General features: G+C 36.9%; 1 pseudogene; it reads right to left on the reverse strand.

Annotated features, from left to right (window-relative positions):
- Positions 1-30,596: 30,596 nt before the first annotated feature.
- LOC123241304 lies at positions 30,597-32,260 on the reverse strand (annotated as a pseudogene).
- Between the last annotated feature and the right edge of the window lie 39,829 nt (positions 32,261-72,089).

The raw sequence follows: 72,089 nt of genomic DNA on the forward strand, positions 1-72,089 counted from the left end.
TCCAAGTCTTTCTTGACACATGAAACCCAGAGACCACAAACTGCTATTTATCGATCTTCCTTTAAAACTGCTGCTGGTATCTCTTAAATGAGTAAACCGATATGTTATCTTATATAAATGTATTTTTATGTTACAAAAAGTAAAGGATCATTATTTGGAATGCAACTATCCTATTTATTGTTCAGGATTTTGATTCTACTGTTTCTTGGATCTTGTAGGAGATACAAAGGAATGTAAGTTTCCAGTCCTTGTATAAAAGCAGCTTACAATCTAGCTGAGAAAATGACATTTACACCAAAAAATTAAATAACAATGTAAGAGTTAAACTAGGATAAACAGACAAATATAAGAACTCTCACAGGCAGTAGATGATTAATTGACAAATGAGTTGTACCTATTGAGAATGTTAGGAGTCTAGAGGAGGGACAGATCACTTTTTGCCCTTTTGGTTATAGCTCAGATCCATAATTCTGATTTAAATTAAAAGCTCTTGAAGGGCAGAGACCAGGCTTATGAATAATTGTTTACAGAGGGTACTTGACAAGCAAGGAGAGGTGGAAATGTAGAAAATGGGAATGAAAATAGGAAAGTAGACCCAGACTTTTCATCTATCTGTCTGGTAGCAGGTGGGGCTATTGATGGGCAAGGGAGCCAAGACTAAAGAGGGAGACTTCTCCCTGATTAAGGGCATGAGGGTTGGTTGTATCCCTGGCTTGTATCTTAATTTTTCCCTTTGGGAAAATTTCCATGGAGAGATTGTAATGAGAATGAGTAGCAGAAGCTTAAATCTCTTGTACAACCATAGCTCTAGGACAATGCTCTAAGCTAGAAATCAGGATGCACAAATCTCCCGTGTGACTCTGTATCTCTGGATAATATTGGGAAAAAACTTCTCAGTCTATCCATCTTACAACATGAAAGACACCTGTCCTCTAGCTATACTGTGGGAACTTAATTGGGTCATGTTTCTAACATGCTTTGAGCTTCTCCAAAATAGAGGAACAATATAATGACAAGGACATGTATAAAAATCCCTTCTCTCTTGTAGTGGAAGAAATGGCTCAAGTAACTCTAGTCCCTCACATCCTCCCCTAAAGAGTACACACACACACACACACACACACACACACACACACACACACACACAACACATATACAATACACCACCACCCCCACCTAAAAAATGCACACTGCCTAATTGCTCATAACTTTCCTACAAATACATATATTATTGCCCACAAGAGAGAAGGGGTTTCCTCCTGTCTCTGCCCTGCTCCAGATTTCTCCTTCAGATCAGCTCAAAAAGAGAAACTTTAGGGGGAGGTGCCCCTCTTACACCAGCAGAGCTTTTTCAGGGAGGAGAGTCAGCAAATGAAAGCAATTGGAATAATTCTGCTAGGTGCCTTCATATCATTCTGGCAGGGGCTTTGAAGTTTCAGAGATAGTTTGAAAGAATACAAAAAAAAATGGGAAAGGAAAAGAAAGGAAAGGAAAGGAAAGAAAGAAAAGGAGATGGGGCATCTTTGGGAAGTATCTAGAAAGAGAAATAAAATGCTTATCCTGTGAAATTTCAAAACAAGCCACTTCTTTGACATATTCAAGTGTTTCACCACGATACTTGACAAAAGAAAGTATACAGGCTGTGTCTCTATCTGGTTTAATTTCTGTCTTGGTAAAAACTATGTTCAGATCTAAAGACATTTCTTTTTCATCATTCCCTCTCTTTGACTCACCTTTCTTTCTCCCCAAATCTGTCCCCATCACAATCAATCAATCAATTATACAGTGAATGAGAAGAGCTATTGAGGTGTTTCAATGGCTTACTCATACCTCATAGTACTGTTGTTGAAAATCTATTTTCAGCTAAATGGAGTCTGCCAGCACCACAGCAATAATAAGACTGATGCCTCCTCTACTGTTTGTGTAATCAAATCACCCCTCCCCCATTCCATTTAAAGTAAACTATCAAATGCCCCAACTCCCTAACTAGGTGAGAATATGCCTCAATCAAACAACTTGTCATAGATCAAAAAATGGTCCTAGATAATAGACTTTAGACTAAATGTGAAAGGTCTCATTTCCTTTTTCCCACACTACCCCCTACATCATTACCTTTAGTGGTCAGGTAGTCTTATCTTCCCATCAGTGTCCTAGCAGCATCCTCAGATGGTCTGAAAGTAGTGTCTGCATTGAGAGCCAAGGACAAATTGGCTAGAAATTCAAAGTTCTACAAAGAGTCCAGAAGAAAAACTAAACATACCTAAGATGAACATCTTACAGACTCTAGAAGAAAGACTTCCAGGAGTCACATTACTCTTTTACCATATGTCCTCTCTGAACTCGAACCCACTTTACCTGGACTCTATTCATTCTTGTTGGAAAATGTCACAGACTTTTTTGTTGGGATATATTTACTTCCATGGCTAATACCCTTTTCTAAAAGCTATTTGGCAATTTGTTATCAATTGATGATTATAGTGAGAAACACACTAGTGGGGGTTCCTGTGCTGTAGCATTTGAGAGGAATCCCTTTGAGTTACTTCCTAGAATCCTTTGGGGGAATATATAGTGTTGGAGATACAACTCCAGTTAAAATGGGGTCGAGTTAAGGTTCTCCAAAGCATATAAAAGCCATATTGATAACAAGTGAAGGCAACACCATCAGTCAGTCAATCAATCAAGTGTTTATTAAGCATCTTACTATGTTTTAAGTACTAGTCCTAGGTTCTTGGGATACAAAAGCTAAAGTGAAATGGTCCCTGCCCTTGAGTGCTTACATTTTAACAGGTATATGTAGGTATTTTCATAATATAGGGTATTCCAGAAATCTTAAAAATCTTAAGACTTTTGGGACACCCTATATAAACAAAATGAATACAAGGTGGTTTTAGGAGAATGGATCTTTAGTTGAAGGGTTCGGGAAAGGCTTCAAGTAGAAGGTGATGTTTGAGCTGAGTTTTAAGAGAAACCATTCCACAATCACTATTTCTGTTCACCCTATTATTTTCGATCCTCTCTATCATTCCCTGAATTCTTACTATTCCACCATTCTTCACGTCATTATTCCTTCCTCAAATTTTCTACATATACTTACTATTTTCACATCCCTATTATTCTCATGACCAACATCCCTAGTACCACAATCCTTACCTAGGACTACAAATCCTACCACCAACTTTCTCATTAACACCATTCCTACCACAATATACATCAGCATTACCCTTACCAACCCTACCACTCTGAAAGCTACCATGCGCCCCTCATCATACCTTGTGTACCATCCCCTAATAGTCTCCAAAGAAGAATCCTCTTTGAAACTTGTGGCTTCAACACTCATATCCCCCATCCCTCTATGGCTAAAGATTCTGTATAGTTGGGTTCTTGGCCCAGCCTTTATCGCTCTAGAAGCTGGACTTCAAGGCACAGGGAAGCAAGACTTATGAAAGTCTGCATGCCAGATCTCATACCAAGAGTTGTTTCTTTCTTACCTTGGGGAACAGGGCTGGGAGTAGCTGACTGAAAGAGAGAGACATTCTTTGTTTCGGCTAGGCAGAGATAGTTTGAGATCTTTCTCAATCCTTTCTTCTCTAGAATATATTTCCCTAGAGAATGTCAACCATAAAGTACTGGTTTTGGATTTTCAAAGCACAGCAGAGAGGAGAGGAAAGGACAAATCTTTTCCTGGACTCCATTTTCATGCTACAGGTAGAGAATCTTTCCAATCAGCATCTTTGTTATCACATTTCCCACCATTGTCTCCACCCATGTCCTACCCAATTCCAGCAAAACTTCAGAAAAGTCAAAAGATGAGTCCTAAATTTCTGGTTGTGAAATGAAAGTTAATCAATCAAATAAGAATTTAAGGATTTACTATAATCCAGGCACAGAGGCTACAAAGACAAAAAATATAGTCATTGTTCTCAAGGAGCTTATGTTAGAGTCAACATGTACACATAAAAGTATTTACAGATATACATACATATACATATATGAAATAATTCTTGCAGGGATTGGGATGGAGGAAAGGAATATTAGCAGCTATAAGGATCTTGAAAGACCTTATGTAAGGAATAATGCCTGAACTGAATTCTGAAGGAAACTGAAGGGTTAGCCTGAGTCTATTGGCCTGGAACCAAGATCCATCTATTATTGCAAAGGCTTTGATGATGTGTTGTATTACAGTGTAGCATTGTTTGCCTGAGTTTGATAGATCTAGAATGACTATTTCCATCCCTTTACTATTCATCTCCTTACCTGGCTCCACCCAGGTTTAAAGCTACAGTAATAAACTCTAAATTCACCTTAAAACTCATGTCTTCTACCCTTCCTCCCTGATTAGCCCTATCTAACTAATTGATCGCTCCTTTATTCTACACCCCTTCTAAACTTATCTATTATTTTTACTACATTACTATACTTACAGAATTTTAAAATATAAATTTAATTTTTTTCAATTAACAAATATCTATTTCCCCCCTCTCACTTCCCCTACATTGAAAAAGATAAAGAAAACCTTTATAATACATAGTCAAGCAAAACAAATTCCTACCCTGGTTATTTGCAAAAAGAATGTATCTCAATCTATACCTGGGTCCTAAAAGAGTCCTCTCCTTCTTTAGGTGGGCAGCATGCTTCATTGCTGTTCCTCTGGAATCATGGCTAATCATTCCAGTGATCAAAGTTCTTAAGTCTTTCAAAGTTGTCTTTACAATGTTATTTATAATCTACATTATTCTTTTGGTTCTGCTCACTTCATTTTGCAGCAGCTCATATAAGTTTGTTTGTTTTTTTAACCCTTACCTTCGGTCTGTCTAGAATCAATTCTAAGACAGAAGGGCAAAGGCTAGGCAGTTGGGGTTAAATGACTTGCCCAGGGTCACACAGCTAGGAAGTATCTGAGACCAGATTTGAATCCAGGTCCTCTTGACTATAGGCCTGGTGCTCTATCTACTGTGCTACCTAACTGCCCCTCATTCATACAAGTCTTGAAAGGTTTCACCGAGGCTGTCCCTTTCATCATTTCCTGTGGCACAAAACATCCTATTACATTCATACTCCATAATTTCTACATATATTCATCAATTAATAAGTACTTACTTAGTTTCTAGTTCTTTGCCATTACAGAAAGGCTGCCATGAATATTTTTGTATATATGAGACTTTTTCCTCTTTCTTTGATCTCTTTAGAATATAGACCCATGTATGCACTTATAATATTAATAGAATTTGGGAAAAGCTGGAAGAGAATTAAGATACCATATCCCCCCTAGCTCTTTCTTTTCATAGACCAGAAGGCCCACTGAGTTAAAGTGATGGGCCCAATGTCACACAACTAATAAATAGCAGAAGTAGAAAGATCATTATGCCATATTCATTCCTCTTTGTATTTAAAAAAAAAAAAACCTTTACCTTCCTACTTGGAATCAATACTGGGTATTGGTTCCAAGGCAGAAGAGTGGTGAGGGCTAAGTAAATGGGGTTGTGTTACTAACCCAAGGTCACACAAGTAGGAAATGTCTAAGGCTAGATTTGAACTCAGGTCCTCTGAACTTCAGGTCTGGTGCTGTATCCTCTGTGTTACCTCGATGCCCCATATAATCTTTTTTTTTTTTTTAACCCTTAACTTCTGTGTATTGGCTCCTAGGTGGAAGAGTGGTAAGGGTGGGCAATGGGGGTCAAGTGACTTGCCCAGGGTCACACAGCTGGGAAGTGTCTGAGGCCGGATTTGAACCTAGGACCTCCCGTCTCTAGGCCTGACTCTCAATCCACTGAGCTACCCAGCTGCCCTCCCAATATAATCTTTTATTATTAACCATTTCCCCAACCTTCAGAATCTGGTAGTGTGTCACACTACATGCTGCATTTCACCTTAATAAAAGAAGCTCTGAGACACTCTGCATACATTAGGTGCTCAATAATATTCAGAATTCAGAATATGCAGAAAAGGAACTTCTCTGTATTGGTAGGAGAACTTTCTCATGGGGAATCCCCAAAGCCAGTGAAATCGAAGGTCTGGTTTAAAAAAAACAAACAACTTGATTTAATAGGCGCAGTACCAGTGCTATATAATGATAGCATCCTAGATAGCATCCTTATTATACAGAAACTGAGGCACAGGGACATTAAGTGACTCAGCCAAAGTCACAAAGGAAGGAGGTAATCAGAGACAGGGTCTGAATCCAGATTCGAACTCCCAGATCAGGGCTTTTTCCACTACCGTGTGTGCTCGAGCATAGGTGCAAATATGAGTGTGTGGGGGCTGGTGCGCTTGTGTTCAAATTCTCTAGCTATTACGGTTCTAAAGGCTTAGACACACATCAGTGCAATCTGTCAGTTTCTAGACATTATCTCTCATGATAATTTCCTGCCAAATCTTTGAGTTGCAATTAAGAAAGTAGATAATTTGCAACATTTTCCTCTGTACGTTGAGATGGATTATAATCCTAATTTGATAAAGACTCTTAATGACTCATTAGCCACCCTTGGCTTCTCCTCAGGTCAGCTAACTTCCCAAGGGCTGGAAGGCAGCTGGCAGCAGAGAGACAGAAGTACTCAGGTCATTAGATATTATTGCTCCAGCAGCACTGAAACAGAAAGATACAACAAGCCTCTTCACTGGCTCCAAAGCACCGACTTTCCTCTCTTTTCGCCTCCCAGATTTCAGCAGCAGTTTTCTTTTCTTTTTTAAAATTTTTTATTTTGAATATTTCCCCCTAGTTACATTTTTCATATTCTTTCCCTCTCCCCCAAGCCCCCTAACCCCCCTTAGCCGACACACAATTCCACTGGGTTTTACATGTATCACTGATCAATACCTAATTCCATATTATCAATAGCTGGACTAGAGTTATCGTCCCCAATCATATCCACATCAGCCCATGTGTTCAAGCAGTTGTTTTTCTTCTGTGTTTCTCCTCCCACAGTTCTTCCTCTGAATGTGGCTAGTTTTCTTTCTCATAAGTCCCTCAGCCTTGCTCTGGATCCTTATATTGCTTCTGCAGCAGTTTTCTTGTCCTGGATCTGAACAAAAACTCTTGATTTCCAATCATCCATAATACTGGCTCAAGAATTCCTTAATCTGCCGAACTTGCCTCTCTCACAATATATAGTCTATCTTCTTCATGGCTACGGTCAGAGTGGATGATGTGTGCCTCCTATCTCAGCTCCTTCCCATCACTTCTCTCTCAGAAAGTGGGACCCATCCTACAAAATGGGCAGAAATCTCCTATGGGATAAGATCAAAATGAATGAACCCAAGTTCAAATTTTATCTCTGCCATTTACTGGTTTTGTGATGTGAGCAAAATGCTCTGTGTCTCTCAGTTTCATTATTCATAAAATAAGGGATTTGAACTAGCCTATCTGTAGGTTCCTCTCCATTTTAAATCTATGATTCTGTGAGTCTATGAACCCTTGACATGAAAGATTAAAATCCAAATCACCTGCTGCACTAGAGACTTTCTAGGGGTCATGGAGTGATAGGATAGATAGGCATGGTGCTATGAGTGCTGGATTTGAATAAAGAGATCCAAGTTCCTGACATCAACATTAATTAATTGTGCAACCACGAGTAAATTAGTCATCTTTCCAAAACTCATTTTTTCATCTTAAAATGGTGATCACAATACCATGCGCTAGTACCTCACAGTTTTTTGTGTGAGATGAAAGCATTTTACAAATCTCAAAACTTCTACAAGTTTGAGTTGTCCAATGACTCCTAGTGGAGAAGTTCTGAAAGAAACCAGATAGATATTATTAAGGCTATCCAGTGAAGGAAATGTCACGGCCCCCTTCAGGCACCCACCTTAGCATTAAAGAATTCTTCTTGGCAGAAAGATACTCTTTATTACACTCCCCTTCCCCCAAAATGTGCCCTTTACAAAACATATACTAAAGTAAGTACAATTATAAGCACACACACACACATGACCAATACTTAAATATTCCATCCACATAAGTCACATAGACACAAAAGCTCAAGTGGATTATAATAGGTAATAATGGCTCACATGAATATCTATATCTTTTTATGGTTATAAAGTGCTTTAGAGATAAAATCTGGTTACTATGACCAAATAGAATCGTCTTTTACATTGAGATTACAGTGCATTTAGGGCTCTACTGAACCCCCCCCCCAAAAAAAAAAAACCAAAAACAAAAAGGCAAACTCAATGTAGAAATGGACCTTAAGCAAAATGCCCTGGAAATCGGGGTAGCTGAAAAGATATGTCCCCTGTCTATAGCTCATTGCTCTTGGCCATTACCAGGGAAGATTCAAGACATAGAAATAATACCTTCCATTGCAATTCACCAGAAGTTATATGGGTATGACAAATGCCTATTGGGCAGAAGCCCCTGGGGTTTCCTTCCTCTCTACCTGCCTGCCTCCTTTCCAATGAGTCCAGGGAGAGATGCAGGTTGTGATAGATAACCTTGTCTCACTCTTCCGGGCTGGGAATCCAATGAGGGTCTGGGATAGCTGTATAAATCAGGGCACCAGGCCGGGCTCTCACCCACATGATGACTCTACAAGAGGAATGGAAGGTGAGGGATCATAAAACTGTCTGCAGGACTAAGTTGTTTCATCTCAGTCTGGGCCATGGTGAAAAAATGTTGGTTCTTGGGAGACAGGCTCATTTGGACAGGATAGATAAGGAGGAGGTGGTCTAAGAGCCTGGAAGTTTGTGAAGAAATACCCTTGGGAGACTGGAAACAGTTTCCACAGTTAAAACCAAAAACCCTTCCCTAAAACATTTCTTTCTCTCCTTTCCCCCAACCACTAGTCTATTCCTGATGCCTGAGGAAAACTGAATTCTCAGCCTGATTTTCTGGACTGTGTCGGTAAACATTCTTCCTTTGTCAACCAAGACACCAAGACACAATTGGGATTAAAAGAAAAAATTCCCCAAAGAATTAAGGAGAAAACTAAATTTGAAGCAAAAACAGCATAGAACTGTTAAGTAACAGATATAAAAATGTTCTTTTGTTGAATCACCTCTGATCCCATTTCTAGAGCAATTATTCTTGACCTTTTTTTTTTGTGTCAAGGACTCCTTGATCTATCTGGTGAAGTCTATGGACCCCTTCTCAGAATATTTTTAAACACATAACATAAAATATGTAGGGTTATGAAGGAAACCAATTATGTTGAAATACAATTATTAAAATACATATATTTTAAATTTCATGATTCTCAAGTTAAGAACTTCTGCCTAGAGTCCTATTTTTGTGCTTAACTTTTCTGTCAGTCAAGATCAGCAATTGGCCACTCCCTATACACAGATAAAACTAATTCTCCCCTTACAGCGCAAATTATCTTTAATTCTAAATAGCACCTCAAGCTAACCTGGGCCAAATCCATGTGGCTCTAAATTGTCTGAGCCACTTTAAAATCCTAGAACTAGACTTTTCCTCTCCAGGAATCAGAAATGATTTGCTGTCTTCTGATATCAAAAGCAGTGGCCAAGAAGCAACACCAACATCTTGAGCTTTATTTCCCCGGAGCAATACAATTAAGTCTCAAGGTGGCACAGTGGATAGAATGCTGGTCCTGGAGTCAAAAAGATTTAAATTCCAATCTGTCCTCAGATATTTACTAGCTGTGTGACTCGGGGAAAATCATTTAACTACCATCTGCCTCAGTTCCCTCAACTGTAAAATGAAGTTAATAATAGCATTGACTTTCCAGGTTTATGAGAATCAAATGAGATAATAATTTGTAAAATGCTGAGCAGTGGCTAACACATAGTAGGTCCTTAATAGATTCATGTTGTTTTTCTTCCTTAGGGAAAGTCGATTCTATCCTGTCTTGGTAAATCTTGTTTCTACAGCATACTCATAACCCCCAACACTACAGAACTGTTAACTCTCTGATGATTTCACGCCGTTTTCTGTTTGGTATGTTATGATCTCATTGTCTCTGCTGGATGTTGAAACTTCACCCTCTGCTGAGTGTTGCATCATCCATGATGAACATTTCCATGGATCTCCTGGTGCTCAAGCTTCTCTCTGCTCTCCTCTTCTGGATCTCTGCCCGCTCTCTGCTCGCTTCTACTAAAGGGACGAAACTAGCCAACCTTTCCCCAACGAGAGCTCTTGGCTGGCTCTGAACTGGCTGTGGACGTGGCTGGGAGCTAAAGTCATGACTGCATCGAGCCAGCCAACTTGAGTATCCCTATAGAGTAAGTTGATTTTTAAAACTCTCATTCTGATGTCTATTTATATTTATATGTCTTTATATATTCTAGGTCTATTTTTCCAAGGCATCTATCTGACTTGGAATGAGGAATTCCATGTTAAGTCCTATTTAATCCCCTTATGGGAATTCTGTACCAGTTTTAGAGAGTTCTGCCAAAGAAAGCTTGCAGATCTAGGAGAAGGCTGGGGCTTCACTGCAAGGCATGCTATGTACGTACACAGCAATTATACCTACATAATATTGGACTCACATATAATCAGAGATGTATGATACATTAAGGAAAATATTCTGCATGGTAAGACATAGGCCATATAAAATATATAATAACATATTTTGTTATTATTAAAGTGTCTACTTAGAATGCACATGTTATATAGACTCCAACAATGGGTATTATTTGACTATATGATAATTGCTTCTCTCATTTCTCCTGAAGTATCATAAGAAGTTTTGCTTAATAATCAGAGAAGCCTGGCATTGCTGCCCTGACATACCTAAGCTATTAGAATCCACAAGACCTGAGACCTAGTATTGAATTTATGGAGGACTCAAGCTATCTATTATTGTCCCCCAGACTCCACAAGTTTTTACTTGTTTTCCAGCAGGCTCTACAACTAGAGTACAAAGCAGGAAAGAGGATGTCTCTCATTTAGCCCTTACCCCCTGAACAGATATATCCTTGTATTAGGAGAGACTCAGCTGACATTCCTGATGTTCAGATGCACACCGATACTTATATTCTACCTCATCTATATCATTATTCTTTTTTTTAAAACCCTTACCTTCTGCCTTAGAATAAATACTGTGTATTGTTTCTAAAGCAGAAGAGAGGTAAGGGCTAGGCAATAGGGGTTAAGTGACTTGCCCAGGGTCACACAGCTAGAAAGTGTCTGAGGCCAGATTTGAACCCAAGACCTCCCATTTCTGGGTTGGCTCTCAATCCACTTAGACACTTAACTGTCCCTCTATATTATTATTATTCAATCTATTATTTAAGTTGGACAATCTGTCTGAAACTTGTGAGAAGCCTCCTATTCTCAGAATATCCTTGAATTACTCTCTATTCCTTCTTTCTTCCTTCTTACCAGAGTCTGACATTCTCAAATAGATGATTGCTAAGTATTGCCTTTTTCTAAGGCACCAACATTCACTGGAATTATCATGTTCATTGCAAAGTTACTCAGGTTTTCATATATTAAGAAGGAAGGAAAGAAAGAAAGAAAGGAAGGAAGGAAGGAAGAAAGAGAGGAAGGAGGGAAAGAAAAAGAAAGAAAGAAAGATAGAAAGAAAGAAAGGAAGAAAGAAAGGAAGGAAGGAAGAAAGAAAGAAAGAAAGAAAGAAAGAAAGAAAGAAAGAAAGAAAGAAAAGACAAATATAATATGTTTTGATCTGTATTTAGATTCCATCAGCTCTTTCTCTGAAGACAGATGGCCTTTTTTTTTTTTAATTTTTTTAATTGGAGATTTTTTTTTTAAACCCTTATACTTCAGTGTATTGTCTCATAGGTGGAAGAGTGGTAAGGGTGGGCAATGGGGGTCAAGTGACTTGCCCAGGGTCACACAGCTGGGAAGTGGCTGAGGCCGGGTTTGAACCTAGGACCTCCTGTCTCTAGGCCTGACTCTCACTCCACTGAGCTACCCAGCTGCCCCCCAGATGGCCTTTTTCATCATGAGTCTCTGGTATTGTCTTTGATCACCATTTTACTGATACTGACTAGGTCATTCACAGTTGTCCATTAAAAAAAAATTGCTGTTACTGTGTACAGTGTTCTGATTCTGCTCACTTCATTTTGTTTCAGTTCATGTAATTCTTTCCAGGTTTTTCCTAAACCAGCCTGCTCAGCATTTCTTATAACATAATAGTATTCTATTACAATCATATGCCAAAACTTGTCCAGCCATTTCCTAATTGATGGACATCCCCTTAGTTTCTAATTCTTCTGCCACAAAAAGTGCTGCTATATATTTAAACCCTTACCTTCCGTCTTGGAGTCAATACTGTGTATTCGCTCCAAGGCAGAAGATTGGTAAGGGTGGGCAATAGGGGTCAAGTGACTTGCCCAGGGTCACACAGCTGGGAAGTGTCTGAGGCCAGATTTGAACCGAGGACCTCCTGCCTCTAGGCCTGACTCTCAATCCACTGAGCCACCCAGCTGCCCCTGCTATAAATATTTTTGCACAAACAGGTCCTTCTACCTTTTTTTGGATCTCTTTTGAATACAGACCTCCTAGTAGTATTGCTGGATCAAAGTATATGCATGGTTTTAAAGCACTTTGGCATAGTTTCAAATTACACTCCAGAATGGTTGAATTAGATCACAATTCCACCAACAGTGCATCAGTGTGACCCAATTTTCCCAAATCCCCTCCAACATTTATTATTTTCCTTTTCCATCATATTGGCCAATCTGACGGGTATAAGGTTGTATCTCAGAGTTGTTCTTATTTGCATATCTCTCATCAAGAGTGATTTAGAACATTTTTTCATCTGACTGTAGATAGCTTTCATTTCTTCATCTGAAAACTGCCTATTCATATCCTTTCACTGTTTATCGTTTAGAGAATGACATTTTTATAAAATTTACTTAGTTCTCTATATATTTGAGAAAGGAGACTTTATCAGAGATACTTACTGTAAAAATTTTCCCCAGCTTTCTGCTTTCCTTCTAATCAAGGTTACATTGGACACCAAGATTTCTTAGCAGAAATCTTTCCTTGGTGAAGATCTTGCTATTAAACTTGAGCATCGTAGGCTCATTTGTTTCCATCAAAGCTTATTTGAGCTGAGACAATAACTAGGTAATAGGCCTCTTTCATTTATTCTTTTGGCCAAGAAACATTCTATTTGTGAGTCTATGCTTAGTCCATCTTTTGCAACTCCAAAATACAAGGGAATAGCTTAAATATGACTCTCATTCAAACATTAGCAAGTATGAAGTAAAGTTTATTTTATTACCCTTAGTAATAATATATGTCTGCACTAGAAATACCACATGTTGAGTCCAGTGAGCCTCGTGCTCAAGTCTAGTCCCCTGTCTTTTCAATACTATAAGATTCAAATGCTCATGTTTCAGGACTCCCCAAGGGCAATTGGGTATAGCTTTAGACTTCTTGATTCTTGCCAAAGCCAACAACTCCTTAGGTAGCTTGTTCTCAAAGTCGCTCCACTTTGGTCAGTGTATCCTGGAAGGAAGGCCATATAAAGAGAATTATGTGTCCTAAAGCACTTTAGCAACTATAGAAGCTTCCTGATTCTTAATTGGGTATGTATTTATACTGAATTGAATGGTCTTTTACACAAAGATACTGCTTGTGTTTTTCCTATCTCCTTCCAAAAATTAAAAAAATATATATATTCAGTCAAGTTTCTGTGGTTTGTTAGTATTCTTTGACGTAGCATGAGTTGGTAGCACTTTCTCTCGAACATATCCAACTCAAGTTCCAGTCTTGTTATAGACATCTGCTGCCATTTTAGGCTAGTAGGATTTTTCTTATTAACCCAAGTATTCTTTCTTGATCTAAGTTTCCGAGTCCTCATATGGAACTTTCATGTCCATAGAGCAAAATTCCTTGGACAGATCAAACTACTTCACAACAGGAAACTAGGATTAATTAAAATATAGTGAGCATTGCACTCCAATGCAATTTTTTACACCCTCAACAATACATTAGCCTTTAGGGAATAAAACCGAACTCTCTGGGGTTCACTCCCTCAATTCTTGACTTGTATCACGTCTCCTAGCTTGTCACAAGGTTTCTTTCATTTCCAGTCATTTGAGGACAACAAAAACAAAGAGGATTGGTTTCATGCATTGATGGAAAGCCAAACTTTAGATATATTTTCATGTGATGAATATCCTGTACCTTAAAGTAATATAATGGCTTCCCCCTTCTATAGGTATCATCATAGCTTTTGACTTATATGACCTAATAGACAGGACATCTGCGTGCACATTAGACTTCCTTGTCTTATGGTACATACAAAACATATAATTCTTGAACTGGCAGGCACTATCCAATTTTGTACTGGTCAAGTAGGCCAATAGGTTGTTGTTAGTTCATACTTCAAATGGAGATCTATACCCAAAGTCTTGAAACTTATTAGCTTTTTAAAAAGCCCTTACTTTCCACCTTAGAATCAACATTAAATATCGTTTCCAGGCAAAAGAGTGATATGGGCTAGGCACTTGGGGTTAAGTGACTCGCCCAGGATCTCACAGCTAGGAAGCATCTAAGGCCAAATTGGAGCCCAGGACTTCTTGCCTCTGGGCCTGGCTCTCAACCCACTGAGCCACCTAGCTGCCCTCTTGAAACTTATTAGTGGCAATTTACTTCAAAGCCAATAATTCCAATGTGTGTATGAGATTATGAATTTCACATCTCTTAAATTATCCTACAGACACATTTCTGGTGACCATCAATCTTTTGGTATAAGATTTTTCCCAAGACTTCCAGGTAAACATTAGGGTACAACAAAAAGGCCTTGCCTTAGTCTGCATATGTCAATATTCATTATATGAGTGAAAGTTAGTTTATACTGCTTATCCCTAAAATCTCTAAATAGTGTCATACCCATGAGTAAGATTGAGCTTAGGGATAACATGTTTCTTTACAAATTTCCAGTGACAGCTACCAAATCCTAGAAAAGATTTTAGTTCTTAAAAAAATTTTGGACATTGACATCTGTTGAGCATTCTTATCTTTGCTGAATCCATATTTGCTTCCTGTTCAGACAATATGTGACTCACATATTTGATACAAACTCTACAAAACTGTCATTTGCTAACTGACAAATTCAGATCAGTATTTTCAGCTGACCTAAGATTTTCACCAATCTCTTCATATGTTCTTCCAATCTTTACAAAGACAATGAAGTTATATGGTAATTTCTTTGATTGACTATTTGTTATAAGAGTTTTCTAGGGAGAGAAAATAGATTTTTGTTAATTAAAAAACCAAATAACCCCATATAAAGAAAATGTGATCATCCAGGTCAATGTTATCCAGGGAGATCACATCTTCTCACACAAAGAAGTGACTTTCTCCTACAGAATGCCCCCTTCTGTCGTCCTTATTCTCTCACTTATCTTTAACATCTTCCTAAAGGCTGCTTTCCTCTTGACTGCAAATATATATATGTCTCTCCAACTCTCAAAACCCCTCACTCCTTCCATCCCCACTCTCACTCAATAGCTCTCCTACCTTTTGTGACAAAGGTCATCTACAAGAGATACCTCTTCTTTTTCTCCTGTCACTCCTTCTAAACTCTCTACAATCTGGCTCCTTTTACCTCATCCTTTAACTGATAATGCTCATTCCAAAATTACCAATAATCTCTTTTTAAAATTTATTTTTAAACTTTTATTTATATTTTTCTTCTCCAGGTTACATGTAGATACAATTTTTAATCATTGTTTTCTGACATTTTGAGACCCTGGTTTTTTTCCTCTTTCACTCTCCTCCCTATTCCTTGAGATGTCAAATAATATGATACAGGGAATACATGTGCTATCATGCAATACATATTTCCATGTTCATCATATTGTGAAAGAAGGCAAATGTTGTTTATACAAGAAAAAAACTCATGAAGGAGATAAAGTGAAAAATAGCATGCATTCAGACTCCCATCAGTTCCTTCTATGGTGGCGAATAGCCTTTTTCATCATGAGTCTCTTGGAATTCTCTTAGATCCTTGCATTGCTGATAATAGTTGTCATTCACAGTTGTACATTATTGCTCTTACAATTCAATAGCTAGGCAGTTAGGGATCTTATTTTTTATTTTTTTATTTTAATTTTTAAAATTTTATTTATTTTAAAACATTTTTTCACGGTTACATGATTCATTTTCTCTCCCTCCGTTTCTTCCCTCCTCACTTCTAGAGCTGACAAACAATCACTGGGTTATATATGTTATCACTTGACAACTATTTCCATATTATTTGTAGCATACTGATCTTTTATAAACCAAAACCGCAAATCTTATGTCCATATAACCAAGTATCACTAGGTATCTTAGAGGGAGTCTAATTAGGGAGAAGGCCTATGTGTCATTCTATTATATTTAGGCAATCTCAAAAAAAAGAGTGAAAAAATGGGAAAGATAAATTTAGTGGGAGAGGGGAAAGGGGAATAAAAATGAGGGAAATTCTCTCACATAAAGGGATTGTACAAGTTAGAGTTTCTATAATAGAGGAGACAGAAAAAAAAAAAAAGCAAGTGACTCTTGAACTTCACTCTCATTTGAACTGATTAAAGGAGGGAAAAATATACTTACACACACAGCTGGGTACAGAAACTTATCTTAGCTATTTTTCTTACTACTTTCCTGTTGGGAAAGAGAAAGCAGGGGAAGGGAGAGAGATAAGAGGAAGCTTAAGTTAATGGAGACAAAGGTCAGAAGCAAAATATATTCATAAAAAGGGGATAGGAGAAAAAAAGAAAAGGAAAAGTATAAGAGACTATGAGGGAAGGAAATACAGAATTAATTATCAAAATTGTGAATGTGAATGAGATAAACATCCATAAAACAGAAGAGGATAACAAAATAGATTAGAAACAAAAATCCAATGATGTATTGCTTACATGGGTCACACTTGAAATATAAAGTTACATAATACATTGTTGGTGGAACTATGAACTGAAAAACCATTCTGGAGAGCAATAGGGAACCAGGCTCAAAGGGTCCCAAATCTATGCATACCCTTTGACCCAGTAATACTACTACTGATGCAAGGAAGAGATAGAGAACATTACAAGAATATAAAATGAATAATTTTGATTACATTAAACTAAAAAGGTTTTCTACAAACAAAACCAATGTAACCAAAATTAGAAGGGAAGCAACAAACTGGGAAAAAATTTATAACAAAAGCCTCTGACAAAGGTCTAATTTCTCAAATTTATAAGGAACTAAGTCAAATATACAAGAAAGCAAGCCTTTCCCCAATTGACAAATGGTCAAGGAACATGAATAGACAATTTTCAGATGAAGAAATCAGAACTATCAATAATCACATGAAAAAGTATTTTAAATCTCTCCTGATCAGAGAAATGCAAATCAAAACAACTCTGAGGTACCACCTCATACCTAGCAGGTTGGCCAATATGACAGTAAAGGAAAATAATAAATATTGGAGGAGATTTGGCAAAATTAGGACACTAATACACTGCTGGTAGAGTTGTGAATTGATCCAACCATTCTGGAAGGCAATTTGGAACTATGCCCAAAGAGCGCTAAAAGAATGCCTGCCCTTTAATCCAGCCATACCACTACTAGGTTTGTAGCCTAAAGGGATAATAATGAAAAATGTCTGTACAAAAATATTTATAGCTTCACTCTTTGTGGTAGCAAAAAATTGGAAAATGAGGGGATGTCCCTCAATTGGGGAATGACCAAACAAATTGTGGTACATGATGGTGATAGAATACTACTATGCTGTAAGGAATGATGAACTGGAGGATTTCTATATATGAACTGGAAGAACCTCCAGGAACTGATGCAGAGTGAAATGAGCAGAACCAAGAGAACATTATACACAGAAAGTGAAACATTGTGGAACAATCCAATGTAATGGACTTTGCTACTACAAGACAATTCTAAGGGACTTATGAGAAAGAATGCTACCCACATTGAGAGAAAGAACTGTGGGAGTAGAAACAGAAGAAAAACAAATGACTTTTCATTTGTTTATATGGATATATGATTGGGGGGTTTGATTTTAAAAGATTCCTCTATAGCAAAAATGAATAATATAGAAATAGGTATAAGTGATAATATTTGTATAACCCAGTGGAATTGTTTATTGGATCCAGAAGAGGGGAGGGAAAGAAAATGAATTAAGTAAATATGGGAAAATATTTTTAAAATAAAATTTAAAAAATATATATACCTCTCAATTACTTGCAAAAAAAATACTACTACTTTGAGTCTATATCAAGACATTAGAGATAAGGGGAAAGGATGTACCACACCAAAATATTTTTAGAAACTCTTTTTGTAGTCGCAACAAATTGACAACTGAGGCATTGCCCATCACTTGGGAAATGGAGGAACAAGTTGTGGTATATGGTTGTAATAGAATACTATCGAGCCACAAGAAATGACGAACAAAATGAGTTCAGAAAAACATAGGAAGACTTATAAGAACTTATGCAAAGTGAAGTGAGCAGAACCAGGAGGACAATGTGCACAGTAACAGAAATATTATACAATGATCAATTGTGAACTAAACCATTATCAGTGGAGCAAGTCTCCAAGGGACTTGTGATGACAATGCTATCTACAATCAAAGAAGGAAAGCATGATCAAAGCATGCCATCTTCCACTATATTTCTTTCATATGATTTCTATTGTATGTGTGATATGTGTCTTTTATAATGACATGAACAATATGGAAATATATATTACATGAAAGCATGGGTATAAACTTATGTCAGACTATTCATCACCTTGGGGAAGAGTGGGGAAGGTAAGGAGGGAGAAAATATGAATTTTCAAATATCAAAAAACAATTGTCAAATATTATTTCTACATGTAACTGAAAAAGTTGAAAAAATTGAAAAAATACAATAAGGTACTGAAATAAAATCCATTATGCTTCAACTGAAGTAAAAAAAGAAGAGGTAATCATCATGACCAGGCAAAGCACAATCAGAAACAGACCTAATTAAAAGAAATAAACAAGGAAACTACATTTTGCTAAAAGATACTATAGATAATGAATTACTAGCTGTAGTAAACACATATGAGCCAAATGGCCTGGCATCTAAGTTTTTTTAACTTAATATTTTATTTTCCCAATTGCATGTAATAACAATTTTAAAAATACATTTTCTGAAATTATAATATCCAAATGCCCATTATCACCTTTATTATTTAACACTGTACTAGAAACACTAGCAATAGCAATTAGAGAAGAAAAAGAAATTGAAGGTATTAAAATTGGCAATGAAGAGACTAAGCTATCACTCTTTTCAGATGATATGATAGTCTATTTAAAAAATCCTAGAGAATCAACTAAAAAGCTAGTGGAAATAGTCAACAACTTTAGCAAAGTTGCAGGATACAAAATAAATGCACATAAATCATCAGCATTTCTCTATATTTCCAACACATCACAGCAGCAAGAGGCAGAAAGAGAAACACCATTTAAAATCACCCTAAACAATATAAAATACTTAGGAATCTATCGACCAAAACAAACACAGCAATTATACGAATACAACTTCAAAACACTTTCCACACAATTAAAACTAGATCTAAATAATTGGAAAAAACATCGATTACTCATGGGTAGGATAAGCTAACATAATAAAAATGACCATTCTACCCAAATTAATTTATTTATTTAGTGCCATACCTATCAAACTACCAAAAAACTTTTTTACTGAATTAGAAAAAACTACAACAGTTCATTTGGAAGAACAAAAGATCAAGAATATCAAGGGAAATAATGGAAAAAAAAATGTGAAAGAAGGTGACCTAGCAGTACCAGATATTAAGCTATACTATAAAGCAGTGATCATCAAAACAATATGGTACTTGCTAAGAGACAGAAGGGAGGATCAATGGAATAGACTTGGGGTAAGTGACATCAGCAAGACAGTGTATGATAAACCCAAAGAGCCCAACTTTTGGGACAAAAATCCACTATTTGACAAAAACTGTTGGGAAAATTGGAAAACAATATGGGAGAGATTAGGTTTAGAACAACATCTCACACCCTACACCAAGATAAATTCAGAATGGGTGAATGACTTGAATATAAAGAAGGAAATTGTAAGTAAATTAAGTGAACACAGAATAGTATACTTGTCAGATCTCTGGGAAAGGAAAGATTTTAAAACCAAGCAAGAGTTAGAAAAAATTACAAAATGTAAAATAAATAAGTTTGATTATATTAAATTAAAAAGTTTTTGTACAAACAAAAACAAAAACCAAAATCAGTAGGGAAACAACAAACTGGGAAAAAATCTTTATAACAAAAAATTCTGACAGAAGTCTAATTACTCAAATATACAAGGAATTAAATCAATTTTATAAAAAATTAAGCCATTCCCCAATGGATAAATGGCAATTTTCAGATAAAGAAATCAAAACTATCAATAAGCATATGAGAAAGTGTTCTAAATCTATAATAATTAGAGAAATGCAAATCAAAACAACTCTGAGGTATCACCTCACACCTAGAAGATTGGCTAAAATGACAATAAGGGAGAGTAATGAATGTTGGAGGGGATGTGGCAAAATTGGGACATTAATGCATTGCTGGTGAAGTTGTGAATTGATCCAACCATTTGTACAACAGACTTGTACAAAAATATTTATAGCTGCGCTTTTTGTGGCAGCAAAAAACTGGAAAATGAGGGTATGCCCTTCAATTGGGGAATGGCTGAACAAATTGTGGTATATACTGGTGATGGAATATTACTGTGCTCAAAGGAATAATAAACTGGAGGAATTCCATGTGAACTGAAAAGACCTCCAGGAACTGACGCAGAGGAGCAGAGCCAAAAGAACATTGTACACAGAGACTGATACACTGTGGTAAAATCGAATGTAATGGACTTCTGTACTAGCAGCAATGCAATGATCCAGGACAATTCTGAGGGACTTATGGAAAAGAATGCTACCCACATTCAGAAGAATAACTGTAGGAGTGGAAACACAGAAGAAAAACAACTGCTTGAACACATGGTTTGATGAGGACATGATTGGGGATGTAGACCCGAAACAACCACACCAATGCAACTATCAATAATATGGAAATAGGTCTTGATAGATGACACATGTTAAAACCAGTGGAAATGTGCATCTGCTATGGGGGAGGGGGGCAAAAAGGGGGTGAAGGGGAAAGTAAGAACATGAATCATGTAACCATGGAAATTTTTTCTAAAAAATAAAAAACAAAAATATTTTCTGAAATTATAATACCCAAATTGTCTCCCTCTCTCCTTTCCCTCCCTACTCCCTGAGATAGTAAGCAATTTATTCTGGGATATATATGATCATGCAAAATATACTTCCATATTGGTCATGCTATAACACTTAAATTCTTAAAGGAAAAGTTAAATGAATTATAGAAGAAATTAGACAGTAAATCTGTATTAGTGGGTGATATCAATTTATCTCCTCTCAGACTTAGATAAATTTAACCATAAAACAAACAAACAAACAAACAAAATGAGAGAAAGAAATGAAGGTCCTCCTGAGAATCTTAGAAAAGTTAGATATGATAGAGATCTTTGGAGAACATCTAATGGGAATAGAAAGGAATATGCCTATTTTTCAGTTGTGCAGAGCATCTTTACAAAAATTGATTATTTATTAGGGGGAAAAATCCTGCATAGTCAAATGCAGAAAAGCATAAATATTAAATGCATCTTACAAAGACCATAATGAAGCAAAAATTGCATCCAATAAAGGGTCTTCAAAACATAGATTAGAAATTCATTAAAACTAAATAATTGAATCCTAGAGAATGGGTAGGTGAAAGGAAAAAAATCAATAATTTCAATAAACATAATGACAACAATGAAATAACAAACCAAAATTTGTGGCATACACCTAAAGTAGTACTTAGGGGAAATTTTATATCTCTAAATGTTTATAGCAATAAAAGAAAGAGCAGATTAATAAATTGGATCTGAAATTTAAAAAATTGAAAACCACCAAATTTAAAACACTCAATTAAACAATAAAATAGAGTTCCTGAAAATAAAAAGAGAAATTAGCAATTTTTAAAGCACAGAAATTGAAATATTGTTGACAATCAAATGTGATTTGACTTTGCTACTAAAAGCAATGCAATGATCTAGGACAACTCTGAGGGACTTATGAGAAAGAATGCTATTCACATCTAGAGAAAGACCTGTGGGAGTAGAAATTCAGACGAAAACATGATTTATCATTTGTTTGTATGGGTATATGATTTGGGGTTTGGGTTTTAAAAGATTATTACAAAAACAAATAATATGGAAATAGTGTTTGAGTGATAATATATGCATAACCCAGTGAAATTACTTGCCAGCTCTGGGAGGAGGGGAGGAAAGAGAGGAGAAAGACAAGAAGAATCATGTAACCATGAAAAAAATTTTAAATAAATTTAAAAAAAAAGAAGAAAAAATAAAATAAAATACCTATAGACCATATACAATCCTTGGGATTTTGCCTGGCAAAATATACAGAGGAACTATGTAAACACAATTACAAGACACTTTATCCAAATAATTACTGATTTAAATAACTAGAGGAATATTAATTACTCATGAGGAGATCAAGCCAATATAATCAAAATGACAATAATGCCTAAATTGATTTACTTTTTCCTTTGTCATATTTAATCAAATTAACAAAGAATTACTTCATAGACCTAGAAAAAATAATGGAATTCATCTGAAGAATTAAAAGTTCAAGAATATCACCTTTGAAAAAAAGTGATCTTTATATAAAACTTGATGTACAGTACAATTCCTGAAAACAACTGGATTAGCCCAGAGAAACTTTCTGAATTTGAAGACCTTCCAGCTAGATTTGAAGTTCCGAGTGTGATTGGTGACACAGAAAAGAGAGATTTTCAAGAGTTTGATAGTACTGGGGGCCCTACAAGTGATCAGAGGAGTGGCTTCTAAAGGCAGGTCTGATAAGGTAAGTAGCCATCATGGACCTGGAGTACAGCAAGCCCACCAGGAAACATTACTTTAAAAAAAGAAAAGAAAAGAAAAATTGCACAAGAGGAAATACATTCCTGGTTTGCTTGATTTGTCTTCAGGGACCCAGCTGGATTGTCTAAGCACTCTAGGTGAACTGATGGACAGCTATTGCTGTAAATAACTTTTAAACTGGTTATAGAATATATATACAGAGTGTATAATTTAAACTAACCACATAGCTTTAGCTGTTCATTTTGACTGTTGTGTAGCAGAATAAATCACTTGAAAGGAAAATAAGCTTCCTTTTCACATGGGTTCTAAGTTTCGGTACTGTTATTTGTGCTTGATTTTTATAGTTATGTAGATTTTGTTTTCTATTTTAAATTCAAATCCTACATTGTAAAGTTTGTGTATATGAGACTTTGTATTTGTCTGCACTTGCATAAGCTACTACAAATAGATTAAAGAATTTCATAGCTTATATCTGTCATTTAGATGCCTGGTCAGTGGACTTTGCACACAATGGGTTTGAAGCTAAGTGGAAACAAAGGAAAATGGCATTGGAAATGGTTATTTTTTTTAGGGAGTTGTTTTGTTTTGATTTTTTTTACCATCTTGTGAAAATTTCTGAACTAAATAATGAAATAAGTTGGTGGGGAAAATAATTAAATTAAATTGAAAATGGGAAGAAAAAGAAAACTAGAAATATCAGATCTGAAACTATACTACAAAGCTGTACCCAATTACCCAAACATTTTGGTACTGAGAAATAAATGGAGTTTGCTAACTGGAGCAGATTAGGTGCACAATATACAGACACAAATGAGCACAACAACCTAGTGTTTGATAGACCTAATAATCTCAACTATTAGAACAAGAATTCACTGTCAAAACCAGAGTAAAATTGGAAAGTATTATGGCAGAAACTAGGCATAGACCAATATCACACACCATATAAGTATAAATGGGTGCATGACTTAGACATGAAGGATAATGTCATAATCAAATTAGAGAAGTATAGAAGTATAGAAGAGTATAGAAGATTACCTCCCAGATCTCTGGAAAAGAGAAGACAATAAGAAGCGGGGCAGGAAATATAGAGAGGTTCACAGGAGGTAAAATTAATTATTTTGATTACATAAAAACAAAAAGGTTTGTATAAACGAATACCAATGCATCTAAAATAAAAGGGGAACAGGAAATTGGGGAAAATATTTGTAGCCAGTTTCTATAAGAGTAAAATTTCTAGGACATTTAAAGAACTGAGTCAAATTTATAAGAATATGAGTTATTTCTCAATTGCATAAGTAGTTAAAAGACCTAGAAATTGTTTTTGATGACTCTGCATGTTTCTAATGAGTTTTGGTTTTCTTATCTTCTCAATGAAACAGGGCTGAGGTAGGAGAAAGGGGAGAATTTACAACTAGAAATAAGAAAACTAAGGTAACTAAACGGTAACTAAACAAATCGTGGAATATGTGTGAAATGGAATATTATTGTGACAAGAAATAATAACATGGACAGTTTCAAAGGAAACTGGGAAAATCTTTTTAAACTGATGCGAGAAAAAGGAGCAGGACTAGCAGAACCAAGACCTCCTATTCCTCCTTTTCCCTTTTATTCTGGCGCCCTACCTCTCTAGAAGCCCTGTTTAGTATACTGCACCTTAGATGTTTGTTCTGGCATCAGATGGACAATTCTGGTTCTTTAAGGGAGAGTGTCTGCCTTTTTTGTTTCTTGAAGCATAAGAGGTCAGTCCTGGGAACAAATTGCATCAGAAGTTATTTCTGAGTTCCAACTGCCTGTCAGTCTCCTTTTGAAATTCCTGGCCTGGTGAATGCATGGGGTGAAGGGAATAGCTTTTATAGTGTTTGAACTCTGAAGTTGTATTCTTTTAATTTCTTATGTAAAAAATTTTTTTTATTGATATTTTCTGTTTCTTCACCATGGTAACTCATGTATTCTTCCCCCTGCCCATTCTGAAAGTCATCCAATATGAAAAATAGTATTTTTAAGAGAGAAAAAAAAGTTAGCACAACTGATTGATCTATAGAACAACTCAGAAAAGATGTTAAATATGTTACATCTGTATGCCTCCCACCTCTAGAAGGAGTGTTTAGGGGGTATCTTATGAAATCTCTTCATTTGAGTCTCACTTGATCTTTATAATTTTGTTGTATTTACTTTTAATTTTTTGGTGTCATTCTTTCCATTTAAATTGTTATAGTTACTACGCCTATTGTTTTCTTGGTTCTGTTTATTGCACTTTTTATCAATTCACATAGATCCTTCCATATTTCTCTGTATTCATTACACACATTATTTCTTAAAGCACAGTAGTATTCCGTTATATTCATAAGCCACAGTTTGTTTATTCACTCCTCAAATGATGGGCATCTATTTTGCTTCTAAATCTTAACTATCGTAACAAGTCCTCCTCTGAATATTTTGTAGTATATAGGGACTTTTTTTCTTATCAATGTCTTCTTTGGGGTGAAACTTCAGAAATGGAATCTCTAGTTCAGAAGGTATAGGCATTTTTATCACTTTATTTGCATAGTTCCAAATTGCTTTCCAGAACAGCCATGCATTTCACAATGCCACTAAAATAATGTATTAGAGTATCTATTTTTCCAAAACCCCTCCAACAATGACTATTGCTATTTTTTTTTTTATCATTTTGCCAATTTACTGAGTATAAGGCAAAACCTTGGAGTTGTTTTGATTAGCATTTCTCTAATTTTTAGTGAGTTGAGGTATTCTTTCATGTGGTTGTGAATACTTTGCAATTCTTTTGAGAACTGTTTGTTCATAAATCTATTGAGGAATGACTGTATAAATATGTATTTGTTAACTATTTATATTTTGGGTACCAAACCCTAATCAGAGAAATTTGATACAAAGATTTTTTTCCCCTTTAACCACTAACTTTCTTAAGCTATAATATATATTATGTTCTGTGCAGAAGCTTTTCAGTTTACAATCAAAGTTATCTATTTTATCTTTTGTAATTGTCTTCATCTTGTTTGGTTAAGAATATATTTTTAATCTTGGCTATGAGAGATAAATGATCTGTTTCTCCTCTAAATTTTATGATTTATTCTCATTTTAATGATCTTTTATATTGTTTACATGTGCATTTAGAATGTGTTGTGGAGTCAGGTATAAGGTGTTGGTCTAAGCCTAATTTCTGCCAGACTACTTTCTAGTTTTCCCTGAAGTTTTTTTTTTTTTTTTTTTTTTTAAATCATATAGGGAGTTTTCCCCTAGGTAGGTTATGTTTTCCACTTTGGTAATTATTGGCTTATTTAGTTCTATTTTTTTTCTGAGTCACCCTTGGTTAGTTTGTTTTATTAATCTATTTCACTGTTCTTTCACCAATACCAGATGGTTTTGATGATTGCTGCCTTTTAATAGTTTGAGATGTGAATATGCTATTCCCCCTTCATCCTTACTTTTTATTATTTCCCTTATACTCTAGATCTTTGTTTTTTCCAGATAAATTTTGTTATCTTATTAAGCTCTTTAAAATTTCCTCTTAGTATTGTAATGTGATTGCATAGCATTTAAAGGACAAATTAATTTTGGTATCATTCTAATTTTTTATTACATTAGCACAACCTAGTCAAAAGAATTGAATATTCCTCCACCTATTTAGGTTGTTCTTTAATTCTTTAAGTAGCCTTTTGTGTTCATTAAGATTTTTTTGTTTATTTAGTCCCTCCCGCCCCTCTCCACCCCATAGAAGGCAACATCCAGCAAAATATACAGATTATGTCATTTTTTTCCCCATTTCTAAGTTCATTCCCTGAAGGTGAACATTCACAAGTTATTCTTCAAATATTAAACCTATAGCTGCATATAATGCTCTCTTGGTTCTAATTGTTTCACTCTTCAGAATCTCACATAGTTCCTTCTAAGTTTTTGGGTTTTTTTAAACCCTTGCCTTCCATCTTAGAATTAATACTGTTTATTGGTTCTAAGGCAGATCAAATTTGAACCCAGGACCTCCTGTCTCTAGGCCTGGTTCTCAATCCACTGAGACACCTAGCTCCCCCTCCCTCTAAGTTTAAAAAAATGAATTTGCTTACCATTTCTTACAGTATGGCAGTATTCCATCACAATCATATGCTACAGTTTATTTTTATTTCATTTCTCCAATCAGGAGGGATTTAGAACATTTTTTCGTATGATTATCGATAGTTTTGATTTCTTCATCTGAAAATGCCTATTTATATCCATTGACCATTTTTCAATTGGGGAATCAGTTGGATTCTTGTACATTTGACTTAGTTCTTTATGTATTTGAGAAATTAGATCTTTATCAGAGAAATTTGTTATAAATTTTTTTCCTGGTTTGTTGCTTCCCTTCTAATCTTGATTGCATTGGTTTTATTTACTTTTGGTTTTAAAAAGATGCTTTTTGTGATATTTTTAAAAGAGTCTTCTTTTCCTATTCTTTGTAGGTTTTTTTAGCAAAAAAAAAAGAGTATCATATTTTGTCAAAATCTTTTTATGAGTCTATTGAGATGATTGTATGGTTTTGGATGTTTTAGTTTTATGTTTAATTATATTAATTGTTTTCTAATATTGAACCATTCTTCCATCCCTGATATAAAGCCTACTTGGTCATAATAAATGATATTTGGATAAATCATTTAATTTGTTTGAGAGGATTTTATTTAAAATTTTTAGTCAATGTTTGTTAATGACGTTGGCCCATCATTTCCTTTCTGTGTATTATCTTTTGGTGGGATAGGTATTAATCTGACAAAGAGATTTGTTTCATAAAGTGATTTTGGTAGGATACTTTCTCAACTTTTGAGAATAATTTGTGAAGTATGGATATTAACTATTCTTTTAAAAGTTTGATACAATTCTCTTGTGAATGTATCAGGTTTTGGAGGGTTTTTTTTCCTTTTGCAATTCCTTTTTAACTAGATCTACTTCATTTTCTGAGATAGGGGTTTTCAAAAACTATCTGGTCTTCTGATAGTTTGAATATTTTATATTCTTGAAGGTATTCCTCTATTTCTTTTTTGTTTTCAGTTTTGTTAGCATATAAATTATGTTCTGATTATCCTTTTTATTTTATGATTTGGTTTTCTACTCTCTTCTTTTTAATCAGACTAGCTAAGGATTTATCAATTTTATTAGTCTTTTCAAAGAACCATTAGTTTTATCATTCATGCAGTTTTTTTGCTTCTAATTTATCTATTCCCCCTCTAATTTTTAATATGTCATCTTTTGTGTTTACTTATTTTCTAATTTTGAAGTATATATTAAGTTCACTTATCTTTGCTTTTTCTATTTTGCAAACATATGGTTGTAAGGACATTAATTTTCCCCTGAACACTACTTTGGCTATTATCCAGAGATTGTGGCATGCTTTTTTTTTTTTTTTTAAATTTTAATCAGTATTTTTTTTAAAACCCTTAATTTCGGTGTATTGTCTCATAGGTGGAAGAGTGGTAAGGGTGGGCAATGGGGGTCAAGTGACTTGCCCAGGGTCACACAGCTGGGAAGTGGCTGAGGCCGGGTTTGAACCTAGGACCTCCTGTCTCTAGGCCTGACTCTCACTCCACTGAGCTACCCAGCTGCTCCCTGTGGCATGCTTTTTAATCATTATCCTTTTCTTTTACATAATTATTGTTTCCATTATTTTATCTTTGACCTACTCATGACTTAAGATTTCATTGTTAAGTCTATATTTTGAGTCTTTATCTTTTGTCTGTGACATTTGAGATGCAAATAATTCCTTTGGTTCTGGTTTTCTTTCCAAAAATATTTCAACCGTTATTATTGAAAGCCCATATTTTGTCCTATGTAGTTAAACTCAGATTTATAGGATAGGTCATGCTAGGTGTATCCAGAGCTCCAATGTTCTTTGGAACACATTTCATTTTCTTTTCCTTTTTGTTGTGGGCGTGGAATAGTCTAATGTTATGTGAATGTTCTTTTATTTGTATTTAAAGGTTCTTCTCCTGATGGCTTATAGAATCTCTTGTTTCTGAATTAAATCGTTAAACTTAGTGCTATGTGTCTTGGAATTTGTAGTTTTAGCTTTTTTCTGTATGTAATTTGTGAATTTTTTCAACTGGAATTTCATTTTCTATGTTCAGAAGTTTTGGGCAGTTCTCTTCTATTATTTCCTTCATTGTGACATTAAAGTTGTTTTCCTTGTCATGTTTAATGGGAAATCTATGATTCCTAGATTATTTCTATACATCCTGTCTTTTAGATTTATATTTGCTTTTATAGAGAACATATTTTCTTTTAATATTATTGTTTTTTCTTCTCCTCTAATTTATCTTTCATTTCTCTGAATTTTCATTTTCAATTTATTCTCTCTTGGTTTTTTTTGGTGAGGCATGGAATTGCAGAGACAAATATTTCTATTTTCCTCATTTTTTGCTGTACAGGACATAAATTCTGCTCTCATAATTCTCATTTGTCACTCAGGGACAGTGTGTTTTAGTTCCAGGTCCTCCCCAAATTCCAAAGGGTCCTCTTTCTCATCAGACATTGGATTGTGTTCTTTGTTTTACAGTATTTATTCATAGATGCCTGAACTTGTTTAATTGGATATAGAGGTCATATTTACTTCTGTTGTTACTGTTTTTTCCTGTTGATTTATCTGTTTATGTTTTAGGCCTTGAGATTTCTTCTTCCGGGAATCTTTGGTACTTTCATTTTCCTTCCCTTTCCTTTTTTTCCCCTTATCATTCACTTCTGACTCACTCCCCTCTGATTATAGTTCCCTTGGGAGCTGTCAAAGCTCTCAGCTTCTTCCCACACTGGAAAATTCATGGTTCTACAGATTAAGTCTCTGCTCCAGCTGATTTTTGAGTGGTCAGAGCTGGCCCCAGCTAGATCTTATGTTCTTTACTCAGGCTTGGTAGAGTGTGAACAGGTTTCCACATATACAGTATCCTCTTTTGGTGACATACTACTTCCTTTGTTCCTTGGTTTTCTGGCCAGTCACCAGCAGTTCAGAACCTACTTTTCCTAGCATCAGCAGAAAAGCTAGTTTCCCTGACAACTGTATTGGTGTTTCTAGGTTTCAGCCCACAGCAGGCATGGAAACATGCTTTATCTTTGGTGTATCATTTCTGTTTTAAAGAGGTTTGAGAGGTCATGGAGATTGGGGAAAAAATGTCTAGTTCACCATCCTGTTAGTCATATCTAATTTCTTATTAATAAAGTTGGTTTTGTTGCTGTTTATGGTTCCTAAATGATTCATTTTTAATGATATAACATTTATGTTCAATCATAAATCCAATAACAATAAATAAAACATTATTATAGATTATATGTAAACCTAATTTTTATAATATTTTCATTTGAAAGCTTGCTTATATTAGGTTGGGAGATACAAATCTTGTTATTGTCTATAACTGTCCAGATAGAGATGGAAGTACAATACTCTTCTCCCTATATCATAGCAGCAGCAAGGCTAAAGTCTTAACCTAAACTGCGACCAAAGTCCAACACATGATGGACACATTATAGGCAAATTGTGAAGTATTTTTTTTTCAATATTTCCACTCTAAACAGTACAGCAAATACAACATGTCCTTTAGTTCCTTACACCTGGAATTTAAAATTTCCAATTCTTCTTGTCTATTTACAAAACCCATGGAGCACTAGTTCACCAAAAGAGTCAAAAGTAGGAGTTCTTTGCTTTCTAATAATCACTAGAAGCTTGAAAATTACTTTAACTAAAGGACCTGAAAGTTAGACCTCTGTCAAATCAAATCTCTGGTGACTTGAAAAGTGGCATTGATGGAACTTAGCTGAATCTTCTCATTTGTGCCAACAACAAATTCATATTCGATGTCTGCTATTTTGATTAGTAAATGCATTTGAACTGGAGGTGGAAATTTGACCTTAATATAAAAATAAATGTATCTCTGTCAGGGCATCCTACAAAGTCAAACCCTTCAGAATTTTCAGTTCCATAATATTCTTGTATGCTGTGGTAAAGTCCTAGTTTAGCACTTCATCTTGAATGTTGGTAATGTCAGACTTGAGCGTGTAGCCTGTGCAGGTGTGTACTGTTTCCTTTGCCACCTTCCCAAAAGCCATGTTTGTGCTCACTAAGAAAGAGGGGCAGGTTCTTTCATTCCTCTTTATGTATGTCAACATTTTCTTCTATGATATATTCCAAGCAAAGAAGCATTAGCTCTGGTGCTAAGGGATCCAACTGGAATCTTGTACACTAAAACTGCAGGTGGGGATGATCTTTGATGGATAATTACAGTTGAGGGAGAACCTGGTATTGTCAGTAAATTTCTTACTCTTCTCAGGACATTCTGATCATCCTAGGTGTTGTGAGGAAGATAAGATTAGTTATTGATTAGGTATTAAGATGTATCTAGCAGGAAGGAGCTGGAACTGGGAATTCCAGAATGGAATGAGGGAGCAGGAAGAAGTGACTTGTGCTCTGGGAAGGACTCCATTGGGGGTTAACACAAACTGTGGTTAGCCCTGGGAGCATTCAGAGTAAAAGGACATCCTGTATCCTGATTTTCCCCTGGGATCCTGAGTGGTGGCATCTAGCAGAGAGAGAAGATCAACAGTCCTGTACCAAGAAAGAGGAGAAAGTTTTGAGATCTGGTGGACAGCGTTTCAAGCAAAACCCTCCCTACTTGGTACCCGAGACTACCTTGGCTCTTGGCATCCAGAGATCATCAGTGGATTGCAGTGAGAATTCCAAAGCCAAAAGCCCCTAGCTGAGCTGCTCAAGCCTGGCAGGTTCCAGGTCTGAGGCAGTCACCCAGAGACTCCACTGCTCCTTAGGCCCTGTCAGTTTAGATTACTAAGTTAGTATAGAAATAAGTCTTTCCTTTTCCTGTGGGTTATGTCATTAGATTTAAGGTTTTAGAGTAGATATTCCTATCCCACCTTTTAGTTGTTCATAATTAAACCCAGTTATATCCTGTTACCTTGTCTGTTGAATTCAAAGCCTCTGGCCAGAGTGACAGTTGGCTAACTGTCCTTTGTCAGTTAGGAGCAGCTGGGCTGTTCAAGTCTTCATGTCCAGGTCTAGTCTCTCATAAATCTCAGTGTGTGTACTCACAATCACCTAGTTTTATTTAATATCCCTGGTGACCCCATTACCTTTACTTATATTTTCTACATAGGTCATGACATCAGTCTCATTCAATATCACAAGTTTAAAACTTTTCTTAAATGTTGACCATATGCTAGTAAAATTCACGATTGATCCTTGCGCATTATCTATTCTTTGGTCATCTGAAAAATTCAATTCCAGGACAATAGAGTTGAACTCTTCAAAAAGTTGTTTAGTATAAGCCTGGAAAGTGGATGTTTTTCCTATTCCTGGTAGGGCCATAGAGGAGTAAATCGTAGGAGTCTAATTTTCACTCATAAATTGTTGAATGGTGGTTGTTGTTGTTCAATCATTTCAGTCCTGACTGACTCTTTATGGACTTCACTTGGGATTTCTTGGCAAAGATGTGGGAATGGTTTTCAGTTTTCTTAAGAGATATTAGGTCCTTCAGTGTTTGTGGCTAATATTTCTCAACCAGGGCAGCCTTGACTCTTGACTGCAGGCTGTTTGGATTTCTATGGCTGGTCTTGCCAGGATGTACAACTCCTCAGGAGCAACAAATGAGTCAACTGCAGGTCTCCACCATATCTTGTATGCCTCAAAATGACTCATTGCCTTTTAATCCTCAAGTCTGAATCATTGGATTGTCCTGCTTTAAGTCTGAACCAGAATGTCAACAGAAAAATAGTCACCACAAACCTATTGCATTTTTCAGTAAAGAACTCAATAACAGAGAGGCTTATTATCCATTACCAAATTTCACTTCTTGACTTCAAAGTAGGCTATCAGTGATAAATTTTGAGACTAGGTACATGGAACTCAATGGATTGCAGATGGTGATGGTACAGTGAACAGAGTGCTAGGTTTGGAATCAAGAAGATCTGAATTCCAATTTGGCCTCAGACAATTAATAGCTGAGTAACCTTAGTTAATCATTTAACCTCTGTTTATATCAGATTCTTCAACTATAAAAGAAGAATAAGAATAGTACCTACCTCAGAGGGTTTTTGTGAGGATCAAAGAAATTATTTGTAAAAATCACAATGTCTCCACATAGTAGGCATTATATAAATGCTTATTTCCTTCCCCTTCTCTTACAAGTAGTTTACCAACGTATTTTACCAAACACTAAGTTGAATGCTACCTGCCAAAATGGTTTTGTGGTAGCCAACCATGTGCACTGTTCATCAGGGAAGACTAATACAAATGCAAATGCACTATCCAATAGGATTATATTACTGAAAACATGGTGATATCCACATAAGGTAGAAAGGAAATTTGTGACACGAAAGAAGGGGTACTTAATGTATATGAAAGGGCAGTTGAAAGTCTGGGATTTTCAGTAGGGAGTATGCTATCAGTGGATATAGACCTTATGGGGCTTTAGTTGTTATTGGATGTCTCCACGATTAAGAGCAACTATTTGAGTGAAGGTCTATGACTAGTAAAGTGTCAGGAAACAATGGCATGGCCCTCAGGGATTCAAGCATTACTGTCCAAAGAACACCCTTCAGTGGAGAGAATAGGAAAAAAAACGGAACAAAAAATGGAGCACTGTATCCAATTATTATTGATTCATTCCAACATATAAGAAAGCAGCTGGCATTGTCCAAGGCATACTGCTTCCTTTATGGTCCATTAAAGCACTATTTAGTGAATCTGAACACATAAAAGAAATGACATCTGAGATTAGCCTTGAAGGATGCTAAGGATTCTAAAAGGAGAAGGTGGGAAAAGATTATATATATAAAACCCTTACCTTCCATCTTGGAATCAGTACTATGTATAGGTTCCAAGGTAGAAGAGTGGTAAGGGCTAGGCAATGGGGGTTAAGTGACTTGCCCAGGGTCACACAGCTAGGAAGTGTCTGAGGCCAGATTTGAACCTAGGACCCCTCATCTCTAGGCCTGGATCTCAATCCACTTAGCTACCCAGCTGCCCCCGAAGGGATAGAGTATTATTATTATTATTATTGTTGTTGTTGTTGTTGTTGTTGTTGTTGTTGTTGTTGTTGTTGTTGTTGTTGTTGTTGTTGTATGCCTGGAATTCAATTCCCTTCTCACTATATCTTATTAGATAGCCTGTGAAAAGGAATAGAATTGGGAAATGGAGTTTGGAGAATAGTAGGTACGGCCAGTTTGGCTCACCTGGATAGCACATAAGGAGGTATAATATCAAATAAGTCTAGAAAGCCTGAACTACAGTAGACTGGAGCCAGACTACCCTAAAATAGTCATATTGTTAAAAGAGGTAACCGTTGATAAAAATTGGCTCAGGTTGACCTAAGAGTACATCTTTGAGCCTTCTGTTGTTTCCTCTCTCATAGAACAATATCTGGGGAGGAAAACAAAATTTTCAGAGTCCTGCAAATCAGATGAACATAATTTATACTGGTGTGATTTGAGAAACAACTCTCTGTCCCTAATAACTCTCTGGCTGCTATTGACCCTAAAATTTACATTGTACATGATAGTTATGGAATACTATTTTGCTATAAGAAATGACAAGCAGGATGATTTCAGAAAAATCTGGAAAGATTTACATGAGCTGATGCGAAGTGAAGTGAGCAGAACCAGAAGAACATTGTAAATAGTGATAGCCATATTTCTTGATGAACAGCTGTGAATGACTTAGTTATTTATTGCATTGCAGTGACTCAAGACAATCCCAGAAGCTCATGATGAAAAATGCCATCTGTCCTCCAAGAAAGAATCAATGGAGTCTGAATACAGACTGAGACACATTATATTTCATTTTTTCAATTTTTTTTCTATTCAAAATCTCTTCCACAAAATGACTAAAGTAGAAAAATGTTTTACTTGATTACACATGTAAAATCTATATCAGATTGCTTATCATCTTAGGAAGTGGGGAGGGCAGGGAGTGAATGAGTGAGGGAGTGTCAGAAGAAGGGAGAGTATTTGGAAATCAAAACTTCAAAAGAAGGATGTTAAAAATTGTTTTTACATGTAAGGGGCGGGGAATGAACGTTAAAAAAATCTTATATTTTTAATTTAATCCTTTGGGGTCTTTGAGGGTCTTAATATGCAAATACACTGAGAAAGGGTAATTTCTTTTTTCTGACAACTTAGTCTAGTCTCAGTAAGAAAGGGACTACGAAGGAGGACTAACAGAAGTTGATAGAGGAGATAAGAGGACATTCTCAATTATCTCATTTTGATCTTAGACCCAATCCCACTTTCCAGTTCTGTCTGAGAACACCTGAGAACAGAGATGAAAGCAACAATATAATTACTAGAAAATACATATCAATTATTTGCCAATAACTAAAATTTCTATTCCTTCTGACTTAACTGTCCAAAACACTCCTCCCTGACTGTCACTCCCCTATGGTGGTCTTTCCTTTACGATTATTTTCTCCTTGAGTGTAAGGATGGTCTTAATGGCTTGAATCTATATTTCCAGCAATAAGCACAGTGTCTGGCACATAATAACCACTGAATAAATGCTTTTTCATTCATTCATACATTGTTTCTTTTACCAAAACCAGTTTCACCTTCTCAAAGATGGGTTCCATTACTAGAGAATGCCTCCAGAATGAATTGGCTGATTCCCATTGTTGTGAAGTAAACTGTTAGGGAAGAACCAATTGTATTAATATTAAAAAATAAGTCATTTTCAAGAACTCTTTTTCTCTTTTTACTTTCTTTCAAAAAGAATCTGAGTATACAGCAGATTGGGCATAAGTAAAGTTACTTCTAAGAGCTATTAATGCCTGCCTTTGAGGTAGAAACACATTACAAAGGCAAACATGTATGTGCTCACTTAAGTGACTGCAAAGGAGAGATCCTAGATGATGCTGAGTTTTTAAGTCTATATATAGACAGGAAACAGATTAAACCTCTCAACCATAGCTGATTTATGAGAATTCCTGAGGATTGCCTCTGTAGGAGCCCCAAGTTCAAGAGTCCATTTTTAAACCAAAGAAGGGTACTATCTGGGTAGTACCATCCTGGAATGTAGTTATCCAACAATCAAAGAGTGTATATATATTTATGATGCTTTCTCTAGTACAGAGAGGGGAGGAGAGGTGGGAAATTTTAATGTAACAAACAAATTAATTAATTATTCTTTAAAAAGAGATCATGTATGTAGTCATTGGTGTTGGGAAGAGTAACATTTTAGAATTATATCCATGATACAAGGGAGAAAAGCACCTGGATTTTGCTCACCACTGTTATTATAAGTTATTTTTATGATGAAGGTATAATGTGAAGAGAGGGACTGTCAGTGTGTTAGTTCTGAGTGTGTTTCCCTTCTGATGGGAATCCAAACAGAATGGTGTTGCAAGTCTGAAATGCTTTAGGATGCTGTGTAAAATGGAACCCAATGAAGAATGAGGATGGTGGAATGGAGAATGCTTGTGAGTTATTGTGAGTCCATAGTATTTTCTGAATTGGTTATATGATCCTATGACTTTTTTGTTTATTTTGTCACATTTTCTACATTTGTAGTTACATTTGCTACATTTTCTATTGGGTGGGATAAAGGTTTTCCTGTAATCAATTAATGTGTATATGTTTCCTTGAAGGTTTGCATGGGAGCTAGGCCCTCTGTTGTACACATTTGTGGAAATCAAGACACAAGGTATGTTCTGAAATTTTCCATAGGGAATTCTGGGTGGGAGCATGATAAATCAGAGAATGATAAACTGAGACTTTCTGAAGTCGAACTTGGCCTATATAAGCCAAAGACTTGCAAGTTCTGGGCTATGGGTTGTATCTAGACATCCTTCATGATAGAACCAGTATCCATCAGTTTCCTCCTCTGCCCCCAACCTAGAACAAGGATTAGTTTTTCCTAAAAGGCAACAAAACTATCTCTGGGTCCAGATTAGTCCCTGTTTCCCTTGACATAGCTTTGTGTAAATAGAATTAGCTCGAGCCCATTAATAGTCAAAAATCCACTCAACCCAGGCGTGCTAATGATGTCACTCTCACCTCCCTTAGTGGGGAGGGGAGACGAGTTACCCACACGTGACAATAAGTAACAAATCAAGAATAAGGGACTGCCCTTTGGGCAGTCCAAATCAATGTAGAACCTGCCATTTGTCCATTTGAATTGGAGGTGGACCACAGGAAGTGATGAAAGACACAATCTCTTTAAGTAAGTTAGTGAACTTCCTGTGGGGCAGTTGTTGTCTCGAACTGGGAGCAGAAGCATCTCCTGAGACCACAGACAGATTACACTCTATATTGTCACGTGGGTAAGTTAGGCTGGCTTCCTTGGCCTAGCTGGGCCAATTCTAAACTCTGCCTATCTGGCTGTTGGGCCTTGTGGCTTACAGCTTCATTTATTTAGCCTTTTAACCTTCTCTCTCCGTCCAGGCCTTTGGTCTGGACTAGCCTCTCCCTTTTTCTTTATTCCTACTTTTTACCTACCAGATTGTAAATAAACTCCTCAACCCTATGCTGACTTGGGTCTGATTTAATTACGGAATCAACCTGAATTGTTGATTCCTGGCGGCCACACATTCTAATATCTATAATACCTAAATTTTTCTTTTTACAGCTTCCTGGTCATCAAAGGGCATAAAAGTTCTACTCACATAATAATTGACCCAAATCACTGCCCTCTACTTTGATAACCAGATGGAGTGGAACTGAGTCTTTAGAAGTTATGCTCTTTTGTATCCTGGCTATGTTATAGCTAAATAAATCTCCTTTTGTTATCTATTTAATATAACTCACCAGTGCCTCATTTGATCCCTAAACCTGAATTAATAGGGTACAAGTGTCAGGTTCACCTTAAAACCCTCTATATATTTAAATATGACAAAATCAGACTTCAGATTCCCAGAGTAGAAATAATCCCATCACTGAAATGTGTGACCTATACATTGCAGGCACCCATTAAAATGAGTATTAAATCAGTTTTGGATGTTGAGCCACTTCTGCATTGAAGTGATACCTTTGAAACCAATCTCTGTCTTTTATCTCGGAAGAGACAGATGTTTCACAGCCTTAAAAAAAGTCAAGAAATACTAAAGTACTTCTGTAAGGGGGGGAAAAGGGTTTTTTTGGGTTCAATATATTAAAAGATGGTCACCAGAGGATTGAACTATTATCAATCCTTAATTAAGAATAATCTCAAGTCAAAATTGACTTTTATGGAAGTTTATTTACAATTAATAAGAGAGAGAGGAAATAAGGAAATAAGAATCTAACACAGTAGGTAAATTACTACGATCCTCTAATTAATCCAGGTAGATCTAATTAACCCTCAGCCGAGAGTCAGAGGGCCAGATGCCCAGAGATGAATGAAGCAAAATCACATTCACAGAGTCTATTAAAAGAAACCTCTTAAGAGAAGTTCAGGAAGATTCAGACAGTCTTTAAACTCACCACGTGGAATTCAAAGAAGATATTTAAAGCAGTCTCACCAGGGTCTCAGCATTCCAACACTCCTCCATGAACCAGAAGAGGTCTGTCACCAGACACCCTCTTCAACTGGAGACCTCTCACTCACTCAACTCTCTCTTTTTAAAGGGACACTTATGTGTCACTTCCTGTGCCTTCCCCTAGCTTGAGTGTCCAATCACAATAGAAGTTTCTCATAGAACGCCTAGGGGGCAGTCATTCAATTCTGATTCATCACTCACTCTAGCACAAGTGGGTTAAGACCTCCCAGAATTTGAGGTGTTCTCACCTTTGGTGATTAAATCTAAAGATGGGCAGTGTAGACTTAATCTAATTATCACACTACAGCTAATGAGGTTATGTTCCAAGAAAATTATTCAATAAATGCTGTATTCTCTTCCCTCTCCTGAAGCCATCAGAAGACAATGTTTACTCCAAGATAGTCTTACACTTGAGCTTTTACCTACAAATCATTTCAGCAATATTTGGGCAGAGCATGGATGCATAACATTCTAGGATGATGTGAAACTCAGTTCTAAGTGACTTAGTTATTTCTAGGCACAAATAACTTAGGCCCATAATTTGAGCATTTCTCTCTGCCATCCCCCTCAAACTCCAGGGCACAGACTGTCTTTTATTTCTATTATTGTCTAGTTGTTTCAGTAATATCTGACTCTTTATGACTTGCATGGGATTTTCTTGGCAAAGATACCGAAGTAGTTATCTATTTCCTTCTCCATTTCATTTTAAAGATGAGGAACTGAGGCAGAGTTCAGTGACTTGCCCAGGATCACCCAGCTAGTAAAAGTCTTGAGGCCAGATTTGAACTTAAGAAGATGAGTTTTCCTGAGTCTAGGCTCACACTAGAGACCACCTGGCTGGCTCGTCCTTAATGCCAAGTGACTGTATCTCCATCCTTCATGAGACACTTTTAGGAAATCTGGATTTGACGCTTGCTCCTTTGATACTTCAGAAGATCCATGATTTTGTCAATATCTGTACCAACATACATGACAATCCCTTTACATCTTAATAAATAGTTCTGCAATTAATTGAAGACCAAAAAAAAATCAACTTGTGGTCAGCCTCTTTGAACTTGGGCAGGTTGATTCCCAGATAACAGAAGCAATGTCCATTGCCAGGAAATGCCAAAACTAAATCTCTGCCAGTATGATCTTGGAGAACCCAGAGTCACTTCCTCTTTTGGGTGAGCCATTGGAGTGGGAATTTAGTGGATGAGATGTGACATTTGCTACAAATATGAGAGGATGTGATATTCTTTTGAAAATGATCCTTCTGTCTTCATCTACCTTTTGGGTTTTCTATCCCCTACCCTTTAGCTTGGATGTGAGAAGGAGATGGCACTGTCCCTGGGGTAAAGAAGACCAAGTAGATAGCACTGCAGTCACATTGTTAAGGATCTTTTCCTATAAAGGTCAATCAATGATCCCTTGACCCTCAACCTTAACCTTTTTGTGTGTGTGTGTGTCCTTAAGTTTGTTTGGGCACTTTGTATAACTGCTATTGATTACAGTGAAACTGAAAAACAATTGCCAAATATAGCCTTTTCTTTCTCTTCCTAGCCCCTCTCCCCTTTATAAACTTCCCTCAGCCTGACATTCTGTTTGGAAGTTTGCCATGCACTTTACAGAAATGATCTGATAGCTGGTACAATTTCCTTTTTTTTTTTTTGAGAAATCAGAGCTAGACAATGGGTAGGACAAGTTCCAGGGGGAGAAGATAAAAATTAAGTGTGGATAGGTATACATGTGGCTATGCATATATGCTGTATAAAACGACAAACTTCCTATTTCAGAAAGATTTCATTATTATCACTAAACTCTTTATAAACCAATTATTTTGAGTGCATTACATCTTTCAGTAAATACTTTAGTTGTGAATTTCTACTTTATAATGTAGTTCATTTTAATATATAATAAAGTAGATTTACATGAGAAAATGACAGTTAACAAAACTCATTAGCAGTGTAGGAGTTTCAACAAATGGTCAGCCTTGCACAACAGCTTGGGGTAAGAGAAGCACCACCCTAATTTAGGCCAGGACCTACTGTTTGGAACTAAAAGCAGATATCTGCATAAAGGAGAATCTAGAACAGGGTATAAAAAAATATGGGACAAGCAGATGAATTATAAGGAATGGAGAAAAATTCTTCCTGTTCAGAAGGACTCTCAGTTGGTAAGGCAAGATGGAGGTAAGGATTTTAGAAAGAATATAGAAGGAATAATTTATTCAGGGTTTTGCCCAGCAATATAAAGGGCTCTGGACTTGAGAATTAGGAGGCCTGAAATTTTAATTCTGACTCTATCATACCACAGTATATGACTTTAGGTAAGTCTCTGGGTCTCAGTTTTCTTGACACAAAAAAAATGAGAGAATTTGACTAAATAATTGCTGAGTATTTCCAAATATATAGTAGAACACAAAAAAGAGTTATATATGAAACCAATCAATTCTGAATCTCATGCCACATTTTTTAAAAGTATAGAATAAATTCCACACATTACTTTCAAAATTGTCCTGCTAGTCTGTGCTTCCTTCTCAACTTAATTCTGTTCTCTTTTGCTCTTTAAAAATAGTTCAGTGGTCCTCCCCCTTTTTTTGACATTGGTATTACTAATCTTCTTCTAACTTTCCTTGCCAATTAAAAGGCCCAGGAAAAAAAAAAGAAAAGAAAACCTTTGTGACAAGTAAGCACAGACTAGAAAAAAAATTCCACAGTGGCATGTTAGAAAATATGATATGCATCTTCTTTCAGCACCTTGAATTTATCACCTCAATGCCAAGAGGGAACACATTTCACTATAGTGCCCCATAATCAATCATTGCTTTGATCAGAGTTCTTAAATTTGTCATATTTTTTATTTGAAATAATGTTGTCTTTGCATAGATTTTTCTGTGCTGGTTCTGATCACTTCACTCTTCTTCAGTTCATATGGCCCAGGATTCTCTGCAATCATCTACTCTGTAAATTCTTATGGTACAGCTAAGTTATTTTGTATCTTCTAACATTCTGCTTCTAAGGCACTTGAATTACCCCCCTAAAGAGTTGGTAATGGATAATACAATCAGATTTGATCCTTCAACCTCACCTTTTGCCTGGATAACACACACATTAGCTCCAAAGTCAACCATAGTATACCCTACCAACAGTTATATAGGATCTATCAAACTAACGTGGATACTATATTCTTAAATCATTAGAATCAAACAGAGCAGATTGGCAGTGCTGTCCCAGGAATTTACCTGGTTTGGGATTCAAATCTATTCACAATAATGTTCCAAGCTTCCACCCACTGAATTTTCTTTTTTAGATCAGTCAGAATTTATCACATGACTTCATATGATAGTGAGAGCAAGAACAATACTTAAAATAGAAAGGATTAAGTTATTAAGAACACATCAAAGGACAAATAGTGTAAAAGATATTAATCATAATCACTATCTTAAGCTACTTTCTTCTGTACTTAAGACTCTCAGACTTCAAGTAATTTTGAGTCTATGAGTCCTGAGTCTATGCTAGATTTACTCTTACTCAGTAGGGATGGGGATAAGACTTTCCAGAGAGGACTACTAAAGGTGATGTAGTTTCTCGTGCCACTGGACAGATTCATCTTACTGAGATCTTAACTTTCCCCTAATTCCTCTTCCTCTAACCCTTGGCAGTGTCTGAGGAAGAGTCAAGTTTCAAGTCCTGTGGAGCTACACCAAATCCTCATACCTAGCATTGGTGGGAATGAGAAAAACCCCATTTTTCTGCCCTGATGCTATCACCTCAGCCCTTATCTATCATCAACAGAAACTGGAACATGTTAGTAATGCTCCAGCAGGATGGTGCACACTTCATATTCCTGGCTTCTTCTAGCTTTATGTTTTAACTTGAATGGTCCTTACTTCTTTAACTTCCTATGAGTTTGCCTCAGCACAGGTGATCAATCCTATGACATGTGGGCACTGAATCATTAGCAGCTGCTCCAAAATATAGTTTGGAGAAACTTGTGAAGTACATTTATTGAAGCTTGCCTCGAGTATATCAGAAGGTAGAACTGAGAGAGACCTTTCTAGGTCCATTTTACAGATAAGGTAACTGAAGCCCAGAGAAGCTGAGTCTTGCTTAAGGACAGGACAGTTAATGACAAATGTCACATTAATTCCTACTGTCCATACTCATTTTCTGAATCCCCTGGGATAATTTTTCAGTGTTGGTCTCCAGAAAACTCTTACTCAATTTCCCTGTGGCTCAACTCCCAAATTTTATAAATGGCATCCAGACTCCTTTACCATCAGGATGTACTTGCTTTCTCCTTCCCATTCCCTGCTCTTTTCATCCTAACTTTGACCTTCCTCCCCGCTTTCTAAGCTCATTTTGGCATCTGCTTCCCTTTTCTCAACAGGCAACAGGAGAAACATCCTCACTCTCTTCCTTTTAGGTGGAAGGAGGTGTAATTGGACAAACTGCCTCCCAGGGGAGCACCCAGTCTGGGAGCCTCTGCCTGTGTCCCAGCAGTACCAAGCTTGGTCACAACTTCTTAGAGATGCAAATTGAGAGGCAGCCTTCATAACCAGAGAGTGCTGCTAATTTTCTGACGAGTGTGTAGATTCCTGCCCTGCCTTTGCCGCGGTTTATTTGTTTTATTTAGCAATAAATTTAATACAGGCTCCCTGAAGCAAAGAGGCAGATGAACTATAAACTCTGAATTCTGAACAGCCTTAGTTACTAAGTTAGTGTGATTTTTGATCCCTGTTCAAATTATATCTATGAAATTTGACATGGATTTTGATATGAGGTTTGCTGGCTGCTAGATGCTCTAGAGTACTTGCTAGAGAGCTTACAAGGGCTCATTTGATTACTAGAACTTTAATTTCTCACAGAGGCTAAGGAGGAAGACTTCTAACTTGGATGTGTCATAGAAAAACACAAGAACAAATTGAATCTATATATTTGTCCTGGTATTAGTGGGATTTTCAGTGATACCCCAATCTTTCTCAGGGCTAAGACATACGATGCATTTGACTGACAAGGAAATGATTCAGATGAAAGTGCCCTCAAGAGGTAGCAGTGGTACAGGGCACTGGGTCCCACGTAAATACTAAACATTGTCATTTTGAGCGTTATTTAGATTCAACAATACATGAAATAAAACTCATCTTGATGAATTAATAAACATACCTGAATGCTTCACAATTTTTCAGATGCTTATAGGCATTGTAAAATACAAATTCTTTTAAAAGCATTACTACTCTAGTATCATTTTAGTATTTTGGCAGTTTGAATTTTCTTAAATTATGCATATTAACACACAACTGTTGTGGGGAGGGAATCCTCAAGACTCTTTAAATAAGTGTCCTTAGAATCACAAAGGTTGGTTATCACTTGTGCAGGAGAAAAAACACAGGACTTGGGAACTGTAAGATCTATGTTTTAATTCCAGTTTTTTTTCAATGGTTCATTATTTGACTTTGGACAAGTTATTTAACCCTTTAAATGTTAGTTTCCTAATCTGTTTGAATGTAGATTAGATGCTCTCATAGGTGACTCCAAAAGTCTATGTTCTATCTTATGATCTATCTATAGGGGGGAAATAAAAAAAATGATGAAAGATAACAAAGAAGCACTAATAAGTACATAATTATATAGTATGTAACACATATTAACAGATATCAGGAGACAGAAGAGTAAATTCATATTTGCTATCACTACCAAAATTTCTTTCCAATATCCTACAGGATTCCTCTACCTCTCCTGAGCCCAGTGGTAGAGTAGTAAGGGCTGTATGTGATTAGGCTAATGAGATGTTCCAGAGCAGGTAAATTCTGAATACAGTTGAGATAGGAAACCAATTGCCAAAAAAGGTGGTGAGGATGAAAAAAAGTAGGAAAGGAGGTGATCCAATCATACCAGATTTCTAACTCTACTACAAAACCATAATCATCAAAACAATTTGGTACTGGCTAAGAAATAGAGGTTGATCAGCAGAGCAGATTATATACATAATATACAAAAGCAAATGAACAGAATAGCATAGTGTTTGAAAAACCCAGAGATGCTAGTGACTGGGACAAGAATTCATTATTCTACAGAAAAAAATGTGATAACAGCAAAGTAAGCTGGCAGAAATTATATTTAAATTAGTATCTCACTTTTGTTTGCCAAGATAAGCTCCAAATGGTTCCATGACTTAGATATAAAGTGTGATATAACCAAATTAGAGGGAAAAGAAGATATTATCACTCAGATCTATGGATGGGAGAAGAATTCACGACCAAACAAGAAAGAGGATCCTAGGAGGTAAAATAGACATTTCTAGTTGCATAAATTTTTTTAATTCGCAAAAACAAAGTCAGTGTAACTAAAATTAGAAGGAAAAAGAAAGCACATAGAGAAAATCATCTTTGCAGCAAGTTTCTCTGATATGTCTCATTTTTAAGACAGAGGGAACTGAGTCAAATGTGTAAGAATAAGAATCATTCTTTGATTAATAAATGGTCAAAGGATATAAACAGGACATTTTCAAAGGAAGAAATCTAAGCTATCAATAACCATATAAAAATGCCTTACATCATTAATAATTAGAGAAACTAAAATTAAACAACTCTGAAGTTATAGCTCATGCCTATCAGAATGACAACATTGACAAAAAAGGAAAATGATCATTGATGGAGGAATTATGAGAAAATACCTTCTTTTTTTTTTTTAAACCCTTACCTTCTGTCTTGGAGTCAATATTGTGTATTGGCTCCAAGGCAGAAGAGTGGTAAGGGTAGGCAATGGGGGTCAAGTGACTTGCCCAGGGTCACACAGAGAAATATGTTCTTTAACGCACTGTTGATAGGGCTGTGAACAAACATTCTGGAAACAAATTTAAACTATGCCCAAATAGCTATTAAATGGTACATATCTTTTGACACAATTATACTGCTAATAGATCTATGCTTAAAAGAGAGAAAGGACCTATATGTATATCTATATATGAAAATATTTATAACAGCTCTTTTTACAAAAGCAAAGAATTGGAAACTGTGAGAGTATCAATCAATTAAGGAATGTCTAAACCTGTTTTAGTGTATGCTATATGATGGCATAGTACTGGGTTATAAGAAATGATGAAGGACATGATTTCAAAGATACCTGAGAAGACTTATATCAATTGACAGAGTGAAGTGAGAATAACCAGGAGCACAATTTGTACAATTGCAGCAATATTAAAATGATAAACAACTTTGAAAGACTTCAGAACTTTGATCAATCACAATTCCAATGGACTCACGATAAAACATCCTACCCATCTACTGAGAGAATTGATGGACTTAGAGTAAAGATTAATGTACAAGGGGCTTTTTTTTGGACATGGACAATGTTGGAATTTTTTTTTGATTGACTATAGATCTTTGTAACAAGTGTTTTGTTTTTCTTGCTTTATCAATGGAGTAAGGACAGGGATGTACAGTAGTGGGAAATGTAAAGGAAAAAAAGGTGGATCCTGGTGAAAAAATAATAAAACTTAATTTAAACAAAAATGAAGCAAACAAATGATGTCAAGGAGTCACCCATCACCTCCTGGACTCCTATGAATTATATAGAATGGCTTAACTTTCTACAATCCTGGGAAGGTTGTCACTGTGGTCTCAGAGTTCTATGAGAACATCCTTTGTACATTCCACATACCCCTGTCCCAAGAGCATAATACATGATTAGGGTTTCACATATAGACACCTCCTTTCCTATACACACATAATTCCTTACTATCTACCAAGCATTGTCTGGGAAAATTTCAAAAGGAATACAATACTTTTTTAAAAACTCTTTCTGTCTTAGTAACAACTCTAAGACAGAAAAGCAAGGGTTAGGCAAAAAAGTTAAGTGACTTGTCCTAGGTCACAAGGCTAGGAATTATCTGAGGTCAGATTTGAACTGGGTTTTCTTGACTCCAGGCCTGGTACTTTATCCACTGTGCCACCTAGTCACCCCAAGTAAGATAGTATTAAGGAATTCCCTTAACACTAGAAGGTTAGAACACCTAGGCTTAGTCAGCTGAGAAAATGGGGGCAAAAGAATGCTGTCTTAATCCTTTATCTACCAGGAGGTTCAATTATAGAGAATCCAAGTTCCCTATCAACCAGCTACTTTTCTGGTCTCTATTCTTCTCTGAGAAGCAGAGGCCACCTCAGGATGGGCAATGCATATAACTGCTCTCCTTTCTTGTCTTTGTTCACTTACTTCTCTAGATTCATTCAAAAATTATAAAATACCACCTTCAGCAAAAAACCTTTTCTAACTATCTGAAATCCTCAGGCATTCCCTCTGAGATTAATTCCAAATCGTTATATATATATACACATATATGTGTATGTGCACATATATGTATACATTGTAAGTATGGGATTTGCAAGGGGGATGGGATGAAAGAAGCCAGAAGAAGGCAGTTGGTGACAGTTACTGACAGCTGAGAGACTAGAGAGAATTCTGGGAAATTCTCTGGAGGAGGAAGGAGAGGAGAGGTCTTTGGGCAGAGGACTGGGAGGAAAGAGGAAGAGGACATCCCAGCCTGGATCCAATCCTGAGGGTTTCCTGAGGATTTTTCTTTGGAAATTGAAACCCTGATTCCCTGGTCAAAGCCATTCATTACATCTCAACCATCAAGACTTCAATCATTGAGTCAGCAAAGTTTTTGGACTCCATTTTGGTAGCGATTTTTTAGTCTCCTTCTCCCATTACCCAGCCTTGCTGAGAAACCCCCTTTCAGTCAAAACTTACAATTATAGGAAAGGATAGAAATAGAAATAGAAACAGAAGGAGAAGAGGCAAGGGGAGAAGCTTAGAAGTAGGAACCATTGGGTTTCCCACCTAAGTGATGGACCTCATAGGAATAGTGAAGAGGGCTCTCCAAAATCCCTCTGCTCTTCATCCCTTTCCCCATTCCCTGAATTGCAAATAATAAAAGCCATTCATTAGTCAGATATCGTTCCAGAGTGCCTGAGAGACTGTGAGAGAGAGGGGAACCACAGCTTGGTCTGGTTACCTCCATCTTGAAACTGGACCACCCACTGTGAATTTAACTGATTGGGAGGAGTTTTGTGTGAACCCTGTCCTTATTCAGAATCAGATTGGGGTACCACATACCTCATCTTATGGGGAAGTCTCGCTCCCAACTCCTGTGGGGCAGCACAACCATCCAGGTCACCCAGTTTTGGGGTAACACCCCCTTAAAGTCTCCCACTGTATATTCGACCTCAGGGGAGAGCTGGAAGAGAGACTCATATAGACTCTCTCTCCATTCTATCAAACACTGGTTATTGGTTCTCTTTATTATTACAATACACACACACACATATATGTCTACCTAGATTGATATCTTGCATGATCATCTTTGTTTGCATGTCATCTCTCCCATTAGAATGTGATCTCCTTGAGAGCAGAGACATTTTTTGTCTTTCTTTGTATCTGAAGGACTTAGTATAATGCCTGGCACATAATAAGTGCTTCAAAAATTTAAAAAAAGTTTGTTTCTGACTTAAAAGGGGAACTCAAGATAGCTACATAAGACTCAGAATCCTCAATTGGGGCTACAGAAGTCCTTAGGAACAGCTGTGCACCAATTATCAAGAGAAATTTTACATTCTTTTCTACTCTTATTTATTCTAAGTTTTTGGAACCAAAAGGGCAATGTATAAAAGGAAAAAATTAGGTGACCAAAAAGAGATATATTTAAGAGATCAGAGAGAAATGGTTAGATTTGAAGGAGGTAATGAAAAGAAAGGCCAGAAGAGATAATGTCTTGAAAGGAGAAGATGATCTCGAAGCTCTCTACAAGTTCTAAATTCTATGATGAGAAGCTGACATTTGTTCTGTAAATACTAAAGATAATGATTGGGATATAGGCTAAGTGTGTCAGAACAGTGGGAGAAGATAGAATGTAGATGACCAGAGATAAATCAGGATTAGAGTGATAGAACGAAAGCAGATTATTTGGAGAAAGAAATGAGAAGTTTTGGCAGCAGTTTGTGGAAGGAAAGGGAGTCTGTGATACTATGGGTGTGTCTGTGTACACAAATTATTTGGAAAATAACTTGTTGAAGTCAGTCCAAAATAGGGGACACTGGAAAACAACTGGTTGAATTATCTCCAAAACAAAAACAAAATCTCAAGTTGGAGGGAGCAAGGAGGGAGGTTTTGATTGAATTTAACTATGTTTTTTCAAATTGATTTAAAAATATGGACACATCATAAGAAAAAAGGAAATCATGGAGCCTACAATAGGTATAAGAAAATTAAAGAAGGAGAGAAGGGGGGAATGTGATAGATATTACTGAATAGGTTAGAAGCTTAGACATCTCAAAAGAAATATCTAAAGGAAAGAATACTAGTAGTGTAGGAACAAGATAAAAAGGAAGAAAGGGTGACTTAAATATTTCCCTCAAAAGACTTGAACTTCAAAGGAATTGAAAAAAACTCAGATGGATTCTTGGCAGATGGTCATAAGGAAGAGGAAGAAAGAGGAAAAGTCACCAAATACAATGCAATTGAATATGTCTGGGGACGGTAGAAAAGCTCAGAGAAGACAGAAATCCTGGAAATTAAGGAGCAGCAAGACAACATTCAGTACCAGAAGCATTCAAGATGTAAGATATAGAGGTAACTACATAGCTCAGTGGATAGAGAGCCAGATGTGGAGTTCAAAGGTTCTGGGTTCAAATTTATTTTGAAACACTTCCTAGCTGTGTGACCCTAGGCAAGATACTTCACCCCAGTTGCCTAGCCCTTACTGCTCTTCTACCTGGAACTAATAGTATCGATTCTAAGACAAAAGGTAAGGGTTAAAAAAGAGATGTGCAAGGAATATGGAAAGAGAGAACTTTATGGGAGAAGTTATAACTATTTAGGAAGTTCCATAAATTAATCATCCATAAAGTCAAGTTTAATCTCTGTCTTTCTCTACCATCTATTTCCATCTATAAAATGAAACACAAGAAGTAAGCTATATTAGGAAAATCAGTGTGACTCTCAGGGGATGTAGGGAATCTATATAGCATGCCAAGAATTTTTTCTGCTACTAACTTCAGGATAGAGGCAAAGTATATGATGGGCAAGGAGGGAAGAAGGGTCCTGTGCAGCACTGAGCAGGGCATTGGACAATGAGCAATAGAGCAAATACTTGGTCAGGGTGACTGGGGTTTTATCCAAGGGAGCTAACATTGAAGAAGAAAGCTTCCTTATCCCAATGGTCCTCTAGCCCACTTTTCACAAGTTCTTCACCAATCCTGCACCATATGGCAAAATCACAAAGCTGCCTCTACTCCCTAATCACATCCCAGTCTGTGATTCTTAGACTCCCATGACATTTCTCTGTAGCATCTCTCCCAGGGTCTACTTTCCCCACCACCACTGTGCCCCTTACCAACTCCTCCTAGAGATTAGAAGGGTCATTGCCTCTCCCTACAGGAAAGTATCTGCCTGGAACCATGTCAGGCCACCAAGAGTTCTTGGAACCCACATGATGCCTCACATGGGAGATACATAGGAGTAGCATTGATATTGGACAAGTTCAGCCCAAAGTGAGCTACCCTTGCCTCAATTTAGACTTGGTTCTTATTGTGCTATTCCAGGTCAGTCTGATTCTACCAGAGCACACCTCTGCAAAAAATTTAAGTATACAGAGACCCTAGGAATTGAAATCAAAGCTCATGCTTAGAGGAAAACTCTCCACTGATAAGAAAGCGTCCCTAGCTCTCATTCAGAAGCAATCTTTCCTTCACCTTAAATGTCTTGGTCAAGGGTTTATCAACCAAAAGGCAAAAAATTCTTTCTTCTTAATCCAATTCTTTACTATTGCATCTGATGTTCTAAAAAAGGGCTTCTTGAAATCTGATGGGTAAGGTGTTAAATGCCAGAAAAGAATAAAGTCAATCAATCAATCAATGGTAGATAAATTCCACATTAATTTTGAGCTCTGTGATGAACACAAGGCAAAAAATCAATGCTTGCCAAATGAAAAAGGGCAAAGTCAGAAAAGGAAATTTTTTTCCCAAAAACTTTTACAAGGATAGGGCAAACAATGGAGAATAAAAATGAAATTAAAACCATATAAAAAAAAACACCCAGCAGTGTCCTGTTAAATAATTGGATGAGATTCATCAGGGTAGCAACTGGCTCTGAGCGTTTTTTAATTTTCTCCCTGCTGGATGTTACCCTCTCACAGTATCAACAAATAGATTAACTACTTGTCAGAAATGAAGCCTTAGCAGAGCAAAATTGAATTCTCCAATATTTATCTTCATTCCTCCCTCAAAGAAAACCCTGATGGATTATTTTTTTAATTGTTTTAGCGAATTGTCATCCACAAATTATTAATTCTCCCCCATCAGGGGCACTCCGCGTTGGAGGTACAATGGCTTAGTCCTGCCACCACTCAACCCAAGTTTAATGAGGAGTTCTAATTACTTTTTTCCCATGGAAAAATCAACTTTGAAAGAACTTCAAGGTCACCCAGTACTGCTTACGGACCTTCTTCCTCCCTTGTTGTCTCAGCTAAGCTCCTAGGTGCTGCCTTGTATGGCTCCTTTCAGTATGTCATGTGTCCCACTAGCATAGAGGACAACTTTGGCAGGATGTTAATAGTAAAAATGTCTGTGGCATCTGTGTTTGCTAACTAGGATCCTAGGAGCTATGATGACTTAAGAGCTGACTTAGTATCTTATCTCGAAGGGTAACCCTCATTAGCGAATATATATATATATATATATATACATATATATATATATATGTGTGTGTGTGTGTGTGTGTGTGTGTGTGTGTGAGTGTGTGTGTGTGTTTAAAACATTTATTATACATCTTTTCACCTGTTGTACTGTATAGAACATTTTAAAAGTTCTTGCCCCCTTGGATCTTCAAGTTTTAAGATTCTTCACATTGATTCAGACCAATAAACTGTTGAATGAAAACATAGTATAAAAGAAAAACAAAGAGTACTGGATTTTAATATTCAATTTGACACTGAATATATCTGTGTTATCCTGAACAATTTGCTTAGCCCACCTTTTTCAATTTTCTAATCCAAAAATAATGATAATAATGTCTGTCCTTTAGGGATGATTGCATCCAGAAACTGCTGCCAAATAAATCTTCTTTTGGGATAAGGGAAGAAAAACATTGCTGGATATGTAGCTCTAGAATTTTTCTTTGTCATATGTGCAATCATTGCACAGATTCCTTTTTAATGCATTTTGGATCCAAGATTTGGATAGCAGAAATCCATTTGTAGGTATACATAATAGATATCAAGTCAACCCAAACTTTCTATATGAGTGCCTGACTGCCTTACTCAGAGGGTCACCAGGCCAACCAACAAAGAAAAATCGTGGAGAGAGCTTGGAGGAATATTAGGCCACCACAGCCAAACTATGCTGTATTCTGAAGCCTTATTTGCCCATATACTCTCCTTTTCTCCCACACATTGTGGGGTTAATATCGCCAAAGATGAGTTGATCTGATATCTGTACCCCCAAACACTTTCTATGGCACTGAACACATTTAAATATACTCTTTTCTTTAATCTAGTTTCAAGCAGAGCTACTGGAATTTATATCTGGTATGTGGCCCTGGTTATGTTCTCCTACACTGTCACCTATTGATAAATGAGTATTGTGAAGATAACATAAGTCAATGTACATGAAAGGACTTTTTTTTAATCCTTACCTTCCATCTTGGAATCAATACTGTGTATTGGTTCTAAGGCAGAAGAGAGGTAAGGGCTAGGCAATGGGGTTTAAGTGACTTATCCAGGGTCACACAACTGGGAGATGTCTGAGGCCAGATTTGAACCTGGGACTCCCGTCTCTGGGCCTGGCTCTCAATCCACTGCTCCCCCCCATATGCCCTCTATGAAAGGACTTTAAAAATATATATAAAAGTATCTTTTTGTGGTAGCAAAGAACTGAAAACAAAGTCATTGATTGGGGAATGATTAAACAAACTGTGGCATGTGAATGTCATGTAATAGTACTATTCCCTAAGCAATAATGAATATGAAGAATTCAGAGAAGCATAAGGAACCAAATCTGAACTAGTTCCAATTGAAATAAAGAAGAATCAAGAAAAAAAAGCATACGTGATGTCTATAACAATATAAATGGAAAGAACAATAAAGCAAAACCGAACACTGTAATAACAATGACTAAGTTTGTTCCTAGAGAACAGTTGAGAGAATTCACCTTCCCTTTTTCATTGTGGAGGTAGGAGACTATAGGCATGAAATACTGCATCTGCCATCAGGCAGAGTGAAACGTCAGTTGGTTTTGCTTAACTTTTTTTTCCTAATCTTTTTTATTAGATATGGCTCATTGGATAGGGAAGGGAGAAGGAAACGTTCTAGAAATGAATGTGATAAAAAAACAAAAGTCTTCAATAAAAACACTCAAAAGAAGAGAAAAAAGGGAAAAAGAGAAATATATATATATATATTACTATATAAAATATAGGGAATAGCATCAACATAGTAAAAGGGTAAACACATCTATGGGCTAAAGAATAAGAACTGAATAATTTGATGACCCTATTAGACTGCTTTGTTTAAATATTGTATTAATTAGAAAGAGTTCTCACTTTTTAGGATTGGTCCAGAAGGCTTCATAGAAAAGATGTCAGGAAGGGGATTATGTACTAACCTCATTTTGTATGAAGCAGAAATAAAGAGCCATCTATGTCCTAGTAGGGGCTTTAATCAGTGTTCTTTGTTGATGATGGTGATAATGACAATTCTTCTTTTCCTATGGAGAACTCTTCATTGTGGACCTTCTGATCCATAACCTCACACCAGCTCCAAAGATTCCTTCTGAATTAGATTGGGAAATAAGACAGAAAATGTATCATTTAAAATGTGTCAGGAAGATAATAGCCAGGCTGCTCGGCCCTCCCCTGGCTTGGCCGCAGCCCAGTTTTCCCATCAGTACTGTTATATTGCTACTGCCCTGAACTTACCTAAGCGAAACTAAACTACTCACTTTTCCAGGTTGCTTCAGCTGCACATGACTCTATATGGACTCTGATTTTGGCAGGGAGAGAGAACAGAGGCAAAAGCAAGCATGAAAGCAATCTGACATTTTGTGAACGTGTTTGGGAAATAGCATATAAATTTAGATAAATGATTTTGCATTCATGCTCGGGCACTATTTGTTCTCCCTGTCACTGGAAATAGCCGCTGAAAGTAGAAAAGATACATTACTCAGATTTACGCCCTGAGTGAGGCTTCAAAGTCATGTTAACAAGAGAACGAAACGTCTCTCTATGGCTAGTGTCCAGTGACTCTTCCTGGTTTTGTTTCTCTCTGTTACTAAACACCACGATCTTCTCCTGAGTGGGGAATGGGAAAAGAAGCAGATTAGAAGAGCAAGGGGAGAAGACAAATAGGAGAGGCTCTGCATCTTCTTATCTTGGCAAAAGACACCTCAAAAGTCAAGTAGCAGAGGAAATCCCTTCAACCTGAGCATAAACTTGTATAGAATTTATATATATATTTACCTTCTTCCCCGGGGGTCCATTAGAGTAGGAGGTGATGACAAAGCCTAGGTACAGGGGTGTGTGTAATTGTGTGTGTGTTTCCACTCACAGCTGGCAGTAGCACCAGATTTGACTGAGATGTGGTTCCTGTTCTTCCTGTTCGCTCCAGCACCACAGGGAGGAAAAGATATTTATGGGGCTTTGTGGGGAGGTGGTTACTTACATATGGGGAAACAGCTTTGACTGCCTCTCTGAGCCAGATGTCACACTGATTCCAGTACCTTCAGATGGTTTGCTTTCTACGCTCTATCTTGCCTACCCTCCCTCCCTATTCTTGTGCTTGGCATTTCTTCCTAATAGAAACTTGCTCGGCACCTCTGTTCTCCATTTGCTCTCCCCTGTTCTCTGAAAGTTCTCTGATGTGTCTACTTTTGAGTCTCTAGATTGGTTTCTCTCATCTTATGGCCAGAGGCTCAACAATGGCTAAAAAGGGGTGACTCCTCTTCTGGTGGCTGTTTCCTTGTTTTTTTCTTGAGAGGATGTTCAATGGGAGCTCAATGCTCAAAGATATGTACACGAATATCTACAAAATAAACTTGGCTGTTGTTTAGGCCAGTCATGATTGAAGCCAATCTGGTAATTCATATTTGAGACTGGAACAAAATGAAACACTCATAGTCCATCCAAGATATCTTTAACATAGTTTATCTAATCAAATGGAGATTTACTTTGTCGTAGCTGGAAAGGAATATTCTTTTTTTTTTTCAGTTTTTTCTATGGTTACATGATTTATGTTTTCTCCCTCCCCTCATCCCTCCCCCATCCTGGAGTTAACAAGCAGCTCCACTGGGTTATACATGTATGTATGTGTGTTACCATTCGAATCTATTTCTATGTTATTCATTTTTGTAAAAGAGAAATCCTTTAAAACCAAAACCCCAAATCACATACCCATTTAAACAAGTGATAAATCACATGTTTTCTTCTGTATGTCTACTCCCACAGTTCTTTCCTTAGAGGTGCATAGCATTCTTTCTCACAAGCCCTACAGAATTGTCCTGGATCATTGCATTGCTATTAGTAGCAAAGTCAGTTACATTTGATCATCCCACATTGTTTCAGTTACCAGGTACAATGTTCTCCTGGTTCTGCTTATTTAACTGCACATTAATTCATGGAGGTCTTTCCAGTTCTTATAGAAATCCAACAGTTTATCATTCCATATAGCATAATAGTATTCCATCATCATCATCATATACCACAATTTGTTCAGCCTTGGGTTTTGAATGATTTCAACAGGCAGAGATAAGAAAGTAGCCAGAGTATCAGAAGCACAGAGAGAAAATTCTAGGAATGTTCAGAGAATAGTAAGTGGTGCAGCTTATTTCGGTTATAGGATTTATGCAGGGGTATTAGTGTAAGATAAGACTGGAAAGGTAGGTTTTGGCAAGATTCTGAAGGGCACTGAAAGCTAAGCTAAAGAACTCACATTTATTTGGTACTCAATAAATCATCAAATATTTTTGAGCTGGGAAAAAGGTTTTGAATAGCCTTTGGGGGAAATGGAAAAGAGAGACAAGTATAGATGAATAAAAAGATTGCTAAACAGCAGTGAAAGGTTTAGTTGACCCTAATAGTATTATTATGTGACTCTCTGATAACACTTGGCAACCTTGAAGTGGGGAACAGAGAAAGTGAACAAAAAAATTAATCAGGGTTGAAGACTGCAAGGCATCTAACATGGAAGAGAAAGGGGGAAAAATCTAATTGTAACATCTGCCCCAACGCCTGATATGAGACTCTCTCCTCATTGGTGGAAATGAATGCTTTGTCTTGTGTAAGGGTTGGGATGGAGTTGGAGAGTGAGAAAGCTGCAGTTATCATTTAGGCTAGTCAAAGGACTCTTCAAGCTTCAAGTGGTTTTTGGTGCTCCTGACTTCCATCTTCAAGGAAGAAGATGGAAGAGGCCAATTCCACTTCAGGTTGCTGAAGGAAGTCTCTGGGAAGACATGAGAAGAACTAGCCGTCTCTATCATGTCTCTATTCTCACCTTGCTACACTAGAGACTTCAGAGATTTTCCTTTTGGGTGAGATCCAGGACTCTTAGTTGAGCTGTTATTTCACTCCCAATGAGAATGTCCCTTCACTCTGTATTATCTGGCAGTAATTCTCCTATATACACACCTTCTCTGATTTCTACTTTGCTGTGATTTGGATAAATGGGTTTCTTTGCTATTAATTATGTGTGTTTATGGGACAGTTGTTTGATGGGAGGGGAAACAAGTCATAGATACAAAGCCATGGCTTCTCCCTCTACCTCCTGTAATGATGCAATGATCAGTTGTTAAATTGAACCTGGTCATATCTCCTAGACCAGCGATGGCCAAACTTTTTAAAGAGGGGGGCAAAGGAAAGGAAATGCTCATCTGTCAGTCTGTTCTAAGCCAACTCTTTCGAAGTTTCATTGTATTGTATCCTACTCATTGTATTCATTGGATTAGGGATAATGTCTCGTGGCAGGAGAGAACATTTCAGTCTCCCCACCCCCAATCCGGCCCCAGGCTGGGCTGTGGTTTGCCAAACTACAATATAATGCAATACAATACAATGTATTTAATAAGTATTTGTTGAATTGAATTGTTGAAAGTGACAACAGCAAGCTGTCTTTGGACAAGCTTCTATTATATGAGCAAGGGATTATGCTAAGTAATGAGGATATGAAGATGGAAAAAATTCAGACACTACTCTCCAGGAGCTTACAATACAATTAGAGGGAAGAAACTGGGAATGGAATGTATATTAAAAAATAATAACAGGGGCAGCTAGGAGCTTAGGTGATTTGAGATGAGAGGTCCTGGGTTCAAATATGACCTCAAGCATTTCCTAGATGTGTGATACTGAGTAAGTCACTTAACCCCCATCAGCCTAGCCCTTACCCACTCTACTGCCTTGAAGCCATTACATAAAATTGACTCTAAGATGGAAGGTAAGGGTTTAAAAAAATCAATAAATAACAACAATGCAAGGAAATGTTAAGTGAAAATGAGATTCGGGCAAGATTTTATGAGAAAGTTGAGGAGAGAGATCTGGTTGAACTGAAATATTCTGGGAAGGCTGGATGGAGGAAGTGGCAATTGAGTGGGACCTTGAAGAAAGAGACTTGAATAAATTGAGAAAGATGGGGAGAAAATCCACATAAGGCATGGGGAATGGCACAAACAAAAACACAAAGATGAGAGGACAAGGTGAGAAAGGGGAACAAATAATAATCTTGAATACAGGGAGTACAATAGGTAGCAAGACTGTAAAGACAGGTTGAAATCCTGATGACAGAGGCTTTTAAATACCAAGATCAAGAGTTTATAATTTAACTAGTAGATAATGGATGGCCATCATAGGTTCTAGTATAGAGCATAAGCATGATCAGAAAGGAGAGTAAATGAGAAAGATTTTCAAGTAATTGTTGTCTGAGATATAAATAGGAAAGGGTATAACCTGGAGTCAATGAGATCAGTTAGGTATTCTATGGCTCACAACACTGCAGAAAAGCAGGCCTAGACACACATGAACATATATGTAATACTGGAGATTTCTCAATATTTATTATTCTCTATTGCATACATTTCCCCTGGCTAGAATTCACTCCAGGAACAACAGAATTTGGCTTATTTCTAGCTCTCCCTGAAGAATATTCAGTCTTCTTCGAACAAGATGCCAAAAAATATTTTGAACATAAAGCATATTACAAGATATAATGAACAGAAATAAGGCCCTGTACCCACATCTAAATAAGAAGGGGATAGAACTGAGTTTTACCCACCTCTAAATAAAGAAAACATAAAATCAATAAGAAAAGTTCCAAGGTGATAGGAACTTTATTGAAGACAAATTCCACATCTTGTCTTTTGGCCTGCTTCTCTTGGATTCTTCTTTTTTTTTTTTTTTAATAAATTTTTATTGATCTCATTTGTTTCTAATGCCATCATAGTGTAATGGTTAAAATAGAGGTTTTGACAAAATATAAGAGCAACTTTTAATAATTTAGGTTTTAATGAGAATATAGTAGAGTTGTAAATTAATATTATCTCTTTATGCCAGAGAAAAGAAAACTTCTAGCAGCTTTTAACAATTAACAATTTAGTTTAATTAAAATAGAGATAGTAAAAGAATATAGTAAAAGAGGTAAAGATAGAAAAGAAGAAAGAGAGATTACTAATCTTATACCCTATAAATATACCTAAAATTTCTAATACTGCCTAAAATTCCTAATAACTACCTCTGTCTTCTGAAGATAGCTTCTTCTTGTCTGGCAAATGCCAGGCCTATCTAACCTATGCCATCTATAAATGATTCACTAACTACCTAATGCCCTAAAATAATGGAAAGCTATTACTCACTCACTCCTTCAGTCAGTTTTCTATAGCAGCCCAAACTGTCACTAGCCAACTAACAGCAGATCCTTGTCTATGAGACAGACCTCCTGCTCTCTAGAGATCCCAGAGGCAAAAAATCCTTTAAAGACTAAAGCCAAAAGTCCTCTCAGTAAACTCAGGCCCACCTTTATATTCCTGCAACTAAACGCCAACCCACATTACCAGCAACCAACCTCCAGTGACCAATTCACATCCAGCAGCCAACTTCCCTGCAACTGCAAGCCCTAACTGTCAGCAACTGACTCTCCTAACTTTCAGCAACTGACAGCCTGCAACTCACATTTGCTCAGAAGGGGGCTCCCTGGTTTCTACTTCCTGTCACTGTGGGCTGGTTTATCCCTACATATCTCTATGGTAAGAGCATCTCCATGTCCTCCATTAAATTAAGGAGTTCTTTTTTACAATAGTTAGCCATCCCTGTCTGACTCCTTGAGAACCATTTCATATAACAAATAGCACTTTTTAGAAAAGAAAAAAAAATCAACACAACTGATCAATACATTGAAAAAGTCCAAAAACTTGTACTTCTATATGTTTCTATATTCATTCATGCATATCATTTCTTATAGCACAGTAACATTTCATTACATTTATATATAATGATTTGTTTAGTCTTTTCCAAATTGATGGGCATCTACTTTGCTTCCAATTCTTTGCTATCATGAAAAGTGCTGCTATAAAGATTTTAGTGTATTTATGAGGACTTTGATCATAGTAATGGCTCCCTTTGGGTATAACTCCAGACTCTTTGATTCAAAGGGTGTTGACATTTTAGTCACTTTATTTGCATAATTCCAAATTGCCTTCTAAAATGATTGTATCATTTCATAATTCCACCAATAATTAATGAGTATGTCTGTCATTCCACAACCTCTCCAATATTGATTATTGCCAATTTTCAGAGGACGAGGTAACACCTCGGGGTTTTTTATTTGCACTTCCCTTATTATTAGTGATTTGGAACATTCTTTCATTTGGATGTGAATACTTTGCAATTCTTCTTTTGAGAACTGTTTGTTCAAATCCTTTGACCACTTATCTACTGGAGAATGCCTAGTAGTATATATGTATGTATATATACATATAGTATATATGTGCTATAATACATATATACACATACTAATATATAGTATATATATACCTCTTGGATGTGAAATATTTATCACAGAAATTTGATATGAAGATTTTTTTCATTCCATCACTTTTCTTCTCCAAGGTGAGTTAATTTTGTCTGTGCCAAAGCTTTTCAAATGAATGGAATCAAAGTTATGGCATTGCTTCCAGCTCTTGTTTGATTGAGAGTGCATTTCCTATCCATACTTGTGAGAGGTATACGATCTATTTGTTTTCTAACTTTTAATACTATGATCTTTAATATTAAGGTTGCTTATCCATTTAGATTGTTTTGTGGAATATAGTATAAGGTGATGGTCTAAGTCTAATTTCCACCAGAAGGCAGTCCAGCTTTCCCAGAAACTTTTATCAAATGAGTATCTTGTTCCTAGGTAATTTATGTTTTCCATTTTATCAAACACTGAGGAGCTCTATAGTTTCTGATTTCCCTTTGTCTTATCTTTCAGTGTTTAACACAATACCTAGAACAGAGTAGGTGCTTAATAAATGCTTATTGATTAAATAATAGTCTGTTCATTGATGAATCTCTCTATTTTTAACAAATAATAAATTATTTCAATGACTGCTGTTTTATAATATAGTTTGAGGTCTAGAAGTTGTGAAGATGGGATTGACTCTCCCCTTGCCTACTTTTAAATTCAATCAACCAAAAGCAAAGAAACCCCTACACTTCCAGAAATGACTAACTTCCCCTTGGGCAGTGATAAGCAAATTTAAAGGCTACAATTGGTCCCCATAAAGTGGAGGAAGGGACAGGAACTGACATAAAAAGGGACTATAAAAGATGATGAACTTCCTGTCCAAGAGGTCTTTGTCCTGAATTTTCGGGTTGGAGGATCTTCTTGTTTGGGATTTCATCTTGGGACTTTAGTCTTCAGCTTCACTTGGACCTGGGACTCTGGATCTCGGACTGCTTCTGGTAAGACTATTCCTGGATCTTCTCCTTTGGAGCTTCAACCTGGTGAGTGAAAGACAGACCTTCCTTTCCTGGCTTCTGGAGATTTTAGTTCCTGAGAGGCCTCCCCTTCTTGGAGGAGGCCATGTAGATTGAACCCTTGCTTAATTCAATACCAAGCCCTTCAGCTGAGGGGTTAACTCCTGCATGGGATGAGCTAGATACCAGAGCAACATTTAGGGCAGTGGTTCCCAAACTTTTTTGGCCTACTGCCCCCTTTCCAGAAAAAATATTACTTAGTGTCCCCTGGAAATTGATTTTTAAAAAATTTAATAGCAATTAATAGGAAAGATATATGTATTAATGTTTCTGCCTTTTTTGTAAAATATAGTAAAGAAAGGTATAAATTAGAAACATTGAACTTTGAAATTATGAAACTATTTATTGAACTCAGAATAGAATGTAATACAAAAAAAGTTAAAACATTCAAAATCCCAAATGCACCTGTGGCCATCACCGCTCCCCTGGATTGCTGCAACACCACCAGGGGGGGTGGCACCCACTTTGAGAATCACTCATTTAGGGTGATAAGCTAGATTTCTTATTCTACCCTCTTTTACATTTCTCTACTTTCACTCTTTCCCTCTTTTTATAAAGAAAGCTGCTAAAAAGTCATTTTGACTTGTGCTGTACTAATTTTTAAAATTGGTGACCATATTCTCTCATATTTAGTCCAGCCCTTAATTCAATTCCTTACAAAGTGTTATTCTCCATTCATCCCTACTTTTTTATCATTTCCTTTTATTGTCTAGATATTTTGCTATTCCAAATCAATATTGTTATTTTAAAAATAATTTTGTACAGTATTCCCTTGATAATTTGATTTGTATAGCATTAAAGTATAAATTAATTTTAGTGTGGTGTGTCATTTTCACAGTGGCTTAACCTGCTCATGAATATTGCATTTTTCTCCAGCTATTTAACTTATTCTTTTTTTTTTAAACCCTTAGCTTCCCTCTTGGAGTCAATACTGTGTACTGGCTCCAAGGCAGAAGAGTGGTAAGGGTAGGCAATGGGGGTCAAGTGACTTGCCCAGGGTCACACAGCTGGGAAGTGTCTGAGGCCAGATTTGAGCCTAGGACCTCCTGTCTCTAGGCCTAGCTCTCAATCCACTGAGCTACCCAGCTGCCCCCTTTATCTTATTCTTTATGAAGCCCTTTGTAATTGAACCTCTACAAGTCTTTTGTGTATCTTAGTAGGTCAGTCCTCAAATATTTCATACATTTTGGGGTTATTTAGAATGAGATTTCCCTTTCTGTTATTGCTTTATTAGGGTAGGTTAAGGGAGGATTCATTCTAAAAAAATTGACTCGACTAAAGAGAGTAGAGCATAAAGATGGGTTCAAAAGAAAAGAAAGGATAAGCATTTGTGCTTGGATGCTAGATGAGGTAGAGAGAACAGGGACATGGGAACAAAAACAGGTTGCATAAACCTCGGTAACTTGAGATGAGCACACTATTTTTCTCTATTACCTTCTCCTTTATAGAAGGAGGATGGGAAACAAGGAAAATGAAAAGTATAAGAGAATAGAATAAAGATAAATAATTAATCATAGTTGTGAATGTGAATAGAATTAACTCACCCCATAAAATGGAAGAGACTAACAAAATGGAATAAGAAGCAGAATCTAACAATGACACTTACAAGAATCACACTCAACAACAAGGGCAGAGTCAGGCCACTTAGATGCAGCAAAAGCCCAGACCTCTCTGAAAACCCTTCCACACAAACCAAAAGCAAAGTGTTCTGAGGGGACAGAAAACCAAATCTAACTACAGGACAGAGCTGGGGGATCCACCTACTGGATTCAACTTAAAAGGTATGCCAAAAAAAAGCCTGAATTCTTGAACTCTCAGGTTTAAGGAAAAGGATGAAGGAAAGTTCCAGGACCTCTCCCCAACCTACTGTTCTGAGTCTCCAGCAGTCCCTGGAATCTTGCAGTGAGGACTGTAGCCCAGAGGGAGTACCTTGCTGCATAGCTGTGCCAGGTTTAGGGTGCTGACCACAGTTGGCAGGGAAGCAGCTGGAGGAGAAGCATGGAGAGAGAGCAGCCTAGTCATAGCCAAAACCCTCCATCTTGGCCCCCACCCCCAACCCTTCTCAAGGTTTGGCCTCAGGGCACATCCAACTCTACAGATAAGCTCCACCTTGGCTTAATCTTATCAATAGGACAGATAAGAAGCCTTCAGAGGGCAGGAAAACTCAATCTCCAACACCATCCCCACCACTGACTGTGCTGAGAGCCTTGCTGACTAAGATCCCAGGGAGAAGGCTTCAATCACTATAGAATACCTTGATAACAGGGCAGGAAGCACAGCTCCCTTCAGACTCCACACCATCACCAACACCTTCAGCTTCTGCTACCAGCTGGGGAAGATCTGACCTCAGGGCTCATTAATACTCCATCAGCCTAATCTAGTCAATCAGGAGAGCAGAGAAGAAGCCCCTTCAGGATAGGATAGCCCAAACCCACAGATTCAGCAAATGAACAGAGGAGCAAGATTACAACCAATGACAGAGGGGAAAGAAGGAAAAAATATGAGTAAACAATAGAAAAAGAAAAAAGAAATTACAATTGACAACTTCAATCCAGGTAATGAATAAAGAACAAATGGAAAAGAGGAGGGTCAAGGAATACCAAGATAAAATGCAGAAATTCCAGCGAATTGGACACAGACTTTGGAAGAATTCAAAACACAATTTAAAAAACAATTAAGAGAGGCTGAAGACAACTGGGAAAAGAACTTAAAAACTAAATAAGTCATCTGGAAACAGGCACATGAACTAAAACAAGAAAATAGTGTCTTAAAAGTCAGAATAGACCAGCTTGAAAATAAGACAAAGAAGGTGAAAGATGACCTACAAAGAAAACCACACCAGAAGGAGGAGGACAACCAAAAAGCCAGAGATGAAATTCAGTCTTTAAAAATTAGAATACAGCAACTAGAAGCAAATGACTTCACAAGGCAGCAAGAGTCTATAAAACAAAATCAAAAGAATGAAAAAATTGAGAAAAATATGAAAACCTATTGACAAAACTATAGACATGGAAAAGAGATCCAGGAGAGACAATTTAAGAATTATTGGACTACTAGAAGATCATGACAAAACAAAAAGTCTGAACATCATTCTACAGGAAATTATCCAAGTAAACTGTACCAACATTCTCAAATAAGCAGGAAAAACAGAGATTGAAAGAATACACAGATCACCTCCTGCATTTAATTCCCAATTGACAGTGCCCAGGAATATTAGAGTCAAATTTATGAACTACCAGACCAAGGCAAAAATATTACAAGCTGCTAAGAAGAAGACATTCAGATATCATGGAACCACAGTTAGGATAACATAGGACCTGGCTGCATCCACAATGAAGAACCAGAAGGCATGGAATATGATATTCTGAAAAGCAAGAGACCTGGGTCTACAACCAAGCATCAATTGCTCAGCAAAACTGACTATATTCTTGCAGGGGAAAATATGGTCATTTAATAAAATAGAATACCTCTAAGCATTCACAAAGAAAAGATTGAATTTAAACAGAAAATATGATGCCCAAACTCAAAACTCAAGAGAATCACCAAAAAGTAATTAAGAAAGGGGAAAAAAGCTTTTTTTAAGGGATCCAAAAAGTTCAAATGATTTGTATTCCTAAAAGAAAAGATGATATTGGTAACTCTTTAAAATTGTTATTATCATCAGGGTAGCTAGAAGTATACTGTAGGGATTAAAATTTAGGGGCTTGACTAAAATATGAGAACTCTAAATTAATATTGTGGTCACCTATTACAAATATTATAGCTCAAGTCAAGTGACTTTTAGTAGCTTTTATTTACAAAGAGTGAAAGTAGAGAAATGTAAGAAGAGGGTATAGAAAATGTCTATCTATCATATCACACTAAATGTTGCTCGAGTGTCTGATTCAGCCCCAGTAGAGCTAGTTAACCCTGTAGGAAGGAAAGAGAGAGAAATGAACAGGAAAGGTAAGTAAGGAAAGTGTTTGTTGGTGAAGGCCTGAGTCCAACTCTGGCCTGGCCCAGCTAGGTTGAACTCAACCACCACAAGTTCATTCCTGATTATATTTGGAGACCTGTTTCATCCTATAAACCAACCAGAGAGGATTAAGTAGTGTCAGGAATAGCTAGTGAGGTTTGGAGAGTCTTATCAGTGAGGTCAGGCAAGAAATAGAAGGAACTCCCTTGAGGGAGTTATAGAAGGTGGGAGACTAGTGAGAATCCCTTAGAGCTAGGGAACCCCTATTCCTTTATCCTCCCTGGTTGGTTTATAGGATGAAACAGGCCTCCAAATATAGTCAGGAATGAACTTGTGATGGTTGAGTCCAACCTACCTGGGCCAGGCCAGAGTTGGGCTCAAGCCTTCACCAACACTGTGATTTGTTCAGACTTGCTGATCACAGATATTTTTAGTAGACAGGAACACTTTTCAGCAGACAGAAACACTTTGATTTTACTTCAAAGTAGGTTTTCTTCAAGCAGGAACAAATAGAGGTAAGGTATAAACTCTATTCAGCTCCAGGAAAAAGGAAGCCAAGACCTCCAGTCAGCTCTCAAGACAAGAAGTTCAAGAGCACTCCCATCTGGGCAGTTGGTGTCCCCTTCATATACACTCTCTGAGTTCAGTTCCAGAATCCAGAATCATTTGGTTCCTGGCATGTGGCTAGCTTTCCTCTTGCAAAACCTTTCCATGCTTATTTTTCCTGTTCATTTCTCTCTCTTTTCTTTCCTCAGTCCTCAGCCAGAAGACCTGGTGATGTCTTATACAAAGGTTCCAGCAATTCAGCCTTCTCCAGGAGAAGGAGATCTCTCCAGAACTAATCTCTCCAGAAGCCAGGAGGGAAGACCAGCTACTCACTCACCCAAGACAAAAATCCAAAGGAGAAGTTCCAGGAGCAGTCCAAGAAGCCAAAGTCCCAAGTTGAAGCTGAGGTCCAAGTTCAAAGCCACCTCCAAGAAGCAAGTCACCAGCCAAAGCTCCAAGCTGAAAATTCAAGCCAAAGACTCAAGCTGAAAGACCCCTTGGACAGGAAGTTCAGGACTTTGTATAGTCCTTTTCCCATGTCATTTCTTGTCTCTTCCTCCACTTCACAGGGGCCAATCACAGCTTCCAAATTGCCTAGCACTGCCCAGGGGGACAGTGTCTGTGGGATCTACCTCTCATCCTTTGAGGGTATAAACTCTTATCAAAGGATTCACAAGTTTCTGGAGTTGTGACCCATTTTAGTTAAGTGAATTCGGAACTCCCTTATTTAGTGTTAAGTAGGGGTCTTTAAGTTTTTGGTTGATTAATTAGAAATAGACAAAAATAAAAAATAATTCCCTTTCACAATACTTAGAGGGAACAGTGAAAAACTGTATAGGATGAAATGTCTATACACACACACACACACACACACACACACACACACACACACACACACACATATATATATATAACTAGGGGTAAAAAAGAGGATAATACTGAGAAATGGGAAGAGATAAAATAGGATAAATTTATATTTCATAAAGAAACACATGGGGGGAGTGGGGAAGAAAAGCAATACAATGGAAGGGTGGAAGAGGTTGGAGACAGGTAATACTTAATTCTTACACACATTGAAATTGACTGAAACAGGGAAGAACAATCAGATCCATTGGAGCAGAGAATTGTATCATGTCCTATAAAGAAGGGTAATAAATGGACTGGCGGGGAGAGAAGCAATACAAGGGAGGGAAAAGGTTGGGGTAGTTTAAAAGGTACTATAGTTAGAGAGGAATCAATAAGAGGAGAGGTACTTGGAAGAGGAGTAACATTAGGGAGGGGAAAAGGGGGAAGCTGACTAAAAGCAAAAATTTGGAGGAGAGGGTAAGAGGGATAAGAGAAAAGGCAGAAACTAAAAAGGAAGTAAAATTAGAGGGAAATAAACAGATAGCAATCATAACTGTGAATGTGAATGTGAATGGGATGAAATCCCTAATAAAAAGGAAGTGGACAGTAGAATGGATTAAAAACCAGAATCCTACCATATGTTATCTACAAGAAACACACTGGAGGCAGATAGATGCACACAGGGTAAAAGTAAGAGGGTGGAGCAGAATTCACTGTGCTGTAACTGAGACAAAGAAGGAAGGAGTAGCAATTATGATCTCAGATGAAGTTAAAGCAAAAATAGATCTCATTAAAAGAGATAAGGAAGATAATTACATCTTCCTTGATGAAAACAGTATAAATAGTGAAGAAATGTCAATACTCAACATATATGCACCAAATGGTACAGCAGTCAGATTTCTTAAGGAGAAACTAAAGGACCTGAAGGAAGAAATAGATAGTAAAGCCATACTAGTGGGGGACCTTAACCTTCCTCTATCAGAACTAGACAAATCAAACCAAAAAATAAATAAGAAAGAAGTAAGAGAAGTGAATGAAATATGGAAAAATTAGAGCTAATATATATTTGGAGAAAAATAAATAGAGATAAAAAGGAATATACCTTCTTTCAGCAGCACATGACACATATACAAAGACTGACCATGAACTAGGTCATAAAAACATTGGAAGGAAACATAGGAAAGTAGAAATAATAAATGCAGTTTTTTAGACCATAATGCAATAAAAATCATAATCAATAAGGGCTCATGGAAAGGCAGATTTAAAACTAATTGGAAACTAAATAATCTAATTCTTTAAAACTGGTTGGTCAAAGAACAAATCAAAGAAACAATTATTGATTTAATTGAAGAGAATGACAATGAGGAAACAACTTATCATAATCTATGGGTGCAGCCAAAATAGTACTCAGGGGAAAATTTATATCCCTGAGTGCATATATCAACAAATTGGAGAGGGAAGAGGTCAATGAATTGGGCATGCAACTTAAAAAACTAGAAAGGGAACAAATTTTAAATTCTCAAATAAATATTCCATTGGAAATCATAAAAATCAAAGGAGAAATTAATAAAATTGAAAGCAAACGAACTATTGAACTAATAAATAAAACTAGGAGCTGGTACTTTGAAAACACAAATAAAATATATAAAGTACTGGTTAATCTAATTTTTTTAAAACCCTTATACTTCGGTGTATTGTCTCATAGGTGGAAGATTGGTAAGGGTGGGCAATGGGGGTCAAGTGACTTGCCCAGGGTCACACAGCTGGGAAGTGGCTGAGGCCGGGTTTGAACCTAGGACCTCCTGTCTCTAGGCCTGACTCTCACTCCACTGAGCTACCCAGCTGCCCCCCGGTTAATCTAATTTTAAAAAAATAAAAGAAAACCAAATTAACAGTATTAAAGATGGAAGGGCAACCTCACCTCTAATGAAGAGACAATTAAGGTAATTATTAAGAACAAGTTTGCCCAATTTTATGGCAATAAATATGACAATCTAGGTGAAATGGATAAATATTTACAAAAATATAAATTGCCTAGATTAACAGAAGAGGAAATAGAATACTTAAACAATCCCATCTCAGAAAAAGAAATTGAATGAGCCATCAAGAAATTCCCTAAGAAGAAATCCTCAGGGCCAGATGGATTCACAAGTGAATTCTATCAAATATTTAAAGAACAACTCATCCCAGTACTATACAAACTATTTGATAAAATAATCAAGGAAGGAGTTTTACCAAATTCCTTTTATGACACAAATATGGTACTTATTCCAAAGCCAGACAGACTAAAAAGAGAGAAAGAAAACTACAGACCAATCTACTTAATGAATATAGATGCAAAAATCTTAAATAGAATACTAGCAAAAAGACTTCAGCAACTTATCACAAGGGTTATTCACTATGATCAGATGGGATTTATACCAGGAATGCAAGGATGGTTCAATATTAGGAAAACTACCCACATAATTGACCATATCAATAAGCAAACCAACAGAAATCACATGATTATCTCAATAGATGCAAAAAAAGCATTTGACAAAATACAATACTCATTCCTATTGAAAACACTAGAAAGTTTAGAAATAGATGGGCCTTTTCTTTTCTTTTTTTTTTAAACCCTTACCTTCTCTCTTTGAGTCAATACTGTGTATTGGCTCCAAGGCAGAAGAGTGGTAAGGGTAGGCAATGGGGGTTAAATGACTTGCCCAGGGTCACACAGCTGGGAAGTGTCTGAGGTTAGATTTGAACCTAGGACCTCCCATCTCTAGGCCTGGCTTTTAATCCACTGAGCTACCCAGCTGCCCCCTTTAACTTATTCTTTATGAAGCTGTCAGATCTAAGGGAAAGAAAAGATTTTAAGACCAAACAAGAGATAGAGAATATTACAAAATGTAAAATGAATAATTTTGATTACATTAAATTAAAAAGGTTTTGTACAAACAAAATCAATGCGACCAAAATTAGAAGGGAAGCAACAAATTGGGAAAAATATTTTTACCAAAAAACTCTGACAAAAGTCTAATTACTCAAATTTACAAGTAGATAAATCAATTGTACAAAAAAATCAAGCCATTCCTCAATTGATAAATGGGCAAGGGACATGAATAGGCAGTTTTCAGATAAAGAAATCAAAACTATCAATAAGGGGGCAGCTGGGTAGCTCAGTGGATTGAGAGCCAGGCCTAGAGACAGGAGGTCCTAGATTCAAATCTGGCCTCAGACACTTCCCAGCTGTGTGACCCTGGGCAAGTCACTTGACCCCCATTGCCTACCCTTACTACTCTTCCACCTATGAGTCAATGCACAGAAGTTAAGGGTTTAAAAAAAACCTATCAATAAGCAGATGAAAAACTATTCTAAATCATTCATAATTAGAGAAATGCAAATCCAAACAACTCTGAGGTACTACTTCATACCTAGCAGATTGCCTAATATGACAGCAAGGGAAAGTACTAAATGTTGGAAGGGATGTGGCAAAATTGGGATTTTGTTCACCTCTCTTATCTCTTTTTTATTTATTTTTTTGTTTGATTTATCTAGATCTGATAAAGGAATATTTAGATCTCCCACTAGTTATAGTTTTACTATCTTTTTCTTCCTTGAGCTCTGCCAGTTTCTCCTTTAGAAATTTGGATGCTATTCCATTTGGTGCATACATGTTGAGTACTATTATTTCCTCATTGTCTCTACTGCCTTTTATCAGGTTGTAATTACCTTCCCTATCTCTTTTAATCAGATCTAGTTTTATTTTGTCTTTGTCAGAAATCATCATTGCCACTCCTGCCTTCTTTTTCTCAGTTGAAGTTCAATAGATTTTGCTCCAGCCATTGACCTTAACCCTGTGTATGTCCAACTGCCTCATCTGTGTTTCTTGTAGACAACATAAGGTAGGATTTTAGTTTCTAATCCACTCTGCTATTTGCTTCTGTTTTATGGGTGAGTTCATCCCATTCACATTCGGAGTTATAATATAGGATTAACATTGCCATGTTTGCTTGGGGCAACCTGTCAGTTGCCCTGGTTGGAATGTTGACCATGGCATGAGCCACAGGGCGAGTACCTACTGCCAGTTGTACCCAGGGTATATGAAGCCCTGGAAAGCCAGGGCTGGGTTCTGTTCTTTTCCCTACTTCTCTTCTCACCTTCACTTCTACCCCTTGGGGGTGGTTCCAGGGTGGTTGAGGGAGGAGGAACATGGGAACTTCGTTTTCTAGGCTAGGTAGGTTTAGGAGAACTTTGTTGACCCAATAGGAACATCAACTAGATATGCCTTATCAAGACGTTACTCTATTTTATCATCAAGAGATCATTTGTTTCTGTTCCTGGGCTGGTCCCTTGGGATAGCTGAAGATCATAGCAAGGAAGTTCGTCAACAACCTGAACTTAGATCAAGAAGGCAGTACTAGACTAGATTCATAGGTTTCCTAACCCACTCTCCAATCCCTTTTCCCTAATCAACTTTCCAAATAAAACCTTAGTTTAATTTATGAACTAGTGGCTCCTACCTTCAACTCAGATCTAAGTAGACTGCTATTCAAGATTCTAGGAGGGTGGCAGAGTAACTCCATTACTGTTAGACAGGAAGCACCACACTTTCCTTCCTGTCTAATCTCTGTCAACCAATAGGAGTTACTTCCTCAGCCAGGTTAGAGGCTGAAGGGTAATCTTATAGGGGATTTAGTCCTTGCTAAGGGGAATTACATCATTCTCTTGGCTGGCTTAGGTGCTGGGTGCTTGTCATTCCTACATCCAGCTCCATCAGTGAACAGCTTGTGATTAAGCCACACTAGCTTCCTGACTGTCTACAGGTTTACCAACCTCCATTACTGAACCACCCATATACCCTTACTACAGTATGTCCAACAGCCTCATGTGTGTTTCTTGTAGACAACATATGGTAGGATTTGGGTTTCTAATCCACTGTGCTATTTGCTTCTGTTTTATGGGTGAGTTCATCCCATTCACATTCAGAGTTATAATTATCAGCTGTGTATTCCCCAACCTTTTGGTATCCTCTCCTAGTTCTACCCCTTCTTCTTACGCTATTTCCTTTTAAACCAGTGGTTTGTTTTAAATTAGTTCCCCTTGTCCCCTCCCTTGGTTTACTTCCCTTTCCACCCCCTCCCTTTTTATTTCCCTCATTATTTTTTAAGGTCTAATGAATTCCCTCCCCCCCTCTTCCCCTCTCTTTATGAATTCCCCACCCCACTGTCCCCCTTGGTTTATCCCTTCTGACTTTATCCATAGGGTTAGATAGAATTTGATATCCCAATGTATCTAGCTATTCTTCCCTCTCAGGATTAATTCCTCTGAGAGTAAGATTTAAGTATTGCCTATTAACACTCTCTTCCTCTCCTTCTTATAACAGTATTCATACCCTCCCCTTCCCATGCCCACTTTGTATAGTATAGATTATCCTATTTTTCTTATTCCTTCAAGTTTCTCTTGGTGCCATCTTCTCTTCCCCCCTATTTCCTCCCCCTTATCATCTTAGACCATTTAGTACTTCAACCTCTCCTTATGACTAATTCTTCTAATTACTATAATAGTGAATTTTTTAGAATTACACATAATATTTCTCCATATAGGAATACAAATAATTTGATTTTATTGAAACCCTTGAAGAAGGAAATTTAAAGGTCAGGGTTTTCTTTCTTTCCCCTCTCTTTCTTGCTTACCTTTTCATGTTTCTCTTGGTTTTTGTTGTTGGATATCAAACTTTCCATTTAGTCCTGGTCTTTTCTGTGCAAATACTTGGAAATCTTCTATTTTGTTGAATGCCCATACTTTCCCTGGAAGTATATAGTCAGTTTTGATGGGTAGGTGATCCTCTTGCCTTTCTGAATATCATGTTCCAAGCCTTGAGGTCTTGTAGTGTGGAGGCTGCCAAATCAAGTGTAATCCTGATTGGTGTTTCTTGATATCTGAATTGTCTCTTTCTGGCTTCTTGTAATATTTTCTCCTTAACTTGGAAGCTTTTGAATTTGGCTATTACATTCCTGGGGGTTGTCTTCTGAGGATTTAGTGTAGAGGGTGTTCTATCGGCTCTTTGAATGTCTATTTTGCCCTCTTGTTCAAGGACATCGGGGCAGTTTTCTTGGGTAATTTCTTGTAGTATGATATCTAGATTTCTATTTGTCTTTGATTTTTCTGGAAGACCAATAATTCTCAAGTTGTCTCTTCTAGACCTGTTTTCTTGATCTGTTATCTTCTCATTGAGATATTTCATGTTTCCCTCTATTTTTGTCAGTCTTTTGACTTTGCTTTATTAATTCTTGCTTTCTCCTAAGTCCCTCAGAATTGTCTTAGGAGAAAGAACACTTTCCACACTGTAAAAGTCAGTTAATGTAAAAAGCTGTTTGACAG

Source organism: Gracilinanus agilis, chromosome 3 (genome assembly GCF_016433145.1).
Source record: "Gracilinanus agilis isolate LMUSP501 chromosome 3, AgileGrace, whole genome shotgun sequence".
Taxonomy (NCBI): domain Eukaryota; kingdom Metazoa; phylum Chordata; class Mammalia; order Didelphimorphia; family Didelphidae; genus Gracilinanus; species Gracilinanus agilis.